Below are 62,377 nucleotides of genomic sequence, written 5' to 3'. Positions count from 1 at the left end.
TTAAATTAAACCACAATTAATGATTGAAATCACTTTTAAAAAACATTTAAACTAACAATTAGCAATACCCATAAGCTAAATCAACCCATTATCACATAAGCACACCCCAAGAATTGAGGTTTAAGCTAGACACATCATAAAAAGATAAAAAATCGTTACCAAATTGTGTTTCCATCAACTGGGTAAGATTAATTTCGACTTTACAAAGGTCCAAACTGAAGAATCTCAAAGACCCACTTTCAATTTCTCAAAAGTAAAAACTTCAATTCTTCAAAGCTAAGAAAACTTGTCTCAATACTTAGAGTTCAATGTCAAAAACTCAAAATAATTCCAAAAGACTAAAATCTGATAAAAACTGATACTAAACTTAATGTTTGAAAATGTATTTATAGTCACCAAAATTAAGCTGCGAAAGACCATTCGGCGCAGTAAGTTGGGCTCGCCGATCAACTCGGTGATCCGCTCTTTGGTCAGTTCCATCACCTTTTTGCTTTGGCCTTCAACATCTTCAAATTATGTAACTTTGGGCGATCCAACACTGCATCGCGGAACCACTTGGCAACACGCCGACAGCTTCTTTCTCTCGCCAACTTGATTTTCTCCTTCAGGGATGCACACTGGAACTTTAGGCGGTCAAATGGCCACTCGGCGACTCGCCAAACGGACTTCGCGATCACCAGGCTCTCTTTTCTTCCTCCTTTCAGCTCGTTTTGTTCCTTTTTGCAAGTTAGTGTCCATGCTTTGTTCCTCAATCCATATACCTGGAAATCAAAGATTTTACATCAGTTATTGTCACAAAATAAGCATTTGAGGACACTAAATCTATCCAAATAAACCCCTAAATGAGTCCAAATCTAGGACTCATCAAGATCCAACAACAATAATAAAAACCCCAAACCAACTTTCAACCAGCAGCAGCTTGAAAATGTGTTTGTTTGCCCGCCCCTCAGGATAAACTCACGTCATTAATAAGGTCATAACAGATGTTCATAAAAAAATTTGGCCAAAAACAAGTCGGAATCACATATCACCAAAAATTTGTGGACTATAGCACATGAAAATCAATAAATTTAGTTTTTCTCGCATTGGGCTTGTTTGGACTTGAAAATGCGTATGTTTGCTTCTCGAGACCAACTAACGCCATTAATAAAGTCGTAGCAGATGTCCATGAAATTTTTTGGCTTAAAACAAGTCGGGATCAGTTATAACCAAAAATTTATGGACTATAACACACAAAAATCGATAAATTTGATTTTACTTACATTGGGGCTCGATTGAACTTAAAAACATGTCCATTTTCCCCTCAGAACCAACTCACGCCATTAAATAACTTTGTAACGGACGATCTTGAAAAATTTCGGTTAAGAATAAGTCGAGATCACGTATCACCAAAAATTCATGGACTATAGCATGCATAAATCGATAAATTATATTTTTCCTGCTTTGGGGCTCGTTTGAACTTGAAAATGCATCAGTTTACCCCTCGAGACCAACTTACGCCATTAATAAGGTCATAACGAATGTCCACGAAAATATTTGGCCAAAAACAAGTCAGGATCACGTATCACCAAAAATCTATGGTCTATAGAACACGAAATTCAGTAAATTTGGTTTTTAGCGCTTTAGGAATTGTTCAAACTCGAAAAATCTCTTATTTTCCCCTCGGGACTAACTCACGCTATTAATAAGATCTTAACAGACGTCCATGAAACTTTCTGCCAAAAACAAGTTAGGATTACGTATCACAAAAATCCATGGATTATAGCACTCGAAAATTAGAAAATTTGGGTTTTCCCGCATTCGAGATCGTTTGAAATTTAAAATGCGTATGTTTTCTACTCAGGACCAACTCACGCCATTAATAAGGTCTTAACAGAGGCCATGAAAAAGTTTGGCCAAAAATAAGTCGGAATCACGTATCACCAAAAATCCATGAACTATAGCACATTAAATTGCTAAATTTGGTTTTTAGCGCTTCAGAGATTATTAAAACTCTAAAATGCATTTGTTTTCCCCTCTGAACCAACTCACGCCATTAATAAGCCCATAATAGATGTCCATGAAATTTTTTAGCCAAAAACAAGTCGAATCACCTATCACCAATATTCTATGAATTATAGCACACAAAAGTTGATAAATTTAGTTTTTCCCGCATTAGGGCTCGTTTGAACTTCAAAATGCGTCTGTATGCCCCTTGGGACCAACTCACGCCATTAATAATGTCTTAATGGATGTCCATAAAAAATTAGGCCAAAAACAAGTCGGGATCACGTATCACAAAATATCCATGCTCTATACCAAATTACTATATTTGGTTTTTCCTACATTGGGGCTCGTTTGAACTTGAAAATGCGTCTGTTTACCCCTCGAGACCAACTCACGTCATTAATAAGGTCATAACATACATCCATGAATAATGTTGGCATAAATAAGTTGGGATCATGTATCACCAAAAAGCATGGACTATAGCACACCAAAATCGACAAATTTGGTTTTTCCTCAAGACCAACTTACGTCATTATTAAGGTCGTAACGGAAGTCCATGAAGAGTTTCATCCAAAACCAAGTCAGGACCACGTATCACCAAAACTCTATGGACTATAGCACACAAAAATTGGTAAATTTGTTTTTTCCCACATTGGGACTCGTTTGAACTTGAAAATGCGTATGTTTTCCCCTCGAGACCAACTCACGCAATTAATAAGGTTGTAACAGACGTCTACAAAAAAATTCAGCCAAAAACAAGTCGAGATCACGTTTCACAAAAAATTCATGGACTATAGCACACAAAAATCAGTAAATTTGGTTTTTCCCGCATTGAGTCTCGTTTGAATTTGAAAATGCATTTGTTTGCCTCTTGAGACATACTCACGCCATTAATAAGGTCATAACGGACGTTCATGAAAAATTTCAGCAAAAAAAAAAAAGGGATTCACGTATCACCAAAAATTCATGGACTATAGCACACAAATATTTTGTTTTTAGCACTTGGACTCGTTTGAACTTGAAAATGTGAATGCTTACCCCTCGAGACCGTAACAGACGTCCATAAAAAAATTTGGCAAAAAACAAGCCGGGATCACGTATCACCAAAAATTCATGGGCTATAGCACACAAAAATCGGAAACAAATGGTTTTTCCTGCATTCGGGCTCGTTTAAACTTGAAAAAACATCGATTTACCCCTCAGGACCAACTCATGCCATTAATAAGGTCGTAACGGACGTCCAAGAAAAATTTCAGCCAAAAATAAGTTGGGATCACGTATTGCGTAAAATCCATGGACTATTAACACACGAAAATTGGTAAATTTGGTTTTTAGCGCTTTGAGGCTCGTTAAACCCTAAAATGCATTTGTTTTCCCCCTGGACCAACTTACACCATTAATAAGGTCGTAATGGACGTCCATGAAAAGTTTCAATAAAAAACAAGTCGGGATTACGTATCCTAAAAAATTCATGGACTAGCACACAAAAATTGGTAGATTTGGTTTTTCCCGCATTGAGGCTCGTTTGAACTTGAAAATGTGTTTCTATGCCCCTCGGGACCAACTCACACCATTAATAAGGTCGTAACGGACTTCTATGAAAATTTTCGGCCAAAAACAAATCGGGATCACATATCGCCAAAAATCTATATATGGACTATAAAACACAAAAATAGTAAATTGGATTTTTCCGCATTGGAGATCGTTTGAACTTGAAAATGCATTTGTTTGCCCCTCGGGACCAACTCCCACCATTAATAAGGTCGTAACGGACGTCCATAAAAAATTTCGTCCAAAAACAAGTCGGAATCATGTCTTACCAAAAATTCATTGTTTATTGCACACGGAAATTGGTAAAAAAGAATTCCCACACATTAGGGCTTGGTTGAACTTTAAAATGTGTATGTTTGCCCCTCAGGACCAGATCACGCCATTAATAAAATCGTAACATACGTCCATGAAAAATTTCGGTCTAAAACAAGTCGAGATCACATATCATAAAAAATCCATGGACTATAGCACACGAAAATCGATAAATTTGGTTTTTATCGCATTGGGGCTCGTTTGAACTTGAGAATGTATTTGTTTTCCCCTCGGGACCAACTCACGCCATTAATAAGGTCGTAACAGACGTCCATGAAAAATTCAGCAAAACAAAGGATTATGTATCACAAAAACTCCATGAACTATAGCACACGAAAATTGGAAATTTTATTTTTCAGCGCTTTGGGGTTCGTTTGAACTTGAAAATGTGTCAGTTTACCCCTCGGGACCAACTCACACCATTAATAAGGTCGTAACAGGCGTCCATGAAAAATTTCATCCAAAAATAAGTCGAGATCACGTATCACCAAAAATTCATGGACTATAGCATACAAAAATCGATAAATTTGATTTTTTTTCCGTGTTAGGGCTCGTTTGACCTTGAAAATGCATATGTTTGTCCCTTGAGACCAATTCATACCATTAATAAAGTCATAACGAACGTCCATGAAATATTTCATCCAAAAATAAGTCAGGATCATCTATCACCAAAAATGATGGAATATAACACACGAAAATTAGTAAATTTGGTTTTTCCTGCATTGGAGCTCGTTTGAACTTGAAAATTCATTTCCCCTCTGACCAACTCACGCCATTTATAAGGTCGTAATGGACTTCCATGAAAATTTTCGGCCAAAAACAAGTTGGGATCATGTATTACCAAAAATTCATGGACTATAGCACACAAAAATCGATAAATTTGGTTGTTCCCATTTTGGGGGTCGTTTAAACTTGAAAATGGGTCTTATTTCCCCTCGGAACAAACTCACACCATCAATAAAGTCGTAACGGACGTCCATGAAAATTTCTAGCCAAGAACAAGTCGGGATCTGGTATCACCCAAAATCCATGGACTATAGCACACGAAAATTGGTAAATTTGGTTTTTCTCGCATTGAGGTTTGTTTGAACTTGAAAATGCATTTGTTTGCCCCTCGGGACCAACCCACACCATTAATAAGGTAGTAACGGACGTCCATGAAAAATTTGGCCAAAAAAGTCGGGATCACGTATCACCAAAAATCCATGGACTATGGCACACGAAAATTTATAAATTTGATTTTCCCACTTTGTGGCTAGTTTGAACTTGAAATTGCATTTGTTTACCCCTCGGGACCAACTCACGCCATTAATAAGGTCATAATGGGCGTCCATGAAAATTTTCGATCAAAAGCATATCGAAATCACGTATCACCAAAAATTCATGGACTATAACATACGAAAATCGGTGAATTTGGTTTTTCCCGCATTGGGGCTCGTTTGAACTTGAAAATATGTATGTTTACCCCTCGAGACAAACTCAAACCATTAATAAGATCGTAATGAATGTCCATAAAAAATATTAGCCAAAAACAAGTCGGGATCATGTATCACCAAAAATTCATCGATATAACACACGAAAAATGGATAAATCCCTATTTCCCGTTCTGGGCCTCGTTTGAACTTTAAAATACCGAGCGTGTTGATATGCCAACAATTGACAATCAATGTGGATGTCGAGGATTTAAATGTTAGTAATGTAGTCAAGCATTTGTCTAGTTTCCTTCACAAAATTAGTATTATTACTTTGTTGCTATCTTATTTCGTCGATTCTAGTATTACAAGTTGTTTCATTTGTTTCAGTTTATCATATAATTTGTTGTTAAAACTGTTCTCTTCTTCATTATTTTTGGTAGAAATTTTTCGCTATTGAATTTGCTTTACACGCTTGTTTTTAATCTTTTTTTTTACATGAGCCGAGGGTTCAACAAAAGCAGCCTCTTTGTCTTCACAAGATAGGGATAAGTCTGCATATATGTCGCCCTCTCCAAAATCTATTTGTGATATTATACTGTGCATATTGTTATTGTAATTACTAAAATTCTTTGAAAGTAACTTCTATTGTTCATCAAACATAAGTTAGTTTTGTCTATGAAACAAGAGTTTAGAATATTACAAAATTTCAAGTGTAACGTAATTTGTATGGTAGTGTGTCTTTCTATAGACTTTGTTGCCTCTCTTATTTTGGACCTTTTCTACACTGTTGTGTCCTTTTCCAAAACTGATATTCATTTGCCAAGATAGGATTGAGGGACCATAGAGTAACACAGTGAATATGTATACGTCGAAGAATAAACCCAGTGTAATTCCACATGAAGCAAGACAAATGAATAGGGAAAAATGACTACTTTTATTCACCAGACATCCACAATAGTAGTTTGTGTATACATCTTTATTATCTGACTCCAATTAGCACAGCTACTTTCTCTTCTTTCTAACTCTTCAGCTATATATTGCCGCAAAATCAACTCTATAATCTTCACTAATGCTAAAAATATCAAAAAGGTACGAATGGAAGAGTATCGGAGATGGGGAATGAATGCACGAGGGTAAAAAAGGAGACTAGACTTTCCTTCTGTAGACCACGAGCAACCATGGTTAAATGTCACATGTATATGTAAAATCCTTTCTAGATGGGATCGATGAAGGTGTTCTTAATCAACAACTCCAAAAAACCTGGAGTTGCGGTAACCGTATCCACCTTACGACTGCCATTCTTGTAAAGCTTAAATGTAGGTACTACTGTAATTTTCTCTGCTGTAGCGATTGCTGGGCTCTGTTTCACGTCCACCTTCAGTAGAAAACAGAAGAAAAAATCATTCCCCTGTTGTGCATTGTAAGAAATATAATAGCAGCTTAGAGTCTAGGTGTTCCCGTCTGCCTGAAAAACACGACGTGTTGCCTATGATTGTTTACCTTGAGAAAAATTACTGAACGATATTTGGCGCTCAAGGTATCCATGACTGAGGAGATCCACATGCATTCTGGGTTGGATAATTCATTAAAATGGACCACAGATGCACCTACAGTTTTCAACAGTAGTTGTTGAGTTATATAGTAAATGATATAACATATTGACTGATGCAGGAAAGCCTACCAGATGCAATCGCTGCCCGGAACTTCTCAAGATCTGAAACCAACTCCACCTTGCCATCACCTTCTCTGTGTGACTTCTTTAATTCAACTCGGGCATGGGATAAATTTTCAGCAACCTCTTCGTTATTTGGAAGTTCCTGCCGCAGAATCTCATAATCTCTCACAGCGTCAGCCCATCTTTCCAGCTATAATGCATTGCATATGATCAAATTTATGATTTTTGCAGCAATTATCTTATAGTAAACAGGAATTAAGATTTAAAGGTGGCATGTCACCTTGATATTTGAGGCAGCTTTTCGGAAAAGAGCTTTAGTATAATGTGGCCGGATAAGGAGAGCATGGTTGCTATCAGCCAGAGAGTTTTCCCACTCTCCAAGTTTAAACCAGCAATTTGCTCTATTGTAGTAGAGAACTGAATTTGAAGAATCAAGCAAGAGCCCTTCCCCATAAGCAGTACAAGCTTGTGCATATTTTTTAGAATTAAAATGCTCGTTGCCAAGAGTACGAGCTTTACCCACCAGCCTCATGCTTTTGAGTTTACCAGTAACTTCAGCACTTTGAAGATCAATTCGTGCAGCTCTTTCAATGGCAGTACACGCATCATCAAACCTGCAGATATTCATGATCAATATGGCTGAACCTCTTTTATTTCTATATATTACTGATAAGTGATAAACTCACTTTCCAAGAGTGCTGTCAATCTGAGCTTGGACAAAGTATACATATGCTTCAGAGAGCATTCCAAAAAATTTTGACTGGCATGCTGTGGCAGATGGCTCATACATCCTAGCTTTATAAATCCACAATTCAGCATCCTTTAATTGGTGTAGCTTCAAATGAGCCTCCGCTTGACATGCAAATAGCTGTGAATTCAATATCAGCACTTGAATTTTCATTCACCTATTAGTCACAGAATGTAACCACTAAAGATGCTTTACCTGAGGAGATGCATCAGCTCCAGAAGTAGTTGCTGCCTCAGCTTCTTTTAACATAGTCGTCCAATCTTCAAGTCTCCGGGCGTCAGTGCATTTGCTGATATGTTCCGCCACTGCCTGCAACTTCTGCAACGTGGCTTGATCTGGTTTCTGACCCAGGGAAAATAAGTGCTCCCTTGCATTTTCAACCTGTCCTAAACTGCAAGTTTTATAGGAATGAGATTGCGCTCAATCAAGAAAGTTTTACATTAGCAAATAACAAGGCCAGCAAAGATAAGCAAAATAACACATTTCCCGCGTAATATCTAAAATAACCTACAGAAAGTTCACCGCATTTTCAATATTGATGATCAACAATAAGCAAACGGGTATGTAGATTCTAAAGATTTGAACATTACATATCACTTGCCCAAGTAACAAAGATAATCAATTATCGTATTTAACACTTAATCTCCTATACAGCCTACATAAATTTCACCACATTTCCAAAATTTGTTAAACTGTTTCGCGAACACACACACAAGAGACTCTAAACGTTTGAACTGCCTATATCACTTACCTAAGTAGCACAGATAATCAAATATAGCACATTTAACACTTAATCTCCAATACAACCTACATAAATTTCACCACATTTCCAATATTCGTTTATAACTGATTCGCGAACACACACACACACACAGATTCTAAACAGTTGAACCTTTTATGTCACTTACCTAAGTGGCAAAGATAACCAAATATAGCACATTTAACACGTAATTTCCGATAAATTTCACCACAATTCGTTGATCACTATTCGCGAACACACACAAAAAAGATTCATTGCACTTACCAAAGTAACAAAGATCCCAAACGCTGGTGTGCTCGAACATATGTTGGAGATAATCTAATGGCTTCTTCACATTCCTTCACTGCTTCGATTATTCGCTTAAGACCCATTAACGCAGCAGCTCGATTACAATGAAATCTACCATCGCCCGGAGAAATTGCTATAGCTTTATCATAAAGACTCAACGCTTCTGCAAAATTACCCTTCTTGTAAATCTCATTCGCTTGTGTATTCAACTCCTCCGGATTATTTTTCGAACTGGAGGCAACACCACTGGATTCCGGCGAAGCACGACGGGTTTTCGGCATTGCACCACCAGGCATTATGCTTCCGTAGCCGTACATCCCGGGTATCATCTCATTGTCATTTAACACAGTCCTTTCAGGCTTACAACGCATCCCAGTTATCACGTTACCGGACGGGCAAATATTCCCGGCGGGAACTATTTTAATTTTCCGGGAACCCGAAGAAGTCGAAGAACTCACATTCCGACCAGATACCGATGCAGATGAACCCGAAGTGCTCCTTGTATTACTAGAACTCATTCGACTCCTCAATGTTGAAACAGGTGAACCCAGTCTCAGTACTCGAGGATCGTCTTCCTCAAACCTCATAGAATTTTTCATCTGATCAGCTAAAGAGCTTGAACCCTTTTCAGAATCACTCTTCTTTTTAGAACCCGACATTTTTTTTTGAACCTACTATGTTAGAGAATTGAAAACTGTAAATAACAACAAAATGGAAAAAATGGCTTTGAAGAAGAAGGACGGAGAAAAAAATGGGAGGAAAGAGAATCTCTCTAAAACCCCATAAATAATCTCCTCTTCTTCTATACAATTCAAGAAGGTGATTTTTGAACAAATGCACCAATGTATATATATCCCTTAGAACTTCAATTTTGAACTGGGTTTCTCTGTAATTGTAAAAATTGACTGAAACAACTTACAATGTTAGAGAATTGAAAACTGTAAATCAATCACCAACATGAAAATGGAAAAAAATGGCTTTGAAGACGAAAAACTGGGGGTGAAAAAAAGATGGGGATCTCGTGATTTCAATGGTAGAAACAAAGAACGAATGTCAGCTTTTTCTAGAGAGAGAAACAAGCGGTTTACAGAGAGCGGTTAACAGAGAGCTTGTATACTGTTACAGAGAGCTTGTTGAAGAAGAAGAAGGATGCGGAGAGGAGGAACTATTTATATACTATTACATATATTAAATTATTATTTTTAATTATGATGATTTTAATTAAAAAAATATTTTTTAAAGCTAATTATTTAGACATAATTATTAATTGATTAAGTTTTAGTTTGTCTCACCGTCTCTGTAAGCTTGTTCATATTTTTTGTTCTGAATCTGAGTAAATGAATAAGAGTCGCGATAAGGTGATAGTTAATTTCATATGACTGATTCAAAATTTGAGTAAAGAATGCGATAAGATCAGAGTTAGTTTTCATATTATCAGTTTTAAATAATCTGAGTAAAGAAGAAGGACCGTAATAAGATGACAGTTGGTTTTCACATTGTCGGTTTCGAGTTTGAGTAAAGAGAGCAGGATTGTGATAAGATGACAGTTGTCTTCAGATAACCGGTTTCAAACTCTGAGTGAAAAAAGTCTTCACATTATTGGCTCCAATTAAATCTGAGTAAAGAGAAGCGTAGCGACAAAGTGATAGTCAACGTAAAACTAATTGATCATGATGAATACAATTATTATGGCTATTGTCGAGACGTGCTCTTTTATGACGTATACGACGTTAAATTATACAGTGTTAAATAGTCAAATATAGTCTATGAGAATTTATTTACTCTATTTATGATGAATGATGATTCATATAGCCGATTTGAATTTTTACATTTGATTTGCTTAATTCCTTTATTACGAATAACTATTATCAATGGAGATAGATTTAAAAAAGGGAAAATGAATAAATATACCCTGAGCTATCGTAAATGGTATGCATACCTTTTGTCAAACTTTTGACACATTGGTGCCCCTGTCGTCCAAAAACTAGAGCATGTATACCCTTTATACTAACGGAACACGTGTCATAATCGTATCTACCGACCCGACATTTATTAAATATCGGATCGATGGATAAGATTGTGTCACGTGTCCCTATTTAGTCTTCCGTTAGAGTGAATGATATATATACTCTAGTTTTTGAATGACAAAGGCATCAATGTCCTAAATATGATGGAGGGTATGTGCATACCACTTGCGATATTTTGGAGGTATATTTATTATTTTTCCCTTAAAAAAAAGAGAGAAGAAGAAGAGATACGACAAACGATTGTAATAGTTAACTTAATCAATTTATAATGAATTTTCATAATATAATTATTATTGAGACATGTTCACTTTAAGGCATATTACAACAAATATTGAATTATTTTTTACAAACATAAATATTAGTAAGACGTGATAAACTAAGTAAACGTTACCATATGAGATGATTTTAAATAACAAAATATGATGATAAAAAAAATTATATAGTCCATCCAAACTTTTGGAAGACAAAGAAGTATTATTATTTTATTTTATTTGTCTTGACAGGAAAAGATAAAAAATAAAAATAAAAAGTAGCTACATATTTATATTCATATCAAAAATAACAAAATTCTACAAAATGATACTCGAGTTAAATCATAAAAGATACGTATGATTTATACATTAGCTCTCTAAGTATATCATGTTTTTATTTATTTAACTTATTTATTGAGAACATGAATTCATTAAGTTAAGTATCATATACTAATGGCATGTGTTAAAAATCTTTAATTATTAATTAATGGCGTGTTTAGAAGATGTTATTAAGTATCAAATATTAATTGATTTATATCAAGTTGTTGTTCTGTGATCAAAATATTAGAAAGTTCAAGCTATCAAAAAGAATATTCTATGAATTTGACATATATATCTGGTGATAGAAGTATCCTATATTACATTACGAAATGAACCTCGATCGTTGCATCTAATAAGATAGCAAATACCAATATTAGTCTGATTTGTTTTATTCGATCGATATCCGTATTAGAGCTCGACTAATCACGATTCATATTCAGTAGAAAACGCTCCCTATCAAACAAATTCTTAGCTATGACTCTTAGAGAGAAATAGCCTCATTCGCTACACTGCATATTTTTAGCAGTGGAATATGTTCCTTTTAAACCACCTCACGTTTAATAGAACTAATTCTGTTTTACCATAGCCATAAAATATTGAAAATTAATATAAAGAAAATATAAAAGTATTCACATTTAAAATTGGCACCAAAAAAAGAAAAAAAAATACCGTAAATAAATGATGAGATTCGTTTTTAGAGTGTTTTAGACGTAAAAGGTCATAAAAGATTAGTTGATAAAGAATGTATACTTATAATTGAAGTATAATTAGTTTATTATTAGTTTTTTTAATGACCATTTTATTAAGTATTAATTTTTAAAAGTCTTAATCAGTAAAATTGTAGTTAAAAATATTTTTGGTAACTTAAAATTTTTTGAAGACAAAATTTTAAAGTCTAATCAAGTGTCATGGTCAAACAAATATTTGAATATAAATTTTCAAAATCAATTAAATTTTATGGTCAAACACCTATTTGAAGATAAATTTTCAAAACCTCGAATTCTATTTGATTTTATGGTCAAATAGGAATTTGAATATAAAATTTTAAAATCTGATCAAATTTCATGGTCAAACATATTTTTGAAGATAATTTTTGAAATTAAATAAAAAATTTATAATCAAATGCTAACTTAGTTTAAATCATAAAATTCAAAAATAATCTAATTTTTTTTTATATTCAGTCAAACTAAGACAGATAAATTAAAATAGGCAAGATGATAAACATTGGTGGGTATATTTTGTGATTACAATAAACATTTGAAAATGAATATATATAAACCAACAAGATGGAGTACCAACACAGCTCTATAAAGTTGTACTAATAGTATAAAAAATTGTACTGTACCATTAAGCCCTATTCAATATTGAATAAACACGTGTCCTTCTACATGCTTTGGTTTTCAATTATTTGCTATGGTTGTTTCAATACATTTCGATTTTTCATTCTCATTCCTACTCTTGGCGGAGAAGTCGAAAAAGTGACTTAGAAATGAAGGTATTACATTTTCGGAGAGAAAGAGCAAATTGATGGAAAATTAGTCCCCCAACTGGAACATCAATTTGGTGATGAAATTTCTCATTTAAATTGGAGGTAATCTTTCAGTCTAATCGTAAATTCCTGTGTTTCACTCAAAGGTTAGTACTAAATATATCTGATAATCATTTTTGAAGATTTCCCTCCCCTTTTTTCTCCGCAATTTTATCCTATTGATAAGTTGGAGATTTGGCAACATTTTTACCTTTTTTTGATTCATTATTTTCTGGCATTCTCAGCTTATTTAACTAATTTTTGATTGATTAGAATCTGTTTCGTTCATTTGCATTCTCGATTTAGCTAAGTTATATTCAATTAATATGCATTTCTCCTGGTTCCATAGAGATAGAAGTGTGCAATGTGCGCTATTAGGACAGAGCTTATATGAGCATTTTTTTGTGTCTTTGTGCTCGACTCACTGGCTAAGATTGTGCATATACAAGGTCACCACACCTGTTTTGTTGAACCTCTATCCACATTCACAGGTACATCGAGTTTATTGTTAACTTGTTCCTCATAAGACTAGAAAAAGAGCTTGCTTGATCAGATTTCTCTTCAAGTGTTATAGCAGCTGCATCACAAGTTTGATGAAACTTTTCAAATATGATTGAATCCGCCAATGTTCTTTATTTGTTTCTAAAGTGAAGGCTGCAAAAGTTACCTGACCTGAAGGAGAAGTGAGTTTCTTTTCTGAAATATCATTATATGTTCACGTAGGAGAAGTAAACTATTGATGGTTGACTTGTGATTGGTGATAGTTCATAGTTCAGTGATGAAATTCAAATATCGAATACTTAAGCTGGGATTTTGATCATTGACTGTTTGTTTCTCATTTCTTGCACAATGATTGTTTGGTAGTTCCCTATTAATGAAATAATAGTGTATATGAACTTGCAGGGATTTTATTGTGAATTATAATCTTCCAAACTACTTATTTTGGCTTATCCGGGAGGTGATGGATAGATGTGAAAAAGGAAAGTTAGTGTATGACTCATGTTGGATGGAATTATCAATATTACAAACGGTTGCAAAACACTTTCAAAGTTATTCATTTATAATTATTTTTCACAATTATATCAAGTAAAAACATCTTTTGCTAAGTTTTTTTGGCAGAGTCCATGCAAACATGCCTTCGATTTAGATTGTGTCACGAGGAGTTCTCTCTGCTTACTGTAAGGTGCATATCCCGTTTCTCCATTTGTATGAGTACATTATTTTTTGTAGAACAATAATAACAATCAATACCATAGATCCATAACTATAAGTTGCTTATTAAAAATATAGCAATAACAGAAAAGGCAAGATTCTTACCTCTTCTTTGCCAACTACTACAGACATCTCCCATATTTGATTCATGTAATTGTACCCAAGGTCAGAAACAAATGTACAAAGAACTTGAAGAACCTAACAATACTCTTATTGTTATAAACTCTATTCTTCCCCCTATTACAAGTTCGATAGCACTACAAGAAAGAGCAAAATTGTATGATCATTTGAAGAAAATAAAATATGTAGCTTTTGAATTCTGCATAAAGGATTTGTTTTTATCACTCCAATGCTTCTATGAAAATTTTCTTACTAGGAGCACCGAGCACACTAAATCTCCATCCAAAGAAATAATAGTAATGAGAATCTTAGATGAATTGTCAATTTTCTATTCTTTGAAAAGTCTAATAATTTAAGTATTTAAGAATTTTAACAAGTTTATCCTCTCTTAAAATTTTGTTGAGGACTGTTTTAACAAAGAAAAGTCTCATTGACACCGCACCTTCTTTAATAATTCTGTTTGAGCATTAAAATGAAGATATTTTTTGGATGTTAATGGAAGTCTTTAACATCCTTGCAGAGTAATTACAGAAAGAAAGAGGCAATGTATTAAGAATGTATCCAGTGCCACTTCAATCAAGTAAGTTTCACTTTTTTCTGGTGATTATTTTTATTTTATTATGTTATATGTGGAATATGGATGGAGAGATTTTATATACACCCTCTTTTTATTTGTAGACATCTTAATATATCCAGCCATTTTTTCAGGAGTTTACTCTAACTACTACCATGTCATGGGAGATGAAAACTCACCAAGGATTTGATTCCTTTGTGATTCAAATATCTTTGGTATACTAACTAATTAGTACTGTTGGATATCCTTGATCACGTATAATTATGTTGTTGAGTGAGGCAAGTGATCAAGAAAAACAATCAAATTCCAGAAACAGAACAAGGAGGAGCAAAACCATGAAAAAGCTAAAAATCATTCAAATTCCAGAAACATAACAAGGAGGAGGAGGCCAAACCATGAAAAATGATTGATTTCAGATTCTCTAATTTTCAAGACTTAAGGTACAATTTCACATACCTTTTTCAGGCTTTTAAAACTGTAGGTCTCTTTTTCTTCAAAACGAACCATAGTGTTCTATTTTGAATGGTGTTGTTGTATTGTTTAGTAGTTATTCTTGGATAGAGGTTGCAGTTTTAGTATAAGATACAAAAAATTTAACATACTTCACCTGTAGATTCGACTTTTATGAGTGATCTAAATTTCTTCTGTTATTTTTGTATTGTCTGAATTGCAACTTTTGATATGATAGTGGCAAGCAATAACTCGACACCATATATAGTTTTATCATATACATAATAATAGCAGTTCTGGGACTGAGAGAATGATCATACAATAAGAGACTAATGATGGTTAGGAATGATTTGGTAATATTCTTTCCCTTGATGAAGTATTATGTGTGATTTTGACACACATAATATGTAATGAAGAAGGTTTTACATACTATGCGATCATGCATATGGGATAGGCTTTGCTTAAAAAAATTGTTGTTAAACTTGTCATTTATTGAATTGAAAATCTTAAGTGAAGAGTAGTAAACTTAAATGAAAGGATACAAACATAGCTATAACATGCTTTTATCTCTGTCATACACTCAAATTATTAATGTTAGAGGTAAGGCTAATGGTCTAACAGATCCATGTACTCCGTTCCTCTATATCATTGTTTTTAGTTTACTTAGTTGTCCATTGTCGTTTTATTAGATTCAGAAGCAACTATGTTTATGTGCAATAATTTAGTTTTACTTGGTTGTGCATTGTCAAATAGCATACTGAAATATATGATCTTTAGGAGGATAAGAAAAAAAATTGTCCATAATATCTTAAGACTGCTTCATGTTAAGGATAGTCAAAGAGGAAATAATGTGATTGAGATAACACATGTAATTTTATTTTTCCCTCTATTTTTTGTTAAGATAAATGGAAGTCCAGAGATAAATTCTTCCCTCCATATATCATTTTACTTGTCACCTAAAAATATATCACTTTCTTATGAATTTATCTTGAGTAGAGATTTTGGCTCAATTTTGCTGCTTAAACTCCAGCAAATGTGTACCTTTATAAGCTGTTTGTAGTGTAGATAGCAAGTCAAGTCGGTAAAGATGGAAGTTGGCTTTTAAAAGAACTCTACTTATTTTTATCACCTTGATATAAATAAATATGCAGTTTGCCCAAATAAGAAGTTGATATACTTAACAAGAATTTTTGGTGTGTGCACTTTCCAATAATTTGCAGGAAATAACAAATGGTAATGTCTGGGTACAGAAGAGTAGATATGTAGAAAATGTTGGAAATTTGATGCTCTCCAAAGTACATTAGATAGTCCAGATGTGTTGGTTGACACATTAATAGTAATGTCTGTAAATGCAGGTTGTTTCCAACAACTTTGAGCATTCTCCCTTTCTTACTTTTTGATTATTTCGTTTTGGTGTAAATTTGAGTCAATATTTTATGTGCTCTACCTTATCAATGATTTTGGAGTGAATAAATTTTATTTCCATACTTGATCATCCCTTTCGTTAATACATATACACAACTTGATTAAATTGTTTCTTTGCGATAAAAATAGCTGAATAATTTTCAGCATACTCTATTATTTATCGAGACCAAATCAACTATGTTGGACCCACGGGCCATGCCGTTCTAGTATACATATAAAAGAAAAAGGTTACCACATGTCACAAATTACACTTTCACCATTTTGTTTTGGGCCCACATGGTCATGTGGCATCCACATAGACTTTTATGCCCGTCCCGGCCCAATATAATATGTTTGTTTCACAAATAGTAAGAATATTTTTATTTCCTTTAAAAAGTAAACAATTATTTTCTTAAGGGAAAAGGGTCTGATATACCCCTTAACTTTGTCATTTAGAGCTGATATACCCCTCGTTATGAAAGTGGCTCATATATACCCCTACTTATACACAAATGGCTCACATATACCCCTTTCCTCTAACGGAAATGAAAAAAAATTAATTTTAGATTAATTTTTATATAAAAAAAATATAATCCCATATGAGTATATTTAATTCTCCTCAAACATATTTTTTTTTTACTTTTTTTTGTTTTAATGACTAATTTAGATTTATTATTTTGATGGTCAAATTTATTTATGTTTCACTAATATTCTTGTAAAACTTATTATAGATGACCAAATTTGTTTCTTCAAATACAAAAATTAAATTACAATATAGACAAAAAAAATAATTTTAAATTATAATATAGCCACAAAAAATTAGTTTTAAATTAAAAATAAAATAAGAATAAGAAACTCAAATAGTTATAATCAAAAAGTCAAAAAATAATTTATGTATGAAAAAGATTAAAATATATCTTGAACTTTGCTAGAAGAATCATCTATACCCCTAAATAATTTTTAAGAAAATTAAAAGTCAAAAATATAAATTTAAAAGTAATTTTTTCACTTCCGTTAAATGAAGGGTATATGTGAGCTCATTTTATAACGGTAGGGGTATATGTGAGCCGTTTGTATAACGGTAAGGGTATATATGAGCCACTTTCATAATAAGGGGCATATTAGCTCCAAATGACAAAGTTGAAGGGTATATCAGGTCCTTTTCCCTTTTCTTAATTATACGTTATAATAATAATAATAATAATAACACACTAGATGTAATTTCATAAAATGGAATATAGAGAGGGTATTGTACATAGACCTTATTTTTACCCTAAAAATATAGGTTGTTTCTAATAGAACATCAGCTTAAGAAAATATTAAAAATGATAAAGCATTATACACAATAAATAAATATATAATTAAAAGATAACCGAAGTACAAAATTGGCATATAATAATAGAAATCAAGGAACATGAAATTACATGAATAATACTACGACTACTCATATAGATAAACAAGACCATATTCTACTACCTACTAGGCTACTACCCTCCACTTTGGAGTATTTGTGCATCTCCTCTCTTTACATGTTCAATCACATCAGTCTCGCTTCTCGCATCTTTTCCTTCTCTAAAGCAACTTTCATGTTCTCTTGGATATCTTCATTTCTAATTCGATCTCTCCTAGTATGTCTACACATCCATCTCATCATCTTTATTTTCTGCAACTTTCGTCTAAGAGTTCTTAACTCGCTAACACTCTACTACAACATAATTGGTCTAACAACCATACTATAAAAACTTCCATAAGTTTTGATGACACTGCTTTATCTTATAAGGGTGAGCCTCTATTTCATCCAACCTACACCAATACGATGTCTGACATCATCGTAAATCTCCACATATATGAACTATGTTGCCTAGAGAAACTTTTTGATGACCTAACCAAGAATTACAATAATAACATACTGAATATGAATTCATAATTGAAGTATATGTGGAATATAGAGTATACATAGTTATTCTTATCTTATGTGAGGCAAAAATGTTGTTTTCGATAGATTTCCTGTTAAAGAAAAAATGAGGGCCTATTAAAAACAATATTTTTACCTCTAAAATAGGGATAATGTATGTGTACATTCAACCCTTTCTACGCTTCACTTTGTAGAATTACACTAATATGTTGTTTTTGTTCTTATTGCCTCTACTCAAGAAAAACATTTTCGAAATAAATTTGGAAAACACAAAAGCCAATAAAGCTCTGATAAAAACAACTTACATATTAAAAAGTATATTAACAATAAAATAGTGAAATAATCAAACAAAAAGAAATAAAGCACCATGAACTAATTGGACTAATTAAAAGTATGCATTGGAAGTAAAAATTGTTACTTATATTATATGCAACATGTTGCTATAAACAACATTTTTTTTGTTTTTTTTTCTAGTAGATAACAACAAAGATTCATGATGCAAAGGACAAATTCATAAAATGTTACTTCCTCGTTCAATAATAATTGTCCAGTATATCATTTTAAGATGTCCAATAATATTTGTCTACTTAATCAACAAATAAAATTGCACAATAATATAATGAGGAATGTTCTTAATTACTTAATCTATCAAAAACTAGTATTATACTCCTAATCATCCTTAATTATCCCATAAATATACTCTATATAGTAAATGTTTTTGTCATCACGGATCATTTGGTTTGTAGTAAATGTTTTTATCTTTACGCAAATTAGATGAGAATACTAATTAAATGAACCATAAAAATAGTAAGATAATTAAAGCGAAAGAAATATACTAACCTTTTCTTTTTTTACTTTTTATGAGTTAATCAATGATGACTTTTTGAAAGTATTTTGAAACAATAATTGAAATTTATTCCCTAGTTAGAAATGCCGTGATGCAAAGGGACAAATATTTTTCATAGGATGAAGAATATATAAAGTAGAAATTAATTAATGGAAAAATTGTTTGGAACTTTCTAATTATTGTTAATTAAAGAGTAATTATTAATGTAACAACTTGAAAAACAAAGAAATAATTAGGTTTTGTCTTAATCAAAACACTCACGAGAACTATCAAGAGAATGTAAACATTTTTGAATGAACAAAAAAGTCATTATAGTTTGGAGCGCACAAACTGTATCGTGCATTCTTAAGAAATTTAATTGTTTCATTATAATAAAATAACTTAAAACACTCGCAACGATTACCGGTGGCGGTGTTATATTATGCCTATATAGTTTGGAGAATTTAAGCTCATATAAAAGTAAATTCCTATATTTAGTAGTACCGTTTCAATTTTTTAAACTTTCCCTTTTGTCGAGATGATATATATTTAAATATTTTGATTTATTTTAGAACACAAATTTTCTTTTTAAAAAAATAATCTTTTATTCCTAAACTTTAAATTCAATGACATATAATCACATAAATTAAGACGAGAAGAGTATTAGTTAGTATGAAAGAATTCAACATACGTATATAAATTCAAAAAATTAGCAACGATAAATTTCCTTATCATAAAAAAGAAAAAGGAAAAAAAATTCAACATATGGCAACATTGCCATATGCTTCACTTTGGCAAAGGATAAACGAGTTTTCGAAAAGAAAATTAAAACTTATATTTTGCTAAAAATAAAATAAAATATATTACTGCAAATACTCTTAACATATGTGTCGTCTATTTTGGATTAATTTTGTACTCCCTTCGTTCTCATTTAGTTGCCACCATTTTTATTAGGTTTCACGTTTCTTATGAAACTAAGCAAATTAATCATTTTTATTAAGTTTCACATTCTCTAGAAGTCAAATTTTCAATAAATAAACATAAATTAGTTTATTTCTAATAAGAACGAGATATAAATAGAAACATAAAAAGTATGGTTTTTGTTTATTAGAAATCATTACAGATAAATTTTATGGGGAAAAAACTCAAATATGATGTCAACTTAAAAAAAAACGTATATATATAATTCGTTAAAAGTTTAGCCCGCAAAACCCCAATCACAATGATCAATCATTAGTTTGTCAGATTTTCCTCTGGCAAAACATGTTGATTGGCTCTTTTACTGTCACGACCCAACCCACTGGGCCGTGCGGGCACCCACTCTAACACCTAAGTAGGAGAATCTTCATACCCAACAATTAGAAGACATGCGGAAATTAAAGGAAACGAAGGCGAATTAAGGAAATTAATAATTACTCCAAATGAGAAAACAACTTTAATAACTATAGTTTTACAACCCCCAAGGACCTAGTCTGACAAGCACAAGAGCTACTAAGAACAATAACTGCTCTAAATAATCAAAAGACACAGCTTTCACCATGTGGAATGAAACGTCGAAGCTGCTGGAGGATTTCTTCGTCTTCACATAATGGAACATCATCATTAATCCTGCATCCAGACTATGTCAAAAAGACATACCAAGAGTAGTATCAGTACAACCACACGTACTGGTAGGCATCATCGGTCAATCCGACGCCCACCTCATAATATATATAAAAAAAAAAGGATCATGTCTGGACCGCTCTCTTCTCCACTCTCCAATTACCACCTATCTTCTTTCTACGAGATCGCTCTTCCTCAACGAGTCAAACCTATGCAATTATCTACACACTATACTGCACTCATATGTAAACTCCTAGATTTCACTTACACCTAACCTCATTAATCATGAACGTAATCATCCCAATATATGCACATCACGATATCAATATAACATGTTTCACCATACACATTTATCACAAGTAGTTGGCCCTCTCACGGGACCCAAAGTCAAACTGTTAGCATGTGGGAATGTGGCAATTCGATTCAATTTTTATGTCGAACGTGGCAATCGATCCCATAAGTTAGCATGCTGAAACGTGGCAATCCGATCCCAATCACACATCACAATCATAATAGCACATCAAGATCACACATTCAACATTTATGATCAATATTTTCACACGCGTACATATACAAGCATCACAATAACGAGAGAACAAGTATGTATCACACATTCGTAAAATCACACCCATCACCTACGAATTTCCCTTCAATTCTCTTCACACAATAGACCCAGATTCAGCCCTATTTCTTCACTAGGGTCACGATACTAGGGTCCTTAAACCGACTTGCAAATCCTTATCAAAGAATCACCACAATGGTTGAGAATTTGTATACTCCGAAATTATTCCCTTCTACCGGGTATCATAACAAGAAATTATATTCTAGAACGCACACAAGACCCTTGACTGGTTACCAAATCTCAACACGACACTAACCCCCAAAGACATTGAATTATAACACCCTTCCACGGGATTTTTGCTCGGTGCACAAAGGTCTACACACATCCCATACTATTGAATTCATATATTACATGGTAAGCACAGATTCACCACTACTCAAAGCATAAAACATAACCTACTTGGGCGCCAAGCAATTTTTAAGAAAAATATTATTTCATAAAGTTCAGGGTTAATGGGGCCCTCAAATTTTTCAATAGTATTTTATTTTTATAATCTTTAAACATTAAAAAAACACAGAATTGCTAGTTAAGTATGTATAGAGAAAATTTCTTTTTTTTTAAGGGAGAATTTATACTATTTGCTTACTTATTTTATTTGTAAATAATATATATTAATTTATATTAAAATCAATATTCAATAGTTAATAATTCATGTAATGTAATCTCTACCTAACTAAACCATGCATAACTAAACCCTACATAACTAAATTTTGCATAACTATATCCTACATAACTAATATTTGCATGACTTTAACCAGTAACCAAACGTCCCCTTAGAGGATCAAAGTTCGACCAATTAGGTTATAAATATTACACAAGTATACATCATTAATATGTTGTATTAACAATTTGCTAAAGTTTTGTTTGTAAAAATATTTAAATTAGATCAAATATACTAGTTTGAAATCTTCAAGCCTATGATTTGAACAAGTCATAAAAAAAAATAGTAGCCATATAAAAGCTAAATATTTTCCTATTAAAACCATAACTATGTAGTATAAAAAGACATCTTCTTCTATTTGAAACCTTCTACCATTGTTGAATTGTATAGAAAAAAAGAGGATATTTAAGAGAAATTCTGAAATGGGTTCTACTACCCCTTTAGCTGATCGGATGAAAAATTCTTTGAGGTTTGACGAAGCTAAGAGACATGACGATCCTCGAATACTCAAACTGGGTTCAACATTGAGGACTCGAATGAGTTGTAGTACTACAGGTTCATCGGGTCGGAGTGTGAGTTCTTCCGATACTAGAAAGTCGGGTTCGGGTTCGGGTTCGAGTTCATCTAGAGTTGAAATAGTTCCGGCCGGCAATATTTGCCCGTCCGGTAAGGTGATAACTGGGATGCGTAGTAAGCCTGTTAGGACTGTGTTAAGTGACAATGAGATGATACCCGGGATGTATGGGTACGGGAGCATAATGCCTGCCGGAGCTACTCCGAGAGCCCGTCGAGTTTCCGGTAGTGGTTCGCCGGAATCCAGTTGGAAAATTAATTCGGAAGAATTGAAGGTGAAAGGGAATGAGAATTACAAGAAGGGTAATTTTTTAGAAGCGTTGTATTTTTATGACAAAGCTATAGCAATTTCTCCGGGCGATGGAAGATTGCATTGTAATCGAGCTGCTGCGTTAATGGGTCTTAAGCGAATAACGGAAGCAGTGAAAGAATGTGAAGAAGCCATTAGATTAGCTCCAACATATGTTCGAGCACACCAGCGTTTAGGATCTTTGTTACTTATGTAAGTTTTTTTTCTCTACCCTGATTCTGAATTTGAATTATTGGCATTTACATAATAGCTTGTTTACAGTTTAGGACAGGTTGAAAATGCAAGGAAGTGTTTATTTTCGCTAGATCAGATACCAGAAGAAGCAGAGTTGCACAAGTTGGAAACAGTGGAGAACCATATCAATAAATGTAGTGAGGCTCGGAGACTTGGAGATTGGACGAGTGTGTTAAAAGAAGCTGAAGCAGCAACTAGTCGTGGAGCTGAGGCATCTGCTCAGGTAATTACGTACGTTGTGTGATGAAATGTTGGTACTGAATTTGTGATATTGAATTGATGATACAGCTATTTGCGTGTCAAGCGGAAGCTCATTTGAAGCTACATCAATTAACGGATGCTGAATTGTGGATGTATAAAGCTAGGATGTATGAGGCATCTGCGAGAGCATACAAGTCAAAACTTTTTGGGATGATATCTGAAGCATACATATTCTTTGTCCAAGCTCAGATTGAGAACACTCTTGGAAAGTGAGTTTATCACTTATTATTATTATAAGTACTGCATAGGTTTTTGTAATATACAAACCGATCATGAATATCTGCAGGTTTGATAATGCTTGTGCTGCGATTGAAAGAGCTGCACAAGTTGATCTTCAAAGTGCTGAAGTTATTGGTTTACTCAAAAACATGAGGCTGGTGGGGCGAGCTCGTTCTCTTGGAAACGAGTTATTTAAATCTGGAAGATATATAGAAGCTTGCAGTGCTTATGGGGAAGGGCTGTCGCGTGATTCTTTGAATTTGATTCTCTACTGCAATAGAGCAACTTGCTGGTATAAACTTGAACAGTGGGAAAAATCTTTGGATGATTGCAACCATGCTCTACTTATCCAGCCACATTATACTAAAGCTCTTTTTCAAAAAGCTGCCTCAAATGTCAAGGTGACATGCCACCTTTACATCTTACTATAAGACTTACTTTTACTGCAAAAATCATAATTTTGATTGTATGCAATGGATTATAGCTGGAAAGATGGGCTGACGCTGTGAGAGATTATGAGATTCTGCGGCAGGAACTTCCAAATGACAGAGAGCTTGCTGAATTTTTATTCCATTGCCGAGTTGAATTAAAGAAGTCACAAGGAGAAGATGTTCACAATATGACATTTGTTCGCAAGGTGGACTTGGTTTTGGATCTTGACAAGTTCCACACTGCAATTACATCATATGGTAGACTTTCCTGCATAGCTATCTTAACCTTCATTGCATCATTTACTATATAACTCTACTGTTGAAAAACTGCAGCTACATCTGTGATCCTTTTTAAAGAAGCATCCAACGAACAATGCAAGCAGATGTCCTTAGTAATGGATACCTTAAGCACCAAATATCGTTCAGTAAGTTTTCTCGAGGTAAACAATCATAGGCAACGTCATGCTATAATGATTTTACATGCATGCACAACAGGGGAATGAAGAAAACTCAATAGTAATGGTCTTTTGTTTTCTATACTGAAGGTGGACGTTGAACAAAGCCCAGCAATCGCTGCAGCAGAGAACATTACAACACTACCTACATTTAAGATGTACAGGTATGGCAGACTCGTGATGGAGTTGTATATCCCAAATCCAAAGGTGTTGGAGGATTTGATTAGGCATTACCGTCATTAGGAGCATAGTTGACATTTCATTGTGCTTCTCTTGCCATTCCAAATTGCCTGATGATTACTCTGAACACCCTCTTCGCTCCCATCTAGAAAGTATTTTTTTACATATACATGTGACATGGTTGTTGTGGTCTATAGAGGGAAAGTCTAGTCTCCTTTTTTACCCTCGAGTATTCATTCATTCATTCGTTCATTCATTCATTCCTCTTCCGACTTCTTTGTAGAGCTGATTTTACTGCAGCAATATATAGCTGAATAAGCATTCTATCAATAAAAGTTGTCAATTTTCACCTATTCATTGGTCTTGCTATATACTCAGTCCTCAACTTTATAATTGTTGTTTGCTTCTTGATACATTGATGTGAAACCTCAACTATGGTAATGTTTCAAATGGAGACTACGTTATGGGATTACATTGGATTTGTTGTTGTTGTTGTTGATCAACTGTACTATACGTTGACATTTTTTCTTCTTCGATGTATACATACACTGTGTATAACAATTGTATGGTCCCTCAATCCTATCTTGGATTTGTGGAGTGGCATTAGGGAGAGGAATATCTACAATTTTTTCGATAATTGTGGTGTTTGGATTAACTTATACACGATCGAAAACTAATTTAATAAATAATTGTTACATGAACCTAATAATATCATATTTCAAAGTCAAATATTTAGAACAACTTCACTTGATGTACCCCATCAATCCACTTGATATTAACATTTTAAATGAATAAACTTTTATCATAATCGATACACACTCAAACTGATCCGAATATTATTTTAATTAAAAAGAAGACAAAGTGGGGAAAAGGACATGACATTGTAGGAAGGTCCAAAATAAGAGAAGCAACAAAGTTTATAAATAAGTTGGTAGAAAAATTGGGATTTGTAATGGATAAAGAATAAAAAGACACTTTGCTGAATGACACTTCATAAGTCAGTGTCACTCACTATAGACAAAATTAACTTTATGTTCTATGGACAATAGAGGTTATTTGAAAGAATTTTAGTACTTTCTCCATTTTAAAAAAAATGATCTACTTTAATTTAGTACAAAATATGAGAAAATAAAAAAGATTTTTTAATTTTGTTATCCTAAATTAAAATTATGTCAAATATATTAAAATGTCCTTTAATCTTGTGATCTTAAATATGTCACATGGAAAGCTGAAATTAAAATATTGTTAAAAAAGGGAAAGGGACATTATGTCACGTGGAAAGTTGAAATTAAAATATTGTTAAAAAAGGGAAGGGGACATTCTTTTTGAAATGGAATAAATTGAAAGAAGATCATTCTTTTTTAAACGGAGGGAGTAATTAATTACAATAACAACTTATCTCATGTAATCTCATAAATAGATTTTGAAGAAGGCAGCGTATATGCAACATTATTTCTATATTTGCGAAAACAAAAAAGTTACTTTTGGTGGACCCTCAGTTCAAATAAAGAAGTATCGAAAAACAAGTGCAAATCCACTAGGGAAAAAAATCATGTTGAAAATAAAAGTGAAGAGAACAATTTTAACACCAAATAATACAATATCTAGAGTAAAGAAAACATGTGATACTAGAATTGAAGAAATAATATAGTAAGAAAATAATAATAATCATTTTGAAAAGGATACTAGGTAGACGCTTGACTACACTAAGGTGATGTCCTTGATATATCGCAGATGAGTCATGTCTTATCTAATCATCTTTTCGTAATACTTCTTCAACTTATCGTCGTCTCTTTTAATACACACTATCATCAACCGCTCACACCTTCTCTTAATCCCCAGAGTTTTGTAATTAAAGTCAAAAATTCAAAAATCACCCCTTGTGACATGTTCCTTTTTCTTTTTGCACTTTCTTGATTCAAAATATAAATTTACAATACAAACTCAAATTAATCCAGAAAAAAATGAGTCAATGGGATCAAATATCATTCAATATTGTAGCTAATGAATAGATCTACCTATCTATCAATCATCTTGGTTTACTTATAGACCTCTATATATATATAAACATGGAAGAGTCATGTCAAATAGCTACTAATCCCAATGCCATATTTTAGTCTATTTCCTATCCTCCTATTGTTAAAACAGTGGCACAGTGACCACTGTAAAATCTTAACGTGGCTGCATGACTCAGATACATCAGTAACATTTTGACTACCAATTTTTTATAGTATACTATTTGACGTGATATATAAACGTGTTATTTAAATTTAATTTTAATTGATATTTGTATTTTCTATTTTTGGATGAGCACAAGTACAGACTTAAAAACGTATAAAATTGAACGAGTAGATGTAGGTATCCTATATCACATAACACAAATTAATTCAAGTGTATTACACGTGAATTAACATGTAGGACAAGTGTATCTCGTGCACAAATATCTACTGAAACTAGGATAAAAGGTACATTTATGTATTGTGTGAAATATTTTGACTGTTGCATTGTATTACAATGTTTAAAGGATTATAATAAGGCTCTTCTGTAGTTTAAAAGTAATAGGATTCTCACATAGTTTCGAAGGTGAATAATATAAATAAATTAAATTAAATTCAAGAATACTAAAATCCCCACATAGTTAAAGTGTACAAATGAAAATTTCAAGTTTTATGCTTATATGTCCCTATAACAAAATACGGCCCTAAAGAAAACAGATCTCTTTGAATTTTTGTACTAAATAGTGAAATTGAGATCTTAAATATTTGAAATTTCTTAAATGAATTCTAATCCACAAGGACCATGATTGGAAATTGATTGATCATCTTTCTCCAAAGAAGAGTCGAAATAGAAACAACAAATTAGAGACCACTATTCAAAATCTTAGTGAAACGCTGAATTTCTTATTTCGAATTTGTTTTTTTTGAAAAAAATACCAATTGATTTAGAGGGCTTCTTCAAACAAGAAGGAACTGGGTAAACTATTCAATCTTTCACCTATACCAACAACAAACTTCAATGACTTTAAAACTGACAACTCTATGAAAGTAATACCCAAACAAAACTATATTCCCATTTTTTTAAACCCGAAACCTCGTGTTAAAGGACAAATAGATAGTTACCACCTCACTATTCCCTACCAAAGACAACTTCATTTGTCCTATTTCCTCGACTGAAATAGTTATAGTTTTGAGGTTCGTATTGTTTCTACAATGTAATCCCACAAGTGAGGTTTGAGAGGATAACAAGTACACAAGCCTTGCCCCAACCTTCATGGGGTAGAGAGGTTGTTTCCGATAGATCCTTGGTTCAAAAAGAGAAGTGGAAAGCAACCTACTCGGACAAAGTCACGAGGACTCGCACAACAAACGTTGTCCTCCAATTCAGTGTTCTGTGAGATAATACTTTAGTACCGTTTCTGATATAGTAGTAAAGACCAATTCAACTTGAAAAAAAGGTACATCGTTCAATTGTACAATTTCAAGGACAGGGCAACAATTCTAGATGGGTAATTTGAAGCATTCAGCTTCAGTCCTCCCAAGTCCCATTCGGATTAAACAGTGGATCAATAACATTCCACGGGGTTTTTTTTTCCGTTAGAAAATCACTTAATTATGGTCTTCAGGCACCACTTGCATAAAGACGCGCCCATTCTTTAGCTGCAAGGTTAAAGAAAGGAAACTGAAATCAAGGACTAATCGGCAATGCATAATCAGGCATTGAGTGTATTCAATGTTCGACATTGTACTGGTACATAATGGAAAGACCGTAAAGGCAAATTACCCGTTTCAACAGCTTCAGCCTCGTTTGACTTCCAGTGCTTTGCAATGTTCTCAGAGAGTGGATCATCTGGATTTGGAGCACTCAAAAGTGCTTGAATGCTGAAAAAGAAGCACCTATATTGTTAACGTCTACCATCTTATAGCCAAAACTTGGTGATGAAATTTTTAAAATTCATTAAATCCTCAGGAACAGTGCTCCAGAAATATGTAAAAAAGATTATCGAAGATATTTAATACCTCAAAAGAACGGTACGAATCTGAAGAGCAGGACTCCACTTGTCCTTGAGAATATCAAGGCATATCCTTCCAAGCTTCATAATGATGGTCAACATAAGCGAGGCAGCTTGTGGCTTAGAAATTATGTATAACAGAATCGAATAACAGAACAAACCTTATCAATATTCGGATGATAGATTTTGGTGAGGAATCGAACCTGTAAATAGTATGCAACTTGATCAATGACTGAATTAATAGCAGCAACAAAAATAGCACAAACTTAATTCACATTTTAATTTTTACAGCAAGAACACACATAATCCCTACAACCAATATGTGATCAACCCTACATACTGCATATAGGTAAAAGCCCATGATCATTTAGGAAGGGGCAACCCTCATGCAAAACCATGAAGGAAATTTGTCTATGAATCCCCAAGCATTTATGGGCAAGCAACATAGGGAATCATAGCATCTCAAGACCTGAGGCATCTTGTCCTCCAAGCGAGGTTCAAAAATGTGTCATGGTTGCAACTCAGTTCCCAGGAAAGTAAATTCAAGAGATGCTTATAAGATAAAATATGAGCCAAACTGAAAAAGTATCTGCAGAGTTCATGATATACTATCATCTTGGGAGTTAAAACCCCCTGATACACTTAATGTTGCCCCAGGAAAAACAGCCTGAATTAATATATTCATCACGAACAGGATTTATAAGGGGGGAACCCACCCCCACCCCACCACACACACACACACACTAAAAGGGGTCTCAGCAACAAAAGAAAATTTTCAAGAGAAACACTAGCTATAACTGCTCTAATGACTAATCACCATTGCGATCAGGAAAATTTCCTTCAACAGTTAACAGTTAATGATAGACAACCAATCTATTCCCAGAAAGAAAAATTGAAGCAGCATCCTGAACTAGTCAAGAAAACAAACCAGTTGAATTGATGGAGTTCGGCTGTAAACTTCTGAAAGAAAGAACATGAGTAATAAGGGTACACCCATTATTAAGGTCATAAATAATTTTGGGGATTTTGGTGATCTATGTCAATTTGTGCAGTACTAACTTGTGTAGAAGTGAGATCAAATTTTTAAGAAAAAATTTCACAACGGCATTTAAGAATTATGTTTGATCATTCATACTGATTTTCCTAAAATTAACATTTGACAGAACTCATAATTTCATTTAGGCCAACTACTCGTTAGTCAAGTTAAAGGTAATACAACCCACCCATTGTGCACATCACTGGAAAAGGGGGGAAAAGAGAGAAGAGCAAACAACCAGTACATATAGGAGAGCAGTCTTAACTTATGCCCAAACTTATGTTATCATCATCAGCTTTAATATCCATGCATTACACATTAAAACTGAACATTTACATATTAGTACATAATGTATGATAATTGAGATGGTAAAAGAATACAAGTAGTGAAGTTTTAGAAGTTAATATTCCAATGGCATATCAGGAAATTGTAAACGGTAAATCACAAATCTAGACATGAAGACAACAGACAATAACTTTCTAGCAAATAACTTCTAATGACGGTCTCATAGCCGAATTAGAGATGAAAACTCCACGAAGCAGAGAGTATCACAATCAACAACAAAGATGAGCTGGTACATGATTTGGAAAGGAGATTGCAGTTAATGCTTCCGGACAAATAAGTCAAATCAAGTAATTCATCTATTCTGATCTTTGGGGGCACAATATAAAAAAATGTCAGTCCATACAAACGCAAGCTATATAATTCTAGAATATGCAATTAGGGAAGCCTGACTGAGATTCTGAGCATCTGTTGAAAGATGCCAAAACATCCATAGATGAGTTCAAATACCTTTGGCGCGGCCATTGGGTACTCTTCAGGCAAAAAGAGTTCCAGTTTGAAAACACCTCCTACACAAAAGCAGGAAGCAGTGGAATTAAGGGAAGGAAACTACAGCAGAAAAAAACTATACAGGGTAGAAAAGATATATGTCACTCAAAGAATAAAGAATAGCATATCATGTATGGGCCAGCAATAAGGGTAAACCAGTTGAACTAAAAGAAAAGAAAGTAATGTAAATGCATATCAAAGTAAACACTGGAAGACCAACGATAGATGTCTTTCATCTAAATGCCATTTATAGTCCAAAAAAAATTGTAAAAGGACAGCTAGCTATCCACTATACTGTTGTCAGAAATACGTTCAGATATACATAATAAGCATGCACACAATGATACTGAAACTATGGGAGTTGGGACATATTTAACAACTTACTACTAAATCAAATTGACAAATACAACCCTGCATCCTACTGGTATTGCAGTCAGCTAGTCAAGTTCATTTCAACTTTAGCAGAATTAATTAGTCAGGACACCAGTTGATTTTGTGTTCCATTTATCTTTTTTACGTCAAAATTTGCAAAGCCTAATATAACTCAGATCCCAAAGACTACAAAGAGGGACCAGGTAGGCAAATGAAAGTAGGAGCGTGAAACAGGAAAAGAAAACTAGTGGAAAATCTTACCAAGAACTATGTACAAGTGAAGAACCAATTCAAGAGAAAGGACACAATTTACTCAATGTGACGCACAATAGCAACATGGACTTTCATTTACTTAGCATAACTATTTTTTTCCATTTTCTTAGCATAATTTATTGAGCAAATTACCTTCATACGGAGACTGTGTTGGACCAAGAATCATGACATTAAAATATCGCATATTTTCTTCTGAGGGAGAAGCACTTATTCCTGGTGCTGCAATCAAAGTTAAACCACACAAAAACTTTTAAAACTCTCTTAGAAAGATAGGTCGTGAATCAACCAAAACCACAATCCAATGAACAAACTCGCAATAAGTCTCAAGGTGCATAAACATTTGCCATACCAAAATTAACAAACAAAATCAAGTCTACTATACTCTGAAATTCAGGAAGAAAATACAATAATGCACCTTGGGTGAACGGAGAGGAGAAATAGGCTAGGTTGCGTGAACTCCTCATTTTTGCAGCCGCACCCATGTCAATAGGAGACAGGTGCAGGTGCAGGTACAGGATATGTGTGGGATAAGGTCAACCCACATCGGATACTTTGATCAAAGTCCATTGGCAAATTTGGGGGAAACTTGAGATTTTGATTTCTCAAAATAGAAGATAAATAGATTTAAGACATGGGAAGTGGCATAAAATCAATATTATAGTCCTTTTGTCTCCTTTTTAGCTTTTCCTCTTGGTCAATATTCGTTGCTTCACATTCCAAGCCAAACGAAGAGAAACTGAGAATTCAAGCAGTTGTGTTCTGACTTCTGGTAGGTAGCAGCAACGATCTGTAAGGAGTATTGGTGGAAGGCCTAGAATGACTTTCTTTTTCTTTTTTGAGGGGAAGAACCAGACTACCAGAGAGCTTTAAAAAATAAGTTTGGGTCTTGGGGGAAGATGGCCTAGAAGATCTTTCAAGATTTTGAATATCTTTATAGTTCTATTTTATCATTTTAACTTTTTTAGCTGAATCCCGGCATCCCTATCCATACTTGGATCAATACACCTGAATCTTAAAATCTAGATTTTGTCGAATCACATCCGCATCGGATACCCGCACCCTAGTCCAATCAACCTAGGAAATACGTTCATGTAGTTAATGAAGATAACATAAATGCTTCAAAGAGCTCAAAATTGCATCTTGAATGAAAGGAGAAGAGAGAAATGGCTCAAAACTGATATCTTTGTAGTAGTACCTTTTAAACACAAATTATTTGGAGACAAATTCAAGAACTTTTTGGCATGATTTATTAAACAACAACAACAACAGGGTGCAGAGGCAGATAGGTGCAAAGGGGCTCAATTATACTATTTAAACAAGGAAAAAAAATGATCTTTTTTTTTGCGTATATATAATTTGTTGAATCCTCAGCATAAGAACTTTCCTTTTGAATCCCCTCGTTCAAATTCCTAGCTTCGCCACTGAGAACAACTAAATCCCTACCTAGTCGAGTTCATCTACACAAAATCATCTATATTCCCCACCCATTCAGCTCAAATTGAGGCAATTTCATTCCAATACTCAAATAATTTCACTTCTAATAAACAAATTTAAAAATCCAATACATGGCTATCACAGATATATATATTTACCAGGTTCACTTAGAAGACGCTGAGTTTCCTGTAAATAAAAAATAAAAAAACCATCAAATTCAAACTTTATCGAACTCAAAATCAAACTAAATCGAAGTACAGTAGATCAAAACCCTAGTGATCAAACACAAAATGGGTCTCTAAAATCAAAAAAAAAAACGATGGATCGAAAAAAGAGGAAAAATTCACCTTGATAATTCTTCGAGGAAGATTGCTGTTAGCCATTGAAATTGAATCGATGAAAAAAAAAATTGTTCGCAGAAAATTTAAGCTAAAATGCACTTTTTCTAGAGAGAGAGAAAGTAGAAAAAATGGATTGAGAGTTTCAGAAGCACTGTTTCTCTCACTAAAATCTTGTGCTTAATAGGGTTCGATTGAAATTTTTATTATTATTATTATTATTGCTTTTTTATCTTTTTGTATTATTGTGGTCATTACTAGGGGTGTACACGGCCGGGTTGGTTCGGGTTTTTCAAATATCAAACCAAACCATTTGTGTCGGATTTTTAAATTTATGAACCAAACCAAACCAATAAAACTCGGGTTTTTCAACCTCGGGTTTTTTCGGGTTTTTCGGTTTTTCGGGTTGTTTCGGGTTTTTCCGGTAAAGTATTCATACACAACATATAATTTACTTGTACTTCAAATATTTCTTTAGTCCTACCAAAATACAACTATCTAAGATGTTTCTTAAAAATATAACACAATATGATATGATTAATGACACTAAAATATCCAACAAAAATAATAATAATGAAATCGCGTAAAACAAATATTGCAAATTAACAAGTCAGAATGAAAATGATCATAATTTAAAAGTACTAAATCATGCTAAAATTAAGTTTAATAAGTATTAGTTACATGACTAAATATTAAAGAAAATTAAAATTAGATTATGTATTTTAATTGTCTAAACCAATGTAAAACTAAAGAACAAATATTCAATATTATTGTCATTCTTAGTGTTGAATTGATTTTCTTTTTGCATTAGTATTAATTTGATTTTGATTTAAGCTTTATTATAATTACCAACATATGTGGACTATAATCTTTATTGGCCCATTTATAATTCTAAGTTTCAAACTTGAAATAATATATTAAAAGAAAAAACTATGAAAAAGTACAAGAAATATTTAAAAATTATATCAAAGTAAATATTTTTATGTATAAAATAAAATTTTAAAATTATATATATAAATTCGGGTTGGTTTGGTCTCGGGTTGGTTTTTTTTAGTTAAAACCAAACCAACCCAAATATAGTCGGGTTTTTTTTTCCAAAACCAAACCAAGTCAAACCAAACCACTAGTCGGGTTTTTTTTCCGGGTTGACTCGGTTTGCGGTTTGGTTCGGTTCTCGGTTCGGTTTTGTACACCCCTAGTCATTACTTGTCAAAAAGCAAAAGATTCTGTCCAAAAAAATAAATTACTAAAAAATACTGTATTTTTTTATTAATAAATGATTAAAATTCTCTCTATATTTTTTTTATTTTCAAAAATTTATCGCAGCAAAAATATTAACTCATGTGATTAGTCAATACAAAATTACTAAAACTCCAAATACCAATAATTTCTTTAAAATGTAATCAAGATTTTCTCATTAAACAATACATGAAAGTACATATACATAAGAATTATCCATTTTTCCTCATTGTTCATTTCAAATGTGACACAACCAACTCTTCCTTATAATTTTAATCAATATGCGCTCAAGTTGATCTAATTTAAACATTATAATTGTATATAATTAAAAAAGTCAAAAAAAAAAAATGTAACATGTCCAAGCACCAAGAGGATAATCAAGTTTCTTAAAACATGGAAATGAAATACATGGAACTTATCATTCCATGAAAGTACATACATATGAAAATCCATTTAATAATGCTCATTATTTTTTCATTATTAATCATCTAACGGAAAGGAAAAAACTATAAACTTTTTTTCCGCTTAAAACATTTATCAATTTTAGAATTCAAGTGGGAATAAACTCAACAACCCAACTCATCAAAAACCTCTTGCAGCCATAATCGAGATACAAACAAACTGACTCGAACATTATAGTTATATATAATAAAAATTATAACATGTCCAAACACCAAGAGGAGGATAACTTAGTTTCTTAAAATATGATCAAAGCCTTCTCATTAAACAATACATGGAACTTCTCATTCCATGTGAGTACATATACAAAAGAAAATTCATCGTTCCTCATTGTTCATTTTATTATTTTTCATCAATAAAATGGGCAAAACTATAACATTTTTTCCACTTAAAATATTTATCAATTTTTAGAATTCAAGTGTCAATAAACTCAACTCAAGAGCTTCCTTGCAGCCTTAATCAAGATGTGTGCAAGCTAACTAGAACATCATAATTATATTTTAGAAAATGTAACATGTGAGGACCAAGTTTCTTAAAATATGATCAAGATCTTCTCATTAAACAATACATGGAACTTTTCCTTCTATGTGAACCAAGTTGATATGACATCATAATTATAAATATTATCAAAATGTGCACAAGTTAATCATGACTTCAAAAATAATTTTTTTTTATAAAAATGTAACATGTCCAAACACAAGAGGAGAACCAAGTTTCTTAAAATGTGATCAAGATCATCTCACTAAACAATACATGAAACTTTTCCTTCTATGAGAAACAACTTGAGCAGGACATCATAATTATAAATATTAACAAAATGTGCGCAAGCTGATCTCTGAACATCATAATTTTAAAAAAATCACAAAAAATGTAACACGTCCAAACCAAGAGGAGAACCAAGCTTCTTAAAATATGATCAAGATCTTCTCATTAAACAATACATGAAACTTTTCCTTCTATGAGAAACAACTTGAGCAGGACATCATAATTATAAATATTAACAAAATGTGCGCAAGCTGATCTCTGAACATCATAATTTTAAAAAAATCACAAAAAATGTAACACGTCCAAACCAAGAGGAGAACCAAGCTTCTTAAAATATGATCAAGATCTTCTCATTAAACAATACATGAAATGTTTCCTTTCATGAGAACTAAGTTGATTAGGACATCATAACTATAAATATTATCGAAATGTGCACAATCTGATCTCAGGACATCATAACTAAAAACCCAACTCATCAAGTACTTCCTTGCAACCATAATCAAGATGCCCTCAAGTTAACTCGAACACCATAATTATATTTTTTTTTAAATGTAATATGTGAGAGCCAAGTTTCTTAAAATATGATCAAGATCGTCTCATGTTAAACAATACATGGAAGTTTCCTTCCATGAGAACCAAATTGATCATGAGGACATTATAACTATAAATATTATAGAAATGTGCGCAAGCTGATCGGACATCATAGTTAACAAATAAAAAGAATCATAAAAATATAACATGTCCAAACACCAAGGAGAACAAACTTACTTAAAATATGATCAAAATCTTCTCACGAAACAATATATAGAACTTTTCCTTTCATGAGAACCAAGTTGATCACGACATCATAACTATAAATATTATCAAATTGTGTGCAGGCTGATCAGGACATCATAGTTAACAAACAAAAATATCATAAAAATGTAACAAGTCCAAATACCAAGAGGAGAACAGAGTTACTTAAAATATGATCAAGATTTTCTCATTAAACAATACATTAAACTTCTGCTTCCATGAGAACCAAGCTAATAAGGACATCATAATTATAAATATTATCGAAATATGTGCAAGTTGATCAAGACATCATAATTAACAAACAAAAAAAGAGAATTATAACAATGTAACATGTCTAAACACCAAGCGGAAAACTAAGTTTCTTAAAGTATGATCAAGATCTTCTCATGAAACAATACATGAAATTTTTCCTTCTATGAGAACCAAAATGATGAAGACATTATGACTATAAATATATTATCGAAATATGTGCAAGCTGATCAGAACATCATAATTAACAAACAAAAAAATCATAAAGTTATAACAAGTCCAAACACCAAGAAAAGGAGAACCAAGTTTCTTAAAATATGATCAAGATCTTCTCATTAAAACAAATGCATGGAACTTATCATTCCATATGAATACATATAAATGAGAAAATCCATCTTTCCTCATTGTTCATTTTTATTATTTCCCATTACAACATGAAAGGGCAAATCATAAGCTATTTATTTTCTGTCACTTTAAAAGACTTTAGAATTCAAGGGGGAATAAACCCAACTCATCAAGAGCTTCTTTGCATCCTTGAACAGACTCAGCCTTCATGAAGAAAAGTGGATTGGCATATCTCACAGCATTGTGGATACCAACATTGTTACTACACTCAATTCTTGCCTTTTCATATCCTGACACACTCTCTTTGCAGTCCTCCCTTGGGCTTTTGACAACTGTCACCTCACAAATATCGTTCTCGTGGTCCCCATCAACGGTTAATTTGTACTTTCCATCCTTGTCTGTCACACCCTCCACTGAGAACGTCTCGGCCTCTGTGCTGATGTTCCTGCATTGCAACTTCACAGTCGCGCCTATTGGAACAAAACAAAACAAAGCACTCTTAGTTCTGTTCAATAGAATGTATATAATCAATTCAAATTTCGTGAAAAATGAGAAAATTTGGAATAATTGATGTTTGGTTATGATGAATATTACGAATATTGATGAAATGAGTCTGAATAGAATGTAATGAATATAATAAGATTCATTTATGACTAGTAATTGATTGTATACACAAAGATTGACCTAATGTCACTCGATGTGATATTCCTTTATGAGAATGAATGTAAATATATATAGTTCAAGTCGAAAATAACATAGCAGATATATCGACAACTAGAAAATTTTCGTACCGTCAAGGTTTTCGCTGAGTTTTGTCTCGAATTGAACACGGCAAGTATCACAGTAGACCTTTCCTTCAACATCAAAAACTTCAGAGTGGCAATGTGCAAAATTGGCAAGGGCCACAATGCAAAGAGCAGAGAGGAGCAAAATAGCCTTTGCCATTTTAATTGGATTTTTTTTTTTGTGTGTGTGTGTGTTTTTTTTTCCACACAAATTGTTGTTTTTTTATTCTTCTTTTATTTTATTGCTCCTTCTCTTTGTGTGTGTCTTGTTTTGATTATAATGAAATAGCCTTTTTATAGTGAAAATAAATTGAGAAAAATATGGTGGAGCTATTATTTCTCTAACAGTTTCATATATAACCACATAATATTAATAATTAAGTGATTGTAGCAATTGACTCGTTTTTTTTTGTTTTTTTTTTTGGTTTATTTTATGTTTTTGTGGTTGTAAAAATAGTACAGTAAAAAATAATAGCCACAAACTTGGAATGGCTTAGAATTTGCAGTAATTGAGGGGTCGTGAAATATTTTAAAATGTATTGTATTGTATTGTTTTAATGCATACAACGTTTGGATAAATGATACTCCCTTCGTTTAAAAAAGAATGACCTCCTTTCTTTTTTAGTCTGTTTCAAAAAGAATGACCTCTTTCCTTCTTTGGTAACATTGTAATTTCAGTTTTCCACGTGACATGTTTAAAGCCACAAGATTGAAGGACAATTTAGTACATTTGACATAACTTTAATTTATGACCACAAGATTTAAAAGTCTTCTTTATTTTCTAAAACTGTGTCAAGTCAAACCAAATCACTCTTTGTGAAACGGAGGGAGTATTATTTTCCTACTTATAAAATGTCACACAACAACGATTTAAATGATAAATATATGAGAAAAATAGCATATGGTCCTTCAGGATGACTCAGTTGGTTTGGAGGGTGGTTATCCACACGGATCACCCGAAATTGATTCCCCCTCAATGCCTTCTAAGTCGAGTCTGTCGACACCAACAGACAGAAGGCAATAGTTGACTATATGAATGGAGCTACCCTTATCCAAGGGGTTCCAAAGAAGAAGAAGAAAAAGATACTGAGTAGATCTCTACGAAATACATCTACACACCAACAGGCAGAAGGCAACAATTGACTATATAGGATGGAGGTCCAACAGATAGAAGATGGAGCTCCAACATACAAAAGGCAACAATTGACTATATAGGTTGGAGCTACCCTTATCCAAGGGGTTCCAAAAAAAAAAGGATACGAGATAGGTCTTTACGGGATACATCTACATATCAAGTCACCAGCAGACAGTTGACTATATAGGATGGAGGATAGAGCTACCCTTATCCAAGGGGAGTCGATTGATATCCCTTCGCTGGAAAATTATACAATGTAGATAGATCGAATTGATTTTTGATGTATATATACTACTGTATCAATTTTGATTTATGTTTATAATTTTATATCTATAAACTGCGCAAAAGATTTAACTGAACAGAATTTTTTTCAAAAAAAGTACAGAGAGCTCAAAATACTTGTTAGCTTCAAGAACCTATTTATTCATCAAGAAAACAAGAAGAAGAAAGAAAAAGAAAAAAAAAAGAGTAAAAAATACATCTCCGTCTTCGTCTACAGATCAACAATGTTACTCAGATCCTCAGAAGAATCATGTATAGATTCATGTTTCGTTTCATCTTTAAATGCCTCCTCTGCCTCTGCTACTCCATTTTCCGATTTCAACATCTCTTCCTTGTGCAATTTTATTTTCAAAAATTCAATAAGTCCTCGAAGGGATATAGTTGGATCCTTGCTTTTCAACAGTTCCCCTGCAACATCTGCCGGTGTAACCTCCACAACTTCTAGTAGCTCTCCGATTTGATCAAACAATTCATGATCATGAATATTTAAGTAATTGAAAACTAATTGCTTAAACGCCGATGACTTGCAGTATGACATGTTGATGTGCATATCCATTCGTCCAGGTCTCAACAATGCTGCATCTAGTTTATCAATGTGATTAGTCGTAACTACAATTATCCGTTCCTCTCCACAACACGACCATAACCCATCGAGAAAATTAAGTATCCCTGACAGAGTCACCTTGTGAAAATCGAAACCACATTAGTTTATAGGTAAGAAAAAATATGTAACATAGACTAAAAAATTGAACTTAAAACTTACTTTGTTGTGCTTATTTTCCTTTCCATCGTTTTTTTCTCTGTTTTCTAAATTGATGCTGCAATCAATGTCCTCGATGACAAGTATTGACCTACCAGACATACCAAGTAGCAATGATCTAAGATTTGAATTGCTACATACTTCTGTAAGATCTAAATCATAGATATCATAGTTCAAATGATTCGCCATAGCAGCAATCAAACTCGATTTACCAGTTCCTGGAGGTCCATAAAGCAAATACCCTCTTTTCCATGCTTTACCAATCCTGCTATAGTACTCTTTCCCTTTAATAAAAGTTTCCAAATCATGAATTAACGTGGTTTTTACTTCTTCATCCATAGCTAGAGTATCGAATGTCATAGGATGTTCGAGATTCATTCCATCAGAACCCCAATTCCTGAAATTAGAATACAATTTTATAACCCTGGATTCTTCTTTCGCGGTTTTTGATCTCTCCATAATGTAAGGTAAATACAATTTCATCACTTTCTCCTTATGTTTCTTATGAAATTTCAACTCATAACATCTTAGCTCCGAACACAATGCAGCTATCATATCCTTTATCTCATCATTCTGACTCCCTGACTCGATTCGTCTACATTCCATCCTCCATGTCACCTTAACATCCTCAAAAACATCTATGATTTCTTCGTCTTTATCCATTGTAATAACTAGCCCTTTGTCATTCTCCGTCTTTCCTAATCGAATACTCTTAGTAGAAGAGTTCACTATAGTTCCTAAATACACCTCAACTGCCTCGAACACTAGGTTTGGAGACGGACCCTGGAATTCATGAATCAAGATAGTGAATTGTGAAGAGAAACGATGAAAAAGGTTGTGAAAGCTATCAAAGACACAACTACTATATTCCTTTGGGATAAAGTCACTAGCTATGCTTCGAACGAGCATAGCTGTTGCAGTAACAGATGCAATAGTCGATATTAACGATTTCATATTAGACATTTCTTCAGGAGACATTTTTTTATTTTTTATTTTGTATGTGTTTGTTGTGAAATTGAGAAAATGAGATTCTTTACTTGAATGAATTGGCTAAAGAGATCAAATTCAAATATATATAGTGGGAAATTATTTTATATTTTAATGGACTTTACAATAAAGTTTATTATTTAAAGAAGACTTGATGTAGACTTGAGTAATTTCTAGGAAGCAACAATTAATCACCAACCACCGACCCTGGAAATTTAATCAACATCTACATCAGCAAGAAACATCATCATTTTCATCATTATATAATTAGTATATTGTAATATTATTCAAATTCGTATAAAATTAAACAAGTAGAAACATATGTCTTACGGAGTTCTATGTGACAATTTGCATCCTATATGATGTTCTTTGCATAATATGTCACGTTAGATGTGTGTGTCTACTTGTTCAATTTTATACAAGTTTAAGTATTTATTTATGCATACTCAAAATTAAAAAGCATAAATATAATCAAAATCAAATTAAATAACATATTTATCTATATTATGCTTTTTTAGAAATCACGATAAATAATTTAAAATAATAGTAAATTAGCATGTACGTTTGAACTTCACAAGCAAGTATCCTTTCCGTGTGCACTAAGTATATCTCAAGATTGGTCAACAAATGGGGGCTAAGTTTCACAGAACAGTCACTTTGCTTGGTGACAGAAAATTTGTCACGTTGCGGCGTGCACTTTAACTAATTTCATAGGGTCATTTGTTACCTTTCACCGATCACCTGTATAAGTATAAGTACTTGGATAGATAGGAAAAAACTATTTAATATATTTATTTTTATCGAAATATAAATCTAATATCTCTTTTACGAATAAATTATCAAGATTTTTTTTTCCGATTTTGATAAAATATATATTAGAGTGTTGATAAAAAATTTGAGTACTAAATATCTAATATAATGTCTAATCCATCATTTAACTTAAAATTAGTCAGTCCTATTTTTCGATGGGGCAAATAAGGAATGTTAACGCAATGGGTGAGAGTTACTTTGATGTGGTGGAAGCCATTAGTTCGTGCCTATCAAAGGTGACTAAAGCATAAAAATGGGGACCACTTGAGCTAATGAATAGAGACAAGAACATTTTCTGACCAAGTCACATTAACGGATCATAATGATATTAGGACCCCAACCATCATAATCGTCAAATCCAAGATGTACTCCTACAAGTAAAGGGAATTCAAAAGGTTACGAATCAATTTACAAGTCCAATGTTGTCATCCCTGAAATCCAATGTTTTAATTGGATTAGCTCCACTGTCATCGTTCAATGAGAATGGATAAGAGGCTCGTAGGATTGACGTGAGGGGGCTATATTTCTAGGAGCAAACTCCGGGCGAATGAAGTGCATGGTTACAATATACAAAAAAAGTTTAGCAAAACTAGACCTTAAACTCAAAAAACAGGGCCATAAAAATGGATGTTGGAAGCAAATAGATATTTCATTAAGCCAGCAAAAGAGATTACAGTTCATGCTGGAGCAACATTTGCTCAAAATGCAGTCTTATTCTCAAGGCGTTGCGACAAGCAACTTGATCAAACATGATCTCTATAGGGTGGGCACAGAATACAACACCACCTCAAAAACACAACATAAAACACAACAGGATGGAAAAACATCATCTTTCGTAAACCAGATTGATGCTTTTTCGAGTATAAAATTACAAAAACATGAACGAGGTTCTTTGCGTTTAGCCAGTGTTCTGCATTCCAGCAGCAATACCCTTCATGGTCAAGATGAGTGTGTCCTCCAATCCAGGGGCATATTCACTTGTCGGATTCAGCGTCACTAGTTCAGCAGCTGATTTTGATTCCATGTATTCCTTGGAAATATGAGGCCTCAGCTTGACATGGTAGTTTGGATCACGTATACGCTTTAGAGTGTAGGCTTGCAACACGTTTAAGGTTGTGATGTAGGAATCACGCAGCCTGAGTCGTTGTTTAAGGTAGGGGTCTCCCTCCAGAAGATCCTTGTGTCCAGCAATCTATTAAGAAAGAACAGTAGAAAATGTAACCTAGGTCCATGGGTTCTCAAGCAAATAAACATAAAAAAGGGCAGCCTGATGCATGAAGCATCCCCCTGTTTATGTAGGGTCTGAGGAAGGCGCACACACTACGGGGGTGTGATGTAGGCAGCCTACCCTGACACAAGTTTTAGAGTAAGCCTGTTTGGATCGACTTTTGGCTTATAATCCAAAAGTCGTAAGTTCCTAACTTATGACTTATTTTTAGCATTTTAGCTTAAAATCAAATGCTTATAAACACTTCTTTAATTTATCCAAATAATAAAAAAGTGCTTAAAAGCACTTAAAATAAGCCAATCCAAACAGGCTCTGAGCCATGATCTATAGGTCACACGAATGACAACTTTACCATTGATCCAAGACGGATTTTAAGAAATCAGACATAATAAGTGATAACAGATGCTCCCTCTATTTCATTTTGGTTGTTTGGTTTTAACTTAGCATGGAGTTTAAGAATGTAAATGAACTTTTGAATCTTGTGGTCTTAAACTAAAGATATGTGGAATGTACCAAAATGTCTTTTAATCTTGTGGTATTAAACATGCCACGTGGAAAGTTAGCATTAAACAGTTGTCAAAAACGGAAAAAGACTTTCTTTCTGAAACAGCCTAAAAAGGAAAGGAAGACAAACAAATTGAGTAATACTTATCAGAATTCATGAATAGTTACCTGGAGCAGGAGGGTTCTTGTCTCTTCATACTTGGACCTCAAAAGCTCACCGAAGGACCACAGATCTTCTGAAACAAGAAGCTTGTCGTACAGGGCTGCAATACCCGGGTCACCCTTGGCGAACACCATCTCAACCAAGTCAATAGTTACCCTAAAGAATGGCCATGCATTGTACATCTCGTGAAACATGCGTAGGTTTTTGATATCCTTGTCAACAGCATACCTAAATGCTGCCCCAAAGCCAAGCCAGACCGGGAGATGAAACCTTGTCTGGGTCCAGGCGAAGATCCATGGAATAGCTCTGAGTGATTCTATGCCTCCACTGGGTTTACGCTTTGATGGACGGCTGCCAATGTTCATTCGACCATACTCTAGCTCAGGTGTGGCCTGTGATGGTCAAAAAAAAGAACAACAAATTAGCTCAATGCAATATTTGTTGAGAAAAGATATAATGCTGGATTTCCTTGCACACTTACCAAGCGGAAATACTCAACAAATCGGGGTTCTTTGAAAACAATTGACCTATACTTCTCTGTAGCAATAACTGCAATTTCATCCATAAGTGCACGCCATTCGGGTTTTGGAGAGACTGGTGGATGCATACCATGTTCAAGGGTAGCAGCAGTGAAACGTTGGAGAGTTCTAAAACACAAGTGTTCCTCCCCAAACGATTGCTCAATAACCTCGCCCTGAACTGTGACACGGAGAGATCCGTTAATAGTGTCAGGTGGTTGAGACAATATAGCAAGATGGGTGGGGCCACCTCCTCTTCCAACTGTACCACCTCTACCATGGAACATAATTAGCTTCACACCATGTTCTTTGGCAACTTTTACAAGCTCCTCTTGAGCCTTATATAGCTGCCAGGCTGCTGAAAACCGACCAGCATCCTTACCAGAGTCCGAATACCCAATCATGACCTCTTGTTTGCCTTTAATCCGGTTTCTGTACCACTCAATCGAGAAGAGACGTGCAACAGCAGCAGGAGCAGCCTCCAGATCATCCAATTTCTCAAAAAGTGGAACCACTCGTAAAGGTTGCTTCACATGGCATTCACGTTGTAGGAGCTCAACTGCAAGCACATCAGATGGTGCGGTGGCCATTGAGATGATGTATGCCCCGAAGCAGTCTGATGGAAGTTCTGCTATGACATGGAGTGTATCCAAGACATCAGCAATTTCTTCTGTTTTTGGAAGATCGGGTCCAAATAAAGGTCTCTTGCCGCCGAGTTCAGAAAGAAGCCACTCCTGTCTACGTTCTTCAGACCACTCACGATATGAACCAATTTCCAAATGCTGAGTAATGGCATCAAGGACGTCAGTGTGACGGTCTGACTCTTGTCTTATGTCAAGTCTCACAAATGAGAGTCCAAAGGTAGAAACTTGTCTTAGAAAATCCAGAAGGCTTCCATCGGCAATGGGACGATCACCACAATCACAAAGAGATTTGTAGCAGAGCTCAAGAGGTTCCAAGAACTGCATAAAATGTACAACACATAAGCATCACATTAGTGACTGTTCCCTGCTTAGATTTATAATGTTCCTTCATATAGAAGGGTCACAAGTATTAGATACCTGCTCAATGCTATTGTAAGTTGCATCCTCAGGAATATCAGAGATTCCATGGGCTAACACTTGGCGAGTACGCTCACGTGTCTGATACAGCTTATCTCTCACATCGCCAAGAATAACACGATATGGTTCACTTGGCGGAATTGTTTTCCAGAATTCTACATCAAAAGGAAAAGTTGAAGACCAGAATTATACAACTGCTCCATCCAAATAGAGATTGCAAGGGACAACTTGATGCAATTTCTGGTGAATAAACACTAATGTGGAATTAACTTCATGTGTGTCCTCCTGATTGATATTGGTGCACTATACCTCAAAAACAATAAAGATAATGGTCAAAAGCACACCTCGAGTATCACTTTTTTGCGAGCTTCATACCTGAACTATCAAGTGTTTGTGTTTCCTACATGAACTACTAGGTGTGTTTTTGACCATTATCTTAAAAACAATAACACTAGTTACCTATGTAGTGCTTGGTGTCTTGCCTTGAGGACCTGTAAAGTTCATCTGCTCGAATACGAACTTCATCGTTGCAACGCCACATAGATAACTGAAACAACATACGAGTTAGAAGCATATAAAACACCACGGAACTGACACAATGCTTCAAGATGGATCAAAGAGCAAACTGGAAAAATATTAAGTTGTTCTTTGATACCTCAAACATGAGCTCCTCTATTTGCGAATAGTATAAGTTCGCTGCCATCATTCTTGCTAATAAACAGACATCTCTTGTGACCTCGGGAGTCACTCTTGGATTGCCTGCATTTAACATCAGACAACTGCTAAGTGACAAACATAAGAGGGAGCCTTCACAAATCCAGATCAAAGAAGTATGTGTGTGTATATTAAAAAATTAAATATTAGAATGGAGCATACCATCCCGATCACCACCCATCCAGGAGGAAAATTGAATAAGAGGAGCATTGTAAGGAAGTCGTTCGTTAATCCCTATGTTTTTAAGAGCTGTGTCAACACGGCGAAGGAACTGTGGAACACCCTTCCAAATAGTCTCATGAAAGTAGCTCATTCCAGCTCTCATTTCATCTTGTGGAGTTGGAGCAGTCCTCCGAATCTCATCAGTGCGGAAAGCAGCTTGAATCTGCAAAAATCAGCAGATATAATTGTTAAAAGAACCAAGGAAGCCATCTTAGCACTACATCATGATTCAAGGAGAGTTTAACATATTTTTTCAAATATGAAGCTCGGCACTACACATTTCAGTTTTACTTGGATGACAAATATACAGATTAAAGAGAGTAAACAATCACTATTGCCTTCATCTACCAATTTTGTTTGATGGTACATGATCTGATTCAAGTAGAATAACTGTAAAGATATAGAGGTAAAATACAAATATTTCTTATATTTATTATGTCAAAATGAAGAATGAAGGAGTGAAAAGAATGGTCACAATTCACATTGCTGGAGGAAATAAAGAGGTTGAGTTCAAACTCTACCGGAATGCATGAAGGACCTACAATTTCTTGGGGTTCAAGTAGACTTAGCGAAAAATTAGCACAATGGAAGAAAAAGATCTGTATAGGAGATACCTATAAGTTGAGAATATATTTTAGTCATGTTAGCATTTATAATTTACGTCCTATACTTTTATGGAGTTATTTAATCTTTTGAGAAGTAGAAAATATATAAAGAACTTCTAGTACTCCCTCCGTTTTAATTTGTTTGTTGGTGTTGACTTGACACGGATTTTAAGCAAGTACAGAAGACTTTTGAACCTTGTATCTTAAACTAAAAATACATAGAATGTACCAAAATTCCCTTTAATCTAGTGATCTTAAACAAGAATTACCGAAAAAGGAAAGAGGCGTTCTTTTTGAAATAGACTTGAAAATGAAAGCAAGAGACACAAATTGAAATGGAGGGAGTACTTTATACGTTTATTTTTATTTTATTTAATACGGCCTGAGATGACTTTAAATGGAGTAACAAGGTTAGTGAAAATTCATAAAGTCGACTCCAACTTGCTTGGGACTGAGATGTTGTAGTTGTTGTTGTTGTTGAGCAGAGGTCACTTCCTCTAGTATAACAAGCTTACTAATGTTTTCGACAGTTAACTAAATAACCAAAGAGAACAATAGTAAGTTTACAGAGATCACAAGTCATTCCTATTGTTCATGTCAGCAGTGTGAGTGTGTGACAGAACTTTAAAAATCTCAAAAGTTAATCTGGGCTAATATTTTAAGTATAGATAGATAGATAGTGACAAATAGTCAGGAAGTCCATAGAAAAGCACTAGAAATTAAGATTAAACTACAGAAACTCATTCAGGAAAAATGACATGCATCAAGTAAAAACAGATATTTACCTCCCTCTGTAACGCCTCATCAAGCTCTTGTTTATCATCGGGTGTAATGTCTTTAGCATACAGCTGAGCCAAGCAATCTCGGATCCTAAACATAAGAAATGTCAGAACAAAAGATAACTACAAGTCTAAGACTATGTTGCTTGGACTCTACAAAAATGCTGACGTTTTGTGTTGGATCCTCCAAAAGTAATACATTTTTAGAGGATCCGACATGGTACCGCAGCATTTTAGGAGAGACAGAGCAACAGTCTGTAGCTTCTCAAAAAAAGAAGATTGGTAATTAAAGAGCAGACCTTCCATGCTTTTGAAGCAAAGATCTTCGGACAGATTGAGTAGGATGAGCAGTTAAGACTAGATCCACCGTCTGATTCTTCAGAGCATCGAAAACTTCTTGAGGAGACTTTTTCAACTCCTCTACAAGTTTCTTGAAAGTTTCTTCAATATCAGATTCAGTTGTTGCATTGTTCTCATCAGCAAAGTCCCCCTTTTTCAACTTTTGTCGTCGACGGTAGGCAATCTGCACCTCCTCGGCCAAGTTGGCCAAATTAAGCATGTGAGAGAAAGCTTTAGCAATGACAATGGAATCCCCTGGATCCAAACTTGTCAACACATTTCCAAGCTCCTCCAGCTTCTTTGGATCATGCTTTCCTTCGTACTCCGCAGAAAGTTCATAACACTCTTGGACCTATAATCAGATTAAAGAAAACATGAAGAACACTTCAATACTGACCAGTCTTACATGAAGTTATATTTTTCTAGATAATTGATAACTCTGTTTGTTTTCAACATCAAAATTCAATGGATAATGTGTCCACCCCTCAACCCTTCTCCACTTAAATACCCTATTGACATACGCTTGCTAGACATCCATGTTTTACTACCTTTAACATTTGATCAAAATCCTGAGGCCAGTCTTATAAGTACTTCTTAATTGATCTATGTAAATTAAGTGTAGTCAACTCAAAGGACACTTCAGGGAACACCAGTTTAGGATCTCATCAAATGACTATAAAAACCGGAATATTTCCACTGCCTCGGTCAAAATACCCAATCAAAAGCCACTTAATACAGTTTAATTTTAAAATGCTAAATACTGAATATTTATGTTCAACTCTATTAAAATAGATATAAAGATCCAATCTTGAGATTCAAACAAGAAAAAGGAAGCAAAATGCATTCCACTCCCACCCCCTTGCCCTCCCCACCAAATCCAATACAACTTTGCTTATCTAAAACCAAGTAATATCACTGGAAGTTGGAAGATGTGTTGTTCAGACTCTTCAAAAATGTTTGCAGAGTGCATGTCAGATCCTCCAAATGTAGTGTATGATAGGAGGATTCGACACGGGTGCTTGGAAGATGACCAAAAATTGGTTAATGATTGCCCAGATTAAACATAATTCCTCAAAATCAGAACAATAAGTGTAGCTGTAACAACAAAAGTGAAACAAAAAACATAAAGTATATACCGTTTCCTTGAGATCCTCTCCATGCAAATCCTGAAGGATATCGAGGAAACTATCCAAAAGCAAAGCATCATACTCAACCAGCTTGTCATCCTCAGAAACCTTACCAGGAACCAAAGCCCTCAGTTGGGCATCAATGGATGCCAATTTCTCCAAATTCCGAGTCGTCATTTTCTCACTCTCCCACAACCCTATCCACTCGTAAATTCAACTATCAAGATCCTACAAAAAGATTGTCATAACAAGAAATTAAAATCATTGAGATTTTCCAACCATATAGTATGGAGGATTAGGCCATTGTAAGCCACATTTCTATGCCATATTAAAAAAATCCAGATGCAAAATCCAGTGAGTTAAATTCTTATACTAGTACATATACAAAGGTGAATCCAAGATTCAAACTTTATGACTTCGGATGCAGATTCTACCACAACGCATTTAAACACACATACAACATTTGAGTCAAAACTACTGGATTCATTCAAATAAATTCATAAGTAAGACTTTACATCCACTCCAAGATTTGAACTTTATGGGTTCGCATTCAGATTCTACCACAACTCGTTTAAAAACATATTTAGGGTCCGAGTTAAAACTAATGGGTTCGAATAAATCCATAAGTAAGACTCTACATCCGCTCCAAGATTCGAACTTTATGGGTTCAGGTTACCTTTTCTACTACAATTTGTTTGATTTACTCCTTCAAAATCAATTATTTATGTTTATTTAGTGAATCATTTAACATGTATGCAAAGTATGAATCAAAGCTAGAAGATGACCCCACAAGTCACAATCTACATCTACCTCACTTACAATTTATGGATTTACACAAAATCAAAAGAAAAATTGTTAAGGAGATCTGATCCACATGATTCACAGTGCAGAAATGGCCAATGGGTGTTTAAAAAGACATTTCTTTTACAAAAAAAATATACAACAAGGTGGGGTTAGGTTGAATTGAAATTGAAAAATGGAGAAATGGGTGTTAAATGCAACTGTTACACAGATACAAGAGTGCCTGAATCTTGAAATTTGATGAACAAATGAACAACAACAACAAGAAACACACACAAAACAATCTCTTTCCTACAAATGGAGGAAATTTAGGAATACCATATAGGGCAGGTCAAGTCAGTTAGAATTCAAAAAGGTCAAAGATTTGAACTTCATGGATTCAAATCCAATTATTTATTCTTATTTAGTGAAAATTTTAACATATATAAAAAGGGTCTTTACAAAATCAAAAGAAAAATAATTGACATTGGATCCACTCAAATAACAACTACACACACACAAAATAAAAAGGAGTTTATAACAATTTCTTTACAAATGTAGGTACATGGTGTGAGTGAAAAAAACTAAAAAAAAATAATAATAAAGTTTTGAACTTTGAGAAAATTGGAGAAGTGGGTGTTGAGTGTAACTATAACATAGATATAAGAGTACCTGAATCTTGAATTTTTTATGTAAAACTGAATGATGAAAAAAAGAAACACACAAGAATCTCTTTTTCCTATGAAGGCAATTTTTTGGGTTTTTTGATTGATTTATGAGGGAAGAGAGATGTGATGAAAAAGCTATGCACAATGTTAGCTATATTTATAGATGGAAACACTATACTCTTATTGCAACTTTACCATTAATAATGTTGGGATTTATTTTATTTGAATTGATGTGATTGGCTCATTTCATGCCCCAAGTTAAAGTTTGAAAGCATAAGGCATAAACAAAAACTTAAACTTGACCATAACTGATATTCCAATCTTAACACCTTAACGTGTTTCTAGTAAGTCAATTGAATACTTCAACTTACAAAATAATTATCTAAATTTTATGTGTCATGTTAAACTCGGGTATTCACGAGACACACAAAGGACGTTAGAGTATTTAGTTATCAATTAAAATTAAATAAAAATGTCTATATATATACTCTCGAAGCTGAAATACTTACTTATTAGCTAATACGGAATTTTAGTGTTTATGTACTATGCCTAAATTTGAAATGAGTTACTTTTCAACTTTCATTAAAGTGCTTTTTGGTTCTACTTTTTTCTCCAAGGAATATGCCTAAAGATCTTTCATTGCCTTATTTAGGATTACCAAAATTTCAAGAATCAAAAGCCACCTTAAATAACTCTAGTTCAATATAAATTCTTTGTAATTTTTATGACTAATTATATTTTTAATTAATTGAAATGTGTATTTTGATTCATTTGTTTGAGAATATTTATAAATTTACCAAATCTATTGTATTGTTACTTCACATTTTATGGTAATTAAATTCAAATTTTTTTTATATATTATATATTAAAATTCCATTAGTGATAAGGATATATAAAAAACAATTTACTAACAATAATATCAATAAGGATATAAATGAACTAAAAGTTTAACAAAAAAAGAACAAGTTTTTATATACATCGGTGGATCCAAACACTTTATAGAAAAACGATCTCCAATATACGAAGTATTCCACCTTCTGAAAAACGAAAAAATAGAACATCTTAGATGCATAGTGCTATTGATACACCACATCCACCTTGGGTAAGAATGCATATTTGCATATTGTAATTAAGGAAAAAGACAAATAGCAAGAACAAATCTTGAAATTATATAATCTTTTAAAACACCTTTTAACAAATGGAAAAAGAAAAAGTACAAAAAAAAAAAACTCAAGCCTATTGCTTAAAAAATGTTGCATAGACTTTTAGATAATTGTTTAATTAATCATATATGTTAGGTTGAGGGAAGGATAAAGCAGCTAAGGCACGATATCATATTGTTGTAAGCCTCCTTCACTGTATTAGATTAGCGTCCTATTGATCATGTCTTCGGAGGGTTGGAGAAGCGTTAAAGACTCTTTTAGGAAAGAACTCCTTGCCTTCTTTACGCCTTACATGCGGCAACAATCGCATAAATCAAAGTAGAGATCACAAGATGACCTAAAGTCCAGAAAAAAAGCACTCTCTCCCGGAAGTGCTTTCGAGAACATGTGCACCGCATATTGCAACACTGTATAATTTGTCTAACAAGGCAAATTATGAGTTCTTTGAAACTAGTTATTCACAACCTCACAAGTCCCACCTATCTCTATATGTGTGTGCGCGCATGCACAATACAAATACCTAATGTAAGAAATAATAACTATTAAACAAAGAAAATGATTATCTGGACGAACGAACTAAACAACTTAAAATTAAACGAAACATATAAAGTAAAAATCATGTCAATCAAACACAAAAAAAAAACAAAAAAAACATACCCTTCGGGGTGGCCCAGTGGTTTGGGCTTGGGACTTCCATGTTGGAGGTCTCAAGTTCGAAATTCCTTGCCAGCGAAAGCAAGGGATTTGCCTTTTGGGTCAAGCTCGTCGCACCGGGCTTGCCTAGTGCGGGTTACCTCTCCTATGTGGTTTGCGAGCTATTGCATAGGAGCGGGAATTTTACCCTGTGCACACCCAAAGGATAGTGACTGCGGGTTTCCCTTGTCATCAAAAAAAAAATGAATCATTAAGATGGAGTGATTAAATTATGAATAATAATAGCAATTATGCATATATAAAATTGGGATTTAGGAGAAATTCAATGAATATTGAATCATCTTTTCTATTTGAATATTTATGAAACTAAATTAAATGATTTTTTATATACATTATTATGATGTAGGAATCTTGCAATTGTATATTTAACTATATATTACAGGATGATTCAGCCCATAATACCAACTATACATACTCACTTTTTATACAAAATTATTTGATGCAAAGACCCCAAACAAATAAATTTGAGAGTGACCCAAATTGACTTTGTAGTTAGATATATATATATAAAGCTTAATCGATCTATTTTTTTTTTTAAAAAAAGAGCTAGAATGCCAACTAACGTTTATTATATTGATAATTATTTTTTTTTAAAAATGTTTACTAAATTGAATTTTTCTCACACCAATCAATTACTCTTTATGTCTCAATTTATGATATGATATTTTTTTAATTTCGAGAGTCAAACTTTTTTTTATTTTACCCGTGATTTGGGACATGAAATCTTTAAAATTTCCTGACATAAAATTTACATAGTTGAAAAACTCTCTAAGATGTATTCAAGTCACAATAAATGATGATTCAAGAAATAAATATATGAAAAAATTATGATAAAAAAAATACTTGACTATTGAAATTCGTAAAACACCACTTAAATTGAAAGAAATGGAGTACTTGCTTTCTAAAAAATCATTTTTCATTAAAAACAATTTTACATGAATTTTTTTCTTCGTACCAAACATACTCAAAGTGTATATAAATTTTATTTAACTTTACGTCACCTATTCTAATGAACCGTCCTTTATACATCAGAAAATGGAAGTGGCATCAATTATGTTTGATTCTATTTACTAATAAAAAAAAATGTTGTAGTGGTTGTGTAGTCAGTGATGAAACGTGAGTGTATTAGGTTTAGGTAAGAATATATAATTAATAATTAAACTATATAGAAGACCTAATTAAAAATAAATAATTAAGTCGTTCTAATTAATTCAATCAGTGAGTTGATGTGTGTTGGGACGTAAACTTTCTTAATTATGATAATCATATAACAACAAAATTTATTCTGTTTAATAAAATATTGATGGAGAAGTCAGAATTTTGATGGTAGCTTGTTATTCTGGCACAATTATAAATTTAAAATATATTTAGATAAAAATAAATGAAGAATAAATACAGAATTACTAAGAAATAATTAAGGTGATGTTTTACAAAGAATATTTAGAAAAACTCATCTAAGAAAACGTAGAAATCATAGAGGAAATTTTTTATTTAGTTAATTAATTATGTATTAACAGTTAGTACGGCAATACTACAGATAAAATAGTAAAATGTTTGGTCAAATAAAAAATGGTTATAATTTGAAAAGTTATAAATTAAGATTGATCAACTTATGACTTTGACCTGATGTAGGCATATAAACACTCCTGGTGTCCAATACTTATTTAAAGCCCGACTAAATTCAGATTTGCATCGAAAAATTCCATATTGGAAGCTAAAACGTTCTCTAACAGAAATGATTTCATATATAGGAGAACTCGAACATGATATCTATGATTAAGGATGGAGGAGTATTTTCCGCTCCACCACAACCCTGATTAGTAACTCATAAATACTATATATTAGTATTACCAAACACTTAGATTTAGATATTAGTTTGATCAATTTATAAGTTTAATCGAAAGACATTTTTAACTTTGTTATGAATCAAAACTATGCAATTATCAAGAAATATGATGAGATGAATGAGTTGGTTTCACCGTTAATCAGAAGTTTTGCATCTATACTCTGAGAATAAAGTTTTTTCTTTAACAACCTCTATGTGACGCAAATTCAATTAGTCAAACAATAAATTTCGATTATCAAATAAATAAATAAAATTGGGACCAGCAAGAAGAGGAGACCAATTTGCCAACTGCCAAGAAGAAAAAAAATACTAAGAAAAGACATTATTGTGTAGTAAGTCAACCATGAACAGTAAGTTGCCAAGTACTTGCCTTCATGTTTGCTTGTTTTTTTTTGGTTTTTTAATTCGATGTTTAATACTGTATTGGAGCCAAACTAAAGCTAAATGTACGTATTGTATTGTTTACTTTTTAAGGTAACTCTCTATTAGTTTTGTTCAAATCCAAAATTTCTCATAAATTGATAAAAAATCTCTATCATTCTACTATAACTCAAATCATGGGCAGAGCCATTTTAAGCGGAGAATGATCTTGTGCACATTATTCTTTAAAAAATTATGTGGCGTACAGATGTTATATATTAGCTATTATGGTTGTATATTTAATTTTGTACTGAACATAGCTGGAATTTTTTATTTACACATTTCTCATTAAATTTCTATCTCCGCCACTAATAAAATTGTAAGTTGGTCCTTGAATTATATTGTTTATTGCATATACTATCCTTCAATTTTAATTAGAAAATATTTATGGTATTTGTTTCTAGAATCATTTTTTCAGCATATTCTATAGTCAAACATGAATATTCCACTCTCCTCTTTTTCTTCGTTTGGCGTTCAACATTCGTAAGAGTTGACTAAATTCAAATTTTCATATTACAGAATTCATTTTCAAGAGCGATGCTTTCAATAAAATCAATAATTTTATTTTTAGAAGTTCGAATACTCGAAATAAGAAAAATAAAAATTGGCATATACTCTCTTTTAATATATTAAAAGAAAAAATAAGATTTTTTTTTTGGCATATGTTTGTAGAATCATTTTTAGAGCATATTCTAAGTCAAATATGAATATGCCGGTCTCTATAAAATTATTAAAGCGCAACCGTTTTAATTGAAAAATTATGGTCGGTGATCTTTTGACTTTATTGAAAAAGAATATATGATAAGTTCAATGAATTATTACAATTATAACTTATTTAATTATGCAACTCAACTTATCATTAAAGATGAATATTTTAATATTCTTTAAAAAGCTCCTTATCATATAAAAAAAAGTGAAATAATTTCATCACATACCTCACTATCAAGAACCAATATTTTAAAAATAAGGTTTTGAATTGTAACTTTTTATTAGTATATTGGATATATAAATATAACATTTGAGTCAAAATTATACTGAATTATGCTAAATCGGTAATTTTAATACTATAGATAAGTCCCTAGTGGGAGGTGGTTCATGAAATTAGGGATCACGGCATGTGAGAGTTTTTCTTCTCACACTTGATGTCTGATTAATAAATGAATATATGTTTTATACACTGTCAAAAAATGTATTGAATAAGTGATGTATATTTTTTTTATCCTTTAGCAAAGGTTTTTTATTTTAGTCATAGAAATAAGTCGTGTTAGGAATTAAAAAATACTTTATATTTTTAACTGAGATTTTCTGGCGTAAAAATAAGTGGTGGACACTAAAGAAAGAAACAAAACTAATTTTGATTTAATACTTTTCAGATCCGAATAAACCGCCTGCACAAGATAAGCCTATGGATCCAAACTTTAAAGAATATTTAATAAATTAGTACAATAATTAAATGAGGCCTTCATTTATTAACATTATTATTTGTTGACATCGATGGTAAATAGTTTTCCATTTTTAATCGGAGGTTTTAGATTTGAATTTTGGGTATAAAATCGTTTTTGGTAGACACTTATATAAGTAAGACTTTTCGACGCAAATTCGAATTAGTTGACTGGGAAAAACTAGAGAAAAAAAGGCATTATTCGATGACATCTAGTGATGAAAAATGTTTATTATTGCATTTATCAAATATGTTTTTTGCCATTATATAAGTTTCTAATTTTGATTGATAGAACTTTTAGTTTCTTAATTATTGATAAATCATAATTTTAATTTTTATGATATTTTGTTAAGTACATGATTACTTGAAATATACTTCTGATCCATTTTCCTATGAATATTTTTTTAAAAAAAAAAACAGAATTATTAATTATTTCATCATTTAATAAATGTGTTATGTCAAATTTATATTATTTATTCCATTTTAAGCCTTATATAGTTCTAAAAATAGTTCAAGTATAACATATTAAATCCATAAAATGATCAAAGCCACATTTTGGTTAATTAAAAAATATAAATGTACTAGTTTATATATCACAAGAATCAAAATTAAAATAAATTAAATAGTTGAGAGACCAACATACTCTTTTTATGTGAATGTTATGAAACATATTTGGAGTGCACAAATCCGATTTTGGGATTAATATTTAAATCATACTTAGAGTGCGTAAAAAATTATAAATCTATTCACTTCGAAAACAAATTCAGACACATAGTATCAAAAGTTTGATATGATTGAAATCTAGTCTCTTTTTTTCTTGGGAAAAGGATCAAGATTACCCCTCAACTTTGTTTTATTGGTTGACTTTACCCCTACCGTTAAAAATAAGTTATTTTTACCCCTGCCGTCAATAAACTTAACAAATATACCCCTCTTTGGATGGAAACCCAAATTAATAAAAATTATCCGATTTTACTTAAATTACACAATTTAACCCGACCCGACCCACTTAATAATATAACCCATTTCTTTTACCCAAGTCTAACTTTGTTTTCCCCCACCACCACCTCCACTTAACCACCATCCAAAGTCACCACCCTCTCCGAGATCTCCACCACCACCGGCGAAAACATCACCTCTCCCACTACTGTACCTCCTCCAACTCATCAGCCACAAACCATCATAGATTTCAAAGTGTTTATTCTTAATTATTGTACTTTTATTTTTATTATCTCCTCTATATTCTTCATCAAAATCATGAGCAAAAGAAGAACATGGGTCTTGTTATTCATCTTTGTTTACGCAATTTTGCTATCGATTTTTTGGAATTTTCTCAAATCAGTACTTTTTTTGTACAAATCAACTATTTCGGCTAATTCCTCAAACCCCACAATCTCAATTTCTTCTTCTGGGGTGTCCTGCTTTATATGCATCTGTGTTATTAGGGGTAACTTTTGGGTTCTTTGTGGCAGCTTTAGCGGTAGCTTTACTAGCTACTTTGTTAAACTCTTTCAATCCCTTACTCAGTTGATCTCCATTTCTTCCCGGCGATGTACTGCTTCATCGTCTCTTGTTGATGATGATTATGAGCAAAATTTTGTTACCCATCACTCCCATACACAGCTTTGGAAGAATTTTGATGAAATTAAGTTGCTTAGGATCGAGTTGCCTAGTGGGAAATTGGGTATTGATGAGAGTGCTTTGCTCAAGTGGAGAGCTGATTTTGGTTTCTACTCTTGATAATTGTGTTATTCTTGGGGATTACAATTTTGGTTATGTTAACTTTTGTTGGAAACCAGAAGGGATTTGGTATTAAAAAGCAAGAAATTGACTCTTGATAGGGCTGTTGACTTGGAGGAGGTAGAGTAGTGGGAGAGGTGGTGGTTTCGGTGGTGGTGGTGAAGGAGATCTCAGAGAGGGTGGTGGCTTTGGTGGTGATGGGAAAACAAAGTTAATTTGGTAAAAAAAAAGGGTTATATTATTAAGTGGGTCGGGTCGGGTTAAAATTGTGTAATTTAAGTAAAATCGGGTAATTTTAATTAATTTGGGGCTTTCCATCCAAAGAGGGGTATATTTGTTAAGTTTATTGACGGTAGGGGTAAAAATAACTTATTTTTAACGGTAGGGGTAAAGTCAACCAATAAAACAAAGTTGAGGGATATTTTTGATCCTTTTTCCTTTTTTCTTTCAAAACATCAGACTTTTTTGGCGAAACTTTAGGCAGAATTGCTTGAACATCAACCATATATAACTTCATACATTTTTGTCTCAAGTTAACTTTTGTTAAATTAACTTCAGATACCGCATGTCTGAAGTTGTTCCGAAGTGGATAGGTCAACTATGTGGTGCCCAAATAAGGTATCCCAAATTTTTATTATGTATTATTGACTATATGTAGCCCAACAAAGCCCACAACAAAAGTGGCCCAGTCATCTACTGGAGATTGCCCACTGGGCTTCATAATCCATATGGGCTGAATTATTTTGAAGCACAACAGAATATGTTAAGCCCAGTTCCACCTTAGGGTAAAGTTTCAAATTTAATAGGGATCTTAATTTTAATTTTCACCCGTCTAATCGTAATCGTTTGAAGCCTTGGTTAGTGTATACAATATACTCAATGTATAACAAGTGTATGATAAGCGATAGTCAATGGATAATTTATACACTCTGATTATACATAATTTATACAATGATCATACTAGTTAAAATTTGTTAAGAGTAAAATATAAGTAGTGTTTGTTAATAATTTCTATTTATAGACTCACATATAAATATATTTACACATAGATATGATGTCATTTAAAGGATCCCAATTTATGATCTAATAAAGTATTAAAATATCTGGGCCTAAAGTAAATATCTATTAATATGAGGGTTAACTTAATAGACCATCTTTTATTCGTATGTCTAATGGAGACTTATTGAGAATATACATTTCTTGAAAAGTCACTTCAGAATTCCAATTACTTCATCCATAATTTTTTTTTAAAAATCTTAATAGCTATAAACTCTCAAAAAAGAATAAAGAAGAAAGTTCTTTTCTAAAAACAAACGTGAAAATTCTAAATTAATTGAGTTCTTGGACTTTTGAAAGCAATAGTTTTTAAAAAAAATACTCTTTAATTTGTCACTTGCAAATGAAATTCCCTATCTCTTGTCCACTTTAAATCACATCAATGAAATCAAACTTTAAAATGATTAATCATATAGAAGTAATTTCTTGATCCATCACTATAAAGAATTTACCCCTGACTTTTTTGTACTATGCATTCGTCACACACAAAGAATTTACTCTTGGCTTTTGTGCATTGTACATTGAATCAAATATTAATCATAATTAAAGTTTAAATAATTTCAAATTAGTTAAATAAAAGCCAAATTGATTTTTGAACACTAGCTAGATAACTACTCAAAAATTATGAAAAACGTTTTTCAAAATTCTATTTATCCTTAAATTACACTATTTTTTGTCTTACCCTATCTTGTACCCTGTATCCGACCCTCCCCATTTTTTAAAAAATAAATTGTTTTACCCCTATCCCCAAACCACACCCCCCCCCCAAAAAAAAAAAATTAAAAATATATTTCAAATTTTAAGATTTTTTTTTCACCTCAACCAACCCCTACCTCCTTCCCCCCACAAAAAAATTGTTTTGAAAAAACCTTTAAATTTTTTAAATTTCATTTTTTTACCCCACCCCACACCCTAACCCCGCGACCCCACACCCCTCGTCAATTTTATTTTTTTAAAAAAAGTTTTTTGAAATTTTAAAAACATTTTTCAGAATATGACTTTCGTCATACCAAACACACTTAGTGATTTGTCCGTTTTCACTTGTAAATCTCATTACAACTTGTAAATTATATTTTAGAAAAATAACATGTAAGAGCATGTTAAAATTGATTTATTTTAAAGTAGTTTTATAGTTTATGGATAAAAAAAAATTAAATACTTATTTTAAAGTTAAATAATAAGAATAAATTAAAAAATTATGAGTTATAAGTTCACCCAAATAGGCTCTAAATCGTGTTGGCCAAACTTAATTCATAAATCAAATTCATCGAATACAATGACATTACAATAACTAATGAATGTGTGCATAAGCTTGTTTTAAATGTACAACTAAATATCTAATCAAATTAGAATTAAGCTTGATTAAACCTTTTTGATAGTTCAGGTATGAAGCTCGTAAAATCAAAATAGTTAAAGTGTATTTTTTATCTAACTCTTTTTCTTTGAGAGCCGAGAGTTCATCGAAAACATCCTCTTTACCCCACAAATATATCATTTATCATTATGACTACACTTTGGTAGCAATATTAATTTAACACTTCTACTTGAATAATTATCACTTCCATTTATAAATATGAGCTGGTGAACAATATTCTATTTGGAATAAGTATTGTTATATTTGCAATACAAAATTAACAGTTTAAGATGTTTAATCTTAAGAAGCCACTAATTAATTAGGAATTATTTGCAAATTATAAGAGAGTGATAGTAAATTACCATTTAATTAAGATTCAAAATTAGAGAAGAGCCACTCAATATGTTACTTCATTTAACAAATTGATCAAAATGGCTTAATTAGTGCATAAAAATAGATTAGTAGGAATTAAGTGGGGTTAGTGCATATGCTTGTTTTAAATGTACAGCTAATTATCTAATCAAATCAGAATTAAGCTTGATTAAACCATTTTTATAGTCCAGGTATGAAATTCGAAAAATGGTAATAATTTAGATGTAATTTTTTCCCATTAAATAACTCTTGTTTTTTGAAGCTGAGAGTTGATCGAAAACATCCTCTTTACTCTCACAAAAATAAAAATAAGATTTATATATATCTATTCATACGTACTCTCTAAATATCACTCGTAGGATTACATCGATAAATTAATGTTGTTTTTATATTAGTTCACACATTCGTGTTCATTTGGAATTTCCCCTTTTTTGTTGACATATATTTGAGTTGTAATAAATTGGATTTATAGTTTAAAAAAATAACAAATCTTCTCACATGGAGAAAGAAGCCAATAAATAAAACTAACTTCCATAGAAAGCTTGAATTGATTCTTTACCTTTTTTGTTTTTTTGGTGCCTTTCGATTTTTTATTTTTTCATCCGATGTCTAATATTCATATTGAATAGGGGTGTAATTATAGCATTCGGTATAGATTTGGACAAACACAAAAACTTTTGCCTATACTTTATATTTATATTAAAAATATGAATAAATATTTAACAACAAACACAATAACTAAGAGGAGTGCCTACGACTATGAGATTAGAGACTAATTTAGAACGTAATTCATAAACTTTAAATTCTGGTTCATTTTATGGTATTGTGCCCAACTAACTATATATTCGCGCTGAGAAGTCTCACAATAGGAATAAAGCAACGTCATAATCAGGACACAAATACAAAATCTCTGATTAAAAATAAAGAAGTACGTATTATTATACCACAAACTTAATTTTACATAGTGTTATACTGTTTTGAAGTGAAATAACGAGATGATAGATATACGCACATAGTCGTCACTGCCTAAGGCCCTTGAGCATAGGTGTGTGACCCAAGTTTGGGTCTAGGCTACATCATTTTCGATTTTAGCTGACAACTTAAAAATGGCTTAAAAAGTATATGTGACAAGTTATAAAAAGTGATGCCTAAATCGCCGGTTCACGAAATACACAAGCTTTAAATAGTTATATTATTTAATTTATATTTATATATGGGTCTAGATTACGTCATTTTTGATTTTAGCTGACAACTTAAAAAGAGTTTAAAAAATATAGGTGAAAAGTTATAAATATCCAACCTAACATATGTAAAGTGGTGTTTAAATCACCCGTTCACGAAACACGCAAGCTTTAAATAGTTGTATTATTTAATTTATATGTATATGTTAGTATTGCTTATTTATCTTCAAATTTTTAATCTGCCTCGGACTATAAATACATTATTAACAGGGTAAGTGACTTAAAGCCCTAAAAAGATCAAAACAAAAAATGAAATGACAAGGAAAGATCCACAAACAAAAAATAAACAAAAACATGAGTGACAAATTAAAGCACATTAGTATTTATAATTAGTTGGATAATACTATCATTAAGCATTATGAGCAGTGCTGTTAAATGTGTGATTATAATTAGGAAAATATTATTAGTGCCACAGCTGTAATAATCAACTAGCTTAATTAAATTCTTATGATATTAATACGTGCCGTCTATGAGAAACTTCTTTTGCTTATGTTATGAGTTTTCATC

General features: G+C 32.9%; 6 protein-coding genes and 1 long non-coding RNA gene across 11 annotated transcripts; 2 read left to right on the top strand and 5 right to left on the bottom strand.

Annotated features, from left to right (window-relative positions):
• Positions 1-6,252: 6,252 nt before the first annotated feature.
• LOC102586873 (TPR repeat-containing thioredoxin TTL1-like) lies at positions 6,253-9,399 on the bottom strand. The gene is made up of 7 exons (XM_006359988.1): positions 8,712-9,399; positions 7,883-8,078; positions 7,626-7,807; positions 7,220-7,553; positions 6,946-7,129; positions 6,765-6,871; positions 6,253-6,639 (listed from the first exon to the last, which is right to left on the bottom strand). The coding sequence occupies exons 1-7, from the start codon at positions 9,392-9,394 to the stop codon at positions 6,478-6,480; spliced, it is 1,848 nt and encodes a 615-aa protein (XP_006360050.1). The 5' UTR covers positions 9,395-9,399; the 3' UTR covers positions 6,253-6,477.
• A 3,371-nt stretch (positions 9,400-12,770) lies between these two features.
• Positions 12,771-16,607, top strand: LOC102586540 (uncharacterized). Of its 3 annotated transcripts, none has more exons than XR_001475106.1 (5): positions 12,771-12,925; positions 13,766-14,045; positions 14,715-14,774; positions 14,903-15,208; positions 16,439-16,607. It is a non-coding gene; the product is annotated as an uncharacterized lncRNA (long non-coding RNA). The 3 variants fall into 3 exon arrangements; XR_001475105.1 differs by having other exon boundaries at positions 13,354-14,045; XR_368311.2 differs by lacking the exon at positions 12,771-12,925 and having other exon boundaries at positions 12,947-14,045.
• A 6,023-nt stretch (positions 16,608-22,630) lies between these two features.
• On the top strand, positions 22,631-25,236 carry LOC102595487 (TPR repeat-containing thioredoxin TTL1-like). Its single transcript, XM_006360014.2, has 7 exons — positions 22,631-23,323; positions 23,393-23,588; positions 23,654-23,835; positions 23,913-24,246; positions 24,330-24,534; positions 24,610-24,716; positions 24,822-25,236. Exons 1-7 carry the CDS (start codon positions 22,671-22,673, stop codon positions 24,972-24,974), a joined length of 1,830 nt encoding a protein of 609 aa, XP_006360076.1. The 5' UTR covers positions 22,631-22,670; the 3' UTR covers positions 24,975-25,236.
• Positions 25,237-28,265: 3,029 nt separating this feature from the next.
• On the bottom strand, positions 28,266-33,376 carry LOC102586208 (ubiquitin-conjugating enzyme E2 36-like). The gene is made up of 8 exons (XM_006359987.2): positions 33,214-33,376; positions 33,025-33,052; positions 31,565-31,651; positions 30,749-30,807; positions 29,082-29,123; positions 28,928-29,001; positions 28,692-28,789; positions 28,266-28,567 (listed from the first exon to the last, which is right to left on the bottom strand). Exons 1-8 carry the CDS (start codon positions 33,247-33,249, stop codon positions 28,530-28,532), a joined length of 462 nt encoding a protein of 153 aa, XP_006360049.1. The 5' UTR covers positions 33,250-33,376; the 3' UTR covers positions 28,266-28,529.
• A 3,673-nt stretch (positions 33,377-37,049) lies between these two features.
• On the bottom strand, positions 37,050-38,035 carry LOC102585874 (anther-specific protein LAT52). Its single transcript, XM_006359986.2, has 2 exons — positions 37,848-38,035; positions 37,050-37,526 (listed from the first exon to the last, which is right to left on the bottom strand). Exons 1-2 carry the CDS (start codon positions 37,999-38,001, stop codon positions 37,195-37,197), a joined length of 486 nt encoding a protein of 161 aa, XP_006360048.1. The 5' UTR covers positions 38,002-38,035; the 3' UTR covers positions 37,050-37,194.
• A 1,321-nt stretch (positions 38,036-39,356) lies between these two features.
• Positions 39,357-41,068, bottom strand: LOC102585539 (AAA-ATPase At3g50940-like). The gene is made up of 2 exons (XM_006359985.2): positions 40,022-41,068; positions 39,357-39,940 (listed from the first exon to the last, which is right to left on the bottom strand). Exons 1-2 carry the CDS (start codon positions 40,994-40,996, stop codon positions 39,470-39,472), a joined length of 1,446 nt encoding a protein of 481 aa, XP_006360047.1. The 5' UTR covers positions 40,997-41,068; the 3' UTR covers positions 39,357-39,469.
• Positions 41,069-42,441: 1,373 nt separating this feature from the next.
• LOC102585000 (phosphoenolpyruvate carboxylase) lies at positions 42,442-50,669 on the bottom strand. Of its 3 annotated transcripts, none has more exons than XM_006359983.2 (11): positions 50,528-50,669; positions 49,085-49,303; positions 47,909-48,300; positions 47,616-47,700; positions 46,166-46,388; positions 45,945-46,048; positions 45,749-45,836; positions 45,290-45,444; positions 44,192-45,190; positions 43,716-44,102; positions 42,442-43,007 (listed from the first exon to the last, which is right to left on the bottom strand). In XM_006359983.2, the coding sequence occupies exons 2-11, from the start codon at positions 49,250-49,252 to the stop codon at positions 42,714-42,716; spliced, it is 2,895 nt and encodes a 964-aa protein (XP_006360045.1). In that variant the 5' UTR covers positions 49,253-49,303; positions 50,528-50,669; the 3' UTR covers positions 42,442-42,713. The 3 variants fall into 3 exon arrangements, with proteins under 3 accessions (XP_006360045.1, XP_015170132.1, XP_006360046.1); XM_015314646.1 differs by lacking the exon at positions 50,528-50,669 and adding an exon at positions 50,195-50,218 and having other exon boundaries at positions 42,536-43,007; XM_006359984.2 differs by lacking the exon at positions 50,528-50,669 and adding an exon at positions 50,100-50,177 and having other exon boundaries at positions 42,536-43,007.
• Between the last annotated feature and the right edge of the window lie 11,708 nt (positions 50,670-62,377).

This window comes from Solanum tuberosum, unplaced genomic scaffold, assembly GCF_000226075.1.
Source record: "Solanum tuberosum cultivar DM 1-3 516 R44 unplaced genomic scaffold, SolTub_3.0 scf00312, whole genome shotgun sequence".
Lineage (NCBI taxonomy): Eukaryota > Viridiplantae > Streptophyta > Magnoliopsida > Solanales > Solanaceae > Solanum > Solanum tuberosum.
Note: the sequence above shows the minus strand (reverse complement) of the source record. Positions and strands in the feature narration are given on the sequence as shown.

Coding starts and splice junctions, on each gene's coding strand:
- LOC102586873 (XM_006359988.1), bottom strand. CDS start 9,394: ATGTCGGGTTCTAAAAAGAAGAGTGATTCTGAAAAGGGTTCAAGCTCT. Junction 8,079..8,711: donor TTGGGATCTTTGTTACTTTG/GTAAGTGCAATG, acceptor TAAAACTTGCAG/TTTAGGACAGGTTGAAAATG. Junction 7,554..7,625: donor ATTGACAGCACTCTTGGAAA/GTGAGTTTATCA, acceptor GAATATCTGCAG/GTTTGATGATGCGTGTACTG.
- LOC102595487 (XM_006360014.2), top strand. CDS start 22,671: ATGGGTTCTACTACCCCTTTAGCTGATCGGATGAAAAATTCTTTGAGG. Junction 23,836..23,912: donor ATTGAGAACACTCTTGGAAA/GTGAGTTTATCA, acceptor GAATATCTGCAG/GTTTGATAATGCTTGTGCTG. Junction 24,247..24,329: donor AAGCTGCCTCAAATGTCAAG/GTGACATGCCAC, acceptor AATGGATTATAG/CTGGAAAGATGGGCTGACGC.
- LOC102586208 (XM_006359987.2), bottom strand. CDS start 33,249: ATGGCTAACAGCAATCTTCCTCGAAGAATTATCAAG. Junction 29,124..30,748: donor ACCCAATGGCCGCGCCAAAG/GTATTTGAACTC, acceptor TACTATTTACAG/GTTCGATTCCTCACCAAAAT. Junction 28,568..28,691: donor GGCTGAAGCTGTTGAAACGG/GTAATTTGCCTT, acceptor TTAACCTTGCAG/CTAAAGAATGGGCGCGTCTT.
- LOC102585874 (XM_006359986.2), bottom strand. CDS start 38,001: ATGGCAAAGGCTATTTTGCTCCTCTCTGCTCTTTGCATTGTGGCCCTT. Junction 37,527..37,847: donor ACTCAGCGAAAACCTTGACG/GTACGAAAATTT, acceptor TTGTTCCAATAG/GCGCGACTGTGAAGTTGCAA.
- LOC102585539 (XM_006359985.2), bottom strand. CDS start 40,996: ATGTCTCCTGAAGAAATGTCTAATATGAAATCGTTAATATCGACTATT. Junction 39,941..40,021: donor AGGAAAATAAGCACAACAAA/GTAAGTTTTAAG, acceptor GATTTTCACAAG/GTGACTCTGTCAGGGATACT.
- LOC102585000 (XM_006359983.2), bottom strand. CDS start 49,252: ATGACGACTCGGAATTTGGAGAAATTGGCATCCATTGATGCCCAACTG. Junction 47,701..47,908: donor TTGCTTCAAAAGCATGGAAG/GTCTGCTCTTTA, acceptor TCTTATGTTTAG/GATCCGAGATTGCTTGGCTC. Junction 46,389..47,615: donor ATGAGGCGTTACAGAGGGAG/GTAAATATCTGT, acceptor TGATTTTTGCAG/ATTCAAGCTGCTTTCCGCAC.